Genomic DNA, 72,089 nt, shown 5'->3' with positions numbered 1-72,089 from the left:
CTCTTGTTTTGCACATCCTGGGTCTTTGTCCTTACAGTCTGAACAGGGCCCTACCTGTTTTCATATTCCACTTGCACCTGTCCGTGTTCCTGTCCTTCCTGAAATGACAAAAAAAGAATCGCACATCTAAACTAGTGTGAATAGGTGCATACCAGGAGCAGCTACCTCCATACATGAATATACAAAAAAGGTTGCACTCTATCGTGCAAAAGCATGTCTAATATGAAATATATGAAATATGAATAGCAAAATGGCTTTTGAACATTAGGAAAATATTTAAGAGACGCTTTGCACAGAATTTGATATAATCAAATAGTGTGAGCCCATCAACCAGTCGTCAAGGTGGTCTCATAACTGATGGGTCCCTGACCCCCCTGTCCAAATGTGAACACTTACCAAAGGCCAATGTCTGTATGCCTGGGTGAATGTGGATACCTCTGTTCAGCAAAGCCTACATATGAGTTGGCCAGGACCAAGTGTGATGAAATGCAATTAAAAACCACATGGTGATGGGAGGAGTGCGCAGTCAGTAAGCTAACATAGAAATGACAGAAATACGACTGGCACATCCAAACTAGTGTGAATAGGTGCATACCAGGAGCAGCGACCTCCATACATGAATATACAAGAAAGGTTGCACTCTATCGTGCAAAAGCATGTCTAATATGAAATATATGAAATATGAATAGCAAAATGGCTTTTGAACATTAGGAAAATATCAGTTATGAGACCACCTTGACGACTGGTTGATGGGCTCACACTATTTGATTATATCAAATTCTGTGCAAAGCGTCTCTTAAATATTTTCCTAATGTTCAAAAGCCATTTTGCTATTCATATTTCATATATTTCATATTAGACATGCTTTTGCACGATAGAGTGCAACCTTTTTTGTATATTCATGTATGGAGGTAGCTGCTCCTGGTATGCACCTATTCACACTAGTTTGGATGTGCGAGTCTTTTTTTGTCATTTCTATGTTAGCTTACTGACTGCTCACTCCTCCCATCACCATGTGGTTTTTAATTGCATCTCATCACACTTGGTCCCGGCCAACTCATATGTAGACTTTGCTGAACAGAGGTATCCACATTCACCCAGGCATACAGACATTGGCCTTCGGTAAGTGTTCACATTTGGACAGGGGGGTCAGGGACCCATCAGTTATGAGACCACCTTGACGACTGGTTGATGGGCTCACACTATTTGATTATATCAAATTCGGTGCAAAGCGTCTCTTAAATATTTTCCTAATGTTCAAAAGCCATTTTGCTATTCATATTTCATATATTTCATATTAGACATGCTTTTGCACGATAGAGTGCAACCTTTTTTGTATATTCCTGTCCTTCCTGAGTCAGTTCCTGCCTGCCACCATCTCAGCCGTGCCTGCCTGTCTGCCACCATGTCAGCCATGCCCGCCTGCCTGCTTGTGTCTCTGCTGTGCCCACCTGACTGTCAGTGTCTCAACTGTGTACACCTGCCTGTCAGTGTTCTGTACCCCAGTGGGATCAGCAGCCACAGCCAGACTCTACCCTGGAGTGGTACCTGGCAGCAGCCCTGGGCTCTTGGTCTGCTGCGGTGCCTCCGGGTGTTCGGTGTGGCCAGAGAGCTTTCAATCCTCTGCCCTCCAGATTTGGCTGTCGGGGCATACAGCACCCGCACAGCCAAGGACTCTGGTGTCCTTCTTTTCAGTGCTCCGCTCCAGGGTCAGCCCTGACACAGCTGCAATTTCCCAGAGCCCTTGTCTCCGCTCCTCTCTCTCTCCACTCCTCCAACTAACTTCCTAACAGCATAAAACTGACTCCTCCTGACAAGAGAGAGCAGCTCGCCTGAAGTCGGGTCTAGAGCTCACCCTTCTGGCTTGGAGCCGGAATAGTGATGCATGCTGTGTATTACCTGGCATGGGGACCTCTTCCTGCTTCCAAGCATGAAATCACCCTTCAGAGTGAGGCAATGTAACCATGGAAACCGGACTCTGGGGTGCCACACTTACCTCTGACCATAGAACCTTACACATACACTAACAAGAAAACTGACTTCTGACAGTAGGCCGTTCCAAGAGTTCTCCCCAGCAAAGTGTCTGAACTCAGAACAGTAATCATCAGTAGTAATGATTGAGCACTAAAATGCCTGCGTGCCCGGTATTCGAATAGAGCAGGTTGGACAATCGGACGGGCTTGACTCGAGTAATAAGTACAAGTCAATGGGAAACTAGAGCATTTTGTCCAAAACACCCTAATAGGAGAGTTGGGGAGGTAGGAAAATTGCTAAAATGGAAGGAAACAGTGCTCAAATGGAATGGGAACAGCAAGGTGAAGACGCCTGAACACATCTCTGAATCCCAGGTCGATGGAGGGAACAATCTTCTGAGAGTATTACTACACTTTTACTGACTGACAATAAAACATAAAAAACGAAGATAAAATGGATTTCACAGGAAAAAAATATTAGGAAACATTCTTTCCTGTATAAAGACATGTATGTAATGCAAAATTAATAAGAGAAATAAAAAAATGCCTCATCCACCCCTTAATAACTGGGCCACCTCTCACCGTATTTCCCCGTAGCCTATGACTAGTGTAGATGACTTAATAGAGGGGTAAATAAAACTACACCCATGGGTAGTCACCTGTAAATACAATATTAACATTTTGTCACCATATCTGGCCATGTGGTGTGTGTGACATGGTCATACACAAACTGTTTAATTTATGAAGGAGAGACTTTGAAACTCACAAAATCTGTGCTGACAACTCAAGAACTGCCAAAAATTAGAAGGAAAGAGGGACTCCTATATACCCTTTATTAGACAGAAAGGAGGGTCTCATACGTATTAAGTTAAAATTGTTAGGTACTGGGACTTCTAGATTCATAAGGCCTATGCACTGAATGTAAGGGCTGTGAAAATTTAGAAGGGACTGCAATACACTCTGGAAGACAATTTTCTTTTTCTTGTTGTGTGAAAAAACTTGTGTATAAAATTTATTTGGTATATTAATTTTGTTAGATTCCTCAGAGTGCAAAATCCTGAATATCTGAGTATCTGGGTGTGTCTGAAAAACAGATCTTTCAGCCCCCACCCAAAATGACATGCAGAGATATCTGCTATAAAATGTGTTCAGATAGATCTGTTCATATGCATGACATTATACTTGAGAAAGACTCCAAGAAGTCGAAACCGGCTGTATTTTAGTTTGAAATAAAAATCCTCCTTGAATCAGAATATCGAGTTCCATCATCATCCTTCAGGAGCGCATATTGCTGGGAAAAACATGTACAAATTGTTCAACTATGGCATTCTGGAATTTTACTAGCCCTCTCTGCCACAGAAAGGAGATATAGAAAGTTTTCCTTGTAGCGTGGGTCGAGAAAAGTGAACAACCAGTAATCAGTGTTGACCAAAATGTATATAATGCGAATGTCATGGGAAAGGCAGCAGGATATAAAGTCAGCTGCGTGTGCCATTGTTAGGGGGGTTACAGTAAATGTTGTGTCCTCTAATGCATCTCGTTCTAATGACTAGTACATCTAACTTATTGTTATGTTATTATGCTGCTACAGTATGTACATATGCATATACTGAGTGATAGGGAAAGTGCAGTGTAAAGGTAGCCCACTAGATAGGGAAATGGTAGTATTTAGGACTGTAAATAGTTTAACATAGGAGGAGCCAACCATGCATAGGATAGAGGGTTTTCCTGTTTTGTGGGAGAAGGGCCAGGGAGCCCGTACAGGACAGATGACTTCTTAACATTTGAAGTGAGAAGCCCAGCCATCAGGTGCCAGAGGGGCTAGAAGTGCAGCATTGCAGCAGGAAATAATTCTCACTGCAGCAGGTAAGAAATGTCGTGCAGAAGGAAAGGGAAGCAGGTCACTTCTTCATGTGGCAGCTTACTGCATGGGCTGATGCTCTCATATCCGGCGTGAAATGGATAGGGCAACTCCTGAGAGTAGAAAAGCAGAACAGGGAGAACACTTCAGTGCCAGTCGAAATGGCACAACCCGGGGACCTACTGAAGGATGTAGGGAGAAGCACAAGGAAAGACAAAGAAGTGAGCTGTGGTGATGCTGTTACTGACATGGATGTGCTGTGCATGTAAACAAGTAAAGTTCTTTGTCTAAAGTTGGAAACAGATTGTTGCATACTAAGTCAGAAGCAGTAGTACTCCTGTGCCCCAGGGAGCCCCCAGGAAACCAAGCAAGTAAGGCAGTGGGACTTTATCTATGTGATGCGGGTGGCCGGGGCATGCTAAAGCAGACACCTATGCAGGCAATGATTACGGCCCCAGCCGATGCTCAAGCCATACTCTCAACAGGGAAGACTTCCCTGTCCCCACCAGAAGGATGACTCTCCATCTCCTTCTCCTTCCTCTACCTCCTCCTCTTCAGCCCATCCATGTTGAACATATAGGATGAACTTGTGGGTAGTATGTTGTGGGTAGTATCCTCTTTAGCGCAGTCAACAATCTCCTAATCCTCCTCCTCTTTATTATCACACAATGAACACTGAGAAGATGAGATGAGGCTGGGTTAGGTAGTATCCCCCTGTGTACTTTCTTCCTTCATCTCTACCAGATCCACATGCAGAGATTCCTCTTCAAATGTGAGCAGCAAGAGTTTGAGTAGACACAGAAGTGGGATAGTTACATTAATTATGGTGTCATTGCCACTCACAATCTTGATTGATTCCTCAAAGATTTGTAGAACCTCACAGATGTCAGATATCAATGCCCTCTCATTGGTTGTTACGTGGGTAGGCTGACTGGAATACCGATGGGCATGTTGTAGCTGATATTCAACTACTGCTCTCTACTGCTTACAAAGCCTTGTCAACAATTATAATGTGGAGGTCCAGCACGTGGTTACATCACCCACCAGTCTGTGAGCTGGCACTTGCAAGCGCTGCTACTGCACTGCCCGTCTGGTGGCAGATGTAGCTGACTTGCAGAGATGGACACACACAGCGTACCTTCACAAGTAGCTCAGGTTAGGTTTTCAGAAAGCGCTGAAACACTAAGTTGAGCACGTGAACCATGAATGGTACGTGTGTGAACTCACCAAGCTTCAAAGCCGCCATCAGATGGCCTCCAACAGATTACAGCCATTATCACACAAGAAAGTGCCAGGTCGTAGGTTCTGTAGCGACAGCCACAGAGAGGGGCGGGCTGTACCGGGTGGCAGAGAGGCAAATGCCCTTCGGGCTGCTCCCCAAGCAGCAGTACAGGGTCTGCCGCCTGATGGAAATTGTGCGCCACCGTGTGCGTCGTACTGTTGTGCGGCCGGCAGCAGACACAGCCACATCACAGTCTATCAGCGCACATGTTTGCGCCAGGGTCAGGAGCTGTGCACTGCAGTCACCTTGATGGCTGCGCAGCTCCTGCTCCCTCCATGTTCTCTGTACTTCTGGGTCAGGTGTTGGGCTTGCGGGATGACCTCATCTCGCACGTACCGACCTGTCCTGAACACTTGAAGCAGAGAGACGCTGCAGGGGAATGAATGGTGAGGTAAGCATGAAAACCTTTTTTATTTTCTTTATGAAATGAATTCAATGGGTGAGAGTAACTGCAAGTGATGAAGTGAGGGGGTGTAAGGAGGACTGCACATGATGGAGTTTGGGGGTTAAAGGAGACTGCACATGATGGAGTGGGGGGGGGGGGGCAAGTGTGCCTGCATGTGATGAAGGGGGAGTGGGGCTGCACATGATGAAATTTGGGGGTTAAAGGAGACTGCACATGATGGAGTAGGGGGCTAAGTGGGGCAGCCAATGATGGAGTTTGAGGGTTAAAGGAGACTGCACATGATGGTGTGGAGGGTAAGTGGGGCTGCACATAATGAAGGGGGAGTGAGGCTGCACATTAATGAGTTTGGGCATTAAAGGAGACTGCACATGATGAAGTGGGGGGCTAAGTGGGACTGCACATGATGGAGTGGGACCACACATGATGACATGGGGGTAAGGGGGATTGCCATGATGAAGGGGGAGTGGGACTGCACATGAAGTGAGGGATAGGGGGACTGCACATGATGGAGGGGGAGTGAGGATGCACATGATGAAGTGGGGGAAGTGGGGATGCACATGATGAAGTGGATGGTAAGAGGGACTGCCCATGAAGTGGGGTGTAAGGGGGAGTGCACATGATGAATTGGGGGATAAGGGGGACTGCACATGATGAAGAGGGGGTTAGGTGGACTACACATGAAGTGGGGGGGTAAGGGGGACTGCACATGATAAAGTGGGGGAAGGGGACTACACATGATGAAGTGTGTCTGAGGGGGGACTGCACATGATTAAATTGAAGGTGGATACGAGGCTGCAAATGATGAAGGGGCACTGCAAATGAAGTGAGGGCGTGATAGAGGACTGCAATGGATGAAGTAAGGGGACTTCAAATTAAAGTGGTGAGACTGCAAATGATGAAGTGGGGAGAGGATAGGGGACTGCAAATGATGAAGTGGGGTGAGGATAGGGACTGCAAATGATTCACTGTCAGGGACGGGGGATTGCAACTTAATTGAAGGTGGAGGTGGGCAGAGCAAATGATGATCTAAGGGAGAACAAATAATAAATTTTGAGGGGAGTAAATGATTTATTGAATGTGGGGTAGAGCAGTTGATAATGCATAGAGGGGGGAAAGATATGACAATGAATTGGTGTGGGAGGGGCATGTACTGTAAATATAATGAATCGGGGTTAGGGTTAGAGTGGAAGGTGCATTGTGGGGGGATGAGGATGAAGTGACTGGCAATGAATTGGGGAAAAGAGTGCAGGTGCTAATTAATTTATATATTAAATGGGGAAAGTGGCTATTTATAGTTAGTGGGTGCACAGTGGTGGATTAAAATTTATATTTGGAATGGTGAGTTAATAATAATAATAATAATAATTTTATTTCTATAACGCCAACATATTCCGCAACACTTTACATTTTAGAGGGGACTTGTACAGACAATGGACATTAAGCATAACAATAAACACATAGAACAACATATACCAAAAGGAATGAGGGCCCTGCTAGCAAGCTTACAATCTATGAAGTTGAATAATAACCAATTATATATTGATTGTGGGTGCACCTCTGTATTCAGATGTGCAGTGTAGAAGAAAGGGAAAAAGTGGGGAATGTGCTCTGGAAGCAGTGCTCTACGTAACTGTAATTTTATGCTGAAACGAGTCCTGGCTAGAAGTGATGGCGGTCTGTGCTGGATGAAAAAGAAAAGCAAAGATGAAGGACTTCAGCTAGAGATGTCACTAGTGAGTCAGTGTGTTACCTGTACACTGACACTATACACTGTATACTGTATACAGAGCTTCTGTGTATAATGTCACTGGCAGTGGTGATCACTGTATTACCTGTACACTGACACTATATACAGAGCTCCTGTGTATAATGTCACTGGTGATGCCTGTATTACCTGTACACTGACACTATATACAGAGCTCCTGTGTATAATGCCACCATTGATCACTGTATTAGCTGTACACTGACAGTAAATACAGAGTTCCTGTATACAATGACACTTAGAATTGTGTTTTTTTTAAATTAATGATCAGTATTGTAGTATTCAGTCACTATGTGGTGGTAATATGTGGTCTGGCCATGGTGTGGCGGTATTTGTTCCTTGTATGTGGTATTATTCAGTCACTATGTGGTGGCAATATGTGGTCTGGTCATGTTGTGACGATATTTATCCCTTGCATGAGGTATTAATGGTTGTTTAAAAAAATGTAAATGCATGTCACTCATTCCCTTAAATAAAAATGCATAAAAATATATTTATTTTTAATAGTTTAGAGTAGAGTAGGGCAAGGCCAAGAGATTCTACCATTGTGATGGAAATATATATCATATAGATCTCACTTGCATATATACTCCTATATAATTATATATACTCATGTATACTCATATATCCACAGCTAATATATACACTATAATCAATTGCTTAAAATGGCTGACACAAACTGATATAAGCCAGACAGACTGTTCGGGGATTTCCAGGAAAAAGCGGAACAGCACCAGATGTATTAAGTGATGATCAGATGTCTCAACTTTGTCCTAGATGCAGACAGCTACGCTTTAGCTGCTTAATCAGCATTCATATATGCATATATCATAATATTCCATATATATTTAGATAACCAATAACAGAGGAGATTGACAATATGGTAATTAACTAACCACCCAGCTTAAAAATTATTTTGGCCAGAACAAAAGCTGCTGTTATGAATGTGATCTGGTGTTTGATAGGAACTGCTAATATCTGATCGGTGATGATGTGGTGGAGAAGTTGAGTTTTTCCAAGAGTGGGTGGTAGGACGTGGAGGCGCAGCTGGTATGGAGCCAGGGTGTAGTCTCAAGGGAACCCAAAAATGTTGCCAGTATGGGGCCTCGAAATTCCTAGTGGAAGCCCTGGTTTGTCTCATAAGCTGCAGACCGCAGCTTCCTGAGACTTCAGTATGATCATGCAGGTGGCACGATGACATTATTGCCTCATTCTGCTCTGTGGACCGGAAGAGAAAATGGAGGCTGCAGTGCCAGGAATCAGGATGAGGTGAGTGTAAACTTCATTATTTTTAATATGGAGAACTGGGGCCATCATACTATATATATGGAGATAACTTTGGCCATCATACTAGATATGTGGGGAGAACTGGGGCCATCATACTAGATATATGGGCAACTGGTGCCATACCATAATAAATACTATATTTATGGTGGGAACTGGGGCCATACCACTATATAAACTGTACTATATATGTGGGGCTGTGGGGACCATCATACTATATACTGTACTATTTGTGGGGAGCTATAGTATACGGTATATAGAAAAATGTAAAACCTCATACTATACATAGGGGGCAGTGGGGACATCATATTGTATATCCCATATCTATGTTCCATCCTGTTTTTAAAGACTGTTATCTCTGCTGCTTTAATGCAATGGCCAGCGATAAGCAGGAAAAAGGAGGGCCACTGCAACTCGAGGTCCACTGGCTTGTGATTGCCCCCCAGGCTGAAAAGTGCCAGCCAGCCCCTGGCCACAGGTCTGTCTTGTCTGCTATAGCTTTCAACAACTTTGCGTCGGTGTGCTGTTTGTTGACTCATGGTCTGACTCAGTCCCGCCCTCCACAATATTCGCCCATCAGGGAACTGGTGTAAGATGGGGGTGGCACACTGGGAAAAATAGTGGTGGCTAGGGACTGTGTACCGAGGAGTAGTCGAAACCATGAAGTTGCGGAAAGCCTCAGTGTCCACAAATCTAAACGGCAACATTTCCAGTGCAAGCAGTCTGGATATGTGCATGTTTAGTATTTGGGCCTGTGGGTGGGTGACTGGATATTTTCATTTGCGTTGCAAGGCTGGGGTAGGGACAACAAACTGCTGCTCTGGGTCAAAGAATTGGATGTGGTTGCTCATGGTGCTTGTAAAAATGCAATGACAAGTGCAAAACAGGAGGCATCCACGCCTGTGTCATGTACAAGGGATTGCAAGCACATAGCACTGGGAAAGAGTCCGTGGTGTCACCTGCAGACACTGATTGTAAATCAAAGTTTTCATCCCACCTAGTCGGGTACCTGATCATACTTGTGGTGGTCAGGCATGCAGTGGTCAGGCGCTGATGATCTTGGTATGGCATATGTTGCAAATGACCGTTCTTTTATTGTCTGCACTTTCTTTAAAAAAGCGACATACTGGGGAACACTTATCCCTTGGCCTGGGAAATTGCTGCATGTGGGTGCTCTGGGGAACAGTTACCAGCCTTCTCCCTCTGGCCACCCCCCTGCATCTTCCTGCCTGTTATGGTGGTATAGATCCCTCCCCCTATGCGCTTCTGTCACACCAACAGGGAAGCCAATTGATACCTGAACTAAAGTCCTGGCTGGTATGCGATTGACAGTGCAATTAAAGTGGTTAATAGTAATAGTTAACAGCATGCATATCAATCACTGCTGTTAGAGCCAGTTGTTAACTATAAAATATAGTCAGCAATTGCTGTGAGTGAAGCGAGCTCTGCTTCTGGGCCTCCTCCAATGTCCCTGACATTTAATCCCTTAAAGTCCCCTGTATCCATCATGGGGCTTTTAGGATTAAAACAGTTTGTTGGTTGCTACCGCTTACCATTACATGGCTATGTTTCAACAGTATTAAAGAACCATTACATGGCTATGTTTCTACAGTATTAAAGAACTTCAAAGGGGTTCAGTACAGTCCTCAATGTCTTCAGAGTGTATTGATATATATACATATACACTACAGACCAAAAGTTTGGACACACCTTCTCATTTAAAGATTTTTCTGTATTTTCATGACTATGAAAATTGTACATTCACACTGAAAGCATCAAAACTATGAATTAACACATGTGGAAACATATACTTAACAAAAAAGTGTAAAACAACTGAATTTATGTCTTATATTCTAGGTTCTTTAAAGTAGCCACCTTTTGCTTTGATGACTGCTTTGCACACTCTTGGCAATCTCTTGATGAGCTTCAAGAGGTAGTCACCGGAAATGGTTTTCACTTCACAGGTGTGCCATGTCAGGTTTAATAAGTAGAATTTCTTGCCTTATAAATGGGGCTGTGACCATCAGTTGTGTTGTGTAGAAGTCTGGTGGATACACAGCTGATAGTCCTACTGAATAGACTGTTATAATTTGTATTATGGAAAGAAAAAAGCAGCTAAGTAAAGAAAAATGAGTGGCCATCATTACTTTAAGAAATGAAGGTCAGTAAGTCAAAAAAATTGGGAAAACTTTGAAAGTGTCCCTAAGTGCAGTGGCAAAAACCATCAAGCGATACAAAGAAACTGGCTCACATGAGGACCGACCCGGGAAAGGAAGACCAAGAGTCACCTCTGCTTCTGAGGTCAAGTTTATCCGAGTCACCAGTCCCAGAAATCAAAGGTTAAAGGTACCATCACACATAACGATATCGTTAACGATATCGTTGCTTTTTGTGACGTAGCAACGATATCGTTAAGGAAATCGTTATGTGTGACAGCGACCAACGATCAGGCCCCTGCTGGGAGATCGTTGGTCGCTGAGGAAAGTCCAGAACTTTATTTCGTCGCTGGACTTCCCGCTGACAACGCTGGATCGGCATGTGTGACGCCGATCCAGCGATGTCTTCACTGGTAACCAGGGTAAACATCGGGTTACTAAGCGCAGGGCCGCGCTTAGTAACCCGATGTTTACCCTGGTTACCAGCGTAAACGTTAAAAAAACATACACTACATACTTACCTTCAGCTGACTGTCCCCGGCGCTGTGCTTCTCTGCACTCCTCCTGCATCCTGTGTCAGTGCCGGCCAGCTGGAAAGCAGAGCGGTGACGTCACCGCTGTGCTTTCCGGCTGACCGGCGCTGACAGTGCAGAGGAAAGCAGAGCGCTGAAGGACAGACAGCTGAAGGTAAGTATGTAGTGTTTGTTTTTTTAACGTTTACGCTGGTAACCAGGGTAAACATCGGGTTACTAAGCGCGGCCCTGCGCTTAGTAACCCGATGTTTACCCTGGTTACCGGGGACCTCGGGATCGTTGGTCGCTGGAGAGCTGTCTGTGTGACAGCTCTCCAGCGACCAAACAGCGACGCTGCAGCGATCGACATCGTTGTCGGTATCGCTGCAGCGTCGCTTAGTGTCATGGTACCCTAACAGCAGCTCAGATTAGATACCAGGTCAATGCCACACAGAGTTCTAGCAGAAGACCCATCTCTACAACAACTGTTAAAAGGAGACTTTGCCCAGCAGGACTTCATGGTAAAATAGCTGCTAGAAAACCACTGCTAAGGACAGGCAACAAGCAGAAGAGACTTGTTTGGGATAAAGAACACAAGGAATGGACATTAGACCAGTGGAAATCTGTGCTTTGGTCTGATGATGTTAGGGCTATCGGAATGACCCGGTATGAAGGAGGCGAACCCTGTTGTGTCACAGGGCCGTGGTAACGCACAAAGAGCGCAAGCAAAGAGTCACAGAACTCTGTCCCAAGACTAAGGGAAAGAGTTCCTCTAGACCTCTTGTGCTCGATACCACAATTGGGGTGTCAGAGAAAAACAGAAATAATAATTTAATGCACAAGAGTGCGTGCAGTGCCGCTCTGGCGGACGCTACTAACCACCCAGACTTGGGCCAGGAAAGTGCTCTATTAGCGCACGGTGCCGCACTGTCAGTCACTGCTATCATACACTGTATCTTGTGCTAGCTGTGCAGAAAAGCACTGTCAGGCGTTAGGTAGCTTCCACCATTCGCGAGCAGTCAACAACACTAGGGATGGGAATGATTTGAAGCTTTCATCCATCAACAGGCATACATCCACACACACACATTAAAAAGTTTATAATAGCGCATGGCCATGCAGCCATGCGAACCTTTTATAGCGGAAGCTCTCCAGGACCTTCCTAGTTGTCCAATAGGAGCTGCTAAAGGACCTGAGCGTGTTACCCCCATCCTCCAATGAGAGGTCGTCCCTTGGGCATGCTTAGAAGAAGAAAAGCAGGACTTAGTCCCAGGGACGCCTGCTCGCCACTGACAGCAGTAACCAGCTGCACAGTATCAACTTGAGCCAGACGCTGGGACCGACGTCTCTGCTGAGCAGGCTCCACTGCAGCTGGAGGAGAATGGAAGACTGCAGCGGAGATGGTTCAGTGGTGGGAACTCGATACCTAATAGATGAGTCAAAATTTGAGATCTTTGGTTCCAGCCATGGTGTCTTTGTTAGACACAGAAAAAGTGAATGGATGGACTCTACATGCCTGGTTCCCACCATGAAGCATGGAGGAGGCGGTGTGATGGTGTGGGGGTGCTTTGCTGGTGACACTGTTGGGGATTTATTCAAAATTAAAGGCATACTGAACCAGCATGGCTACCACAGCATCTTGCAGCGGAATGTTATTATTTTTCAGCAGGACAATGACCCCAAACACACCTCCAGGCTGTGTAAGGGCTATTTGACCAAGAGGGAGAGTGATGGGGTGCTACGCCAGATGACCTGACCTCCGCTGTCACCAGACCTGAACCCAATCGAGATGGTTTGGGGTGAGCTGGACCGCAGTGTGAAGGCAAAAGGGCCAACAAGTGCTCAGCATCTCTGGGAACTCCTTCAAGATTGTTGGAAGACCATTCCTGGTGACTACCTCTTGAAGCTCATCAAGAGAATGACAAGAGTGTGCAAAGCAGTCACCAAATCAAAAGGTGGCTACTTTGAAGAACCTAGAATATAAGACATAATTTCAGTTGTTTCACACTTTTTTGTTAAGTATATAATTCCACATGTGTTAGTTCATAGTATTGATGCCTTCAGTGTGAATGTACAATTTTCATAGTCATGAAAATACAGCAGAATCTTTAAATGAGAAGGTGACCAAACTTTTGGTCTGTACTATATATATATATATATATATATATATATATATAAGTAAGCAAGAGGAGGCAGCACGCCAAGTCCTTTTGAAGGTGAAAAAAATGTGACGTTTATTCAACCCACATCTCTGTGCAACGTTTCGGCTCAGACTGAGCCTTTTTCAAGCCGGCTTGAAAAAGGCTCAGTGTGAGCCGAAACGTTGCACAGAGATGTGGGTTGAATAAACGTCACATTTTTTTCACCTTCAAAAGGACTTGGAGTGCTGCCTCCTCTTGCTTACTTTTGTATACATATGGGCAGATGAGTGGACCATTCTACCCAGGAGGCTAGGCACCCACCGGTGAGACATTGCGCTGTTCCAATTTTTTCTATCTTATATATATATATATATATATATATATATACACATGTATTTTAGCATGTGCTTGAATGCAATTGTGTAATGTTTTAAAATAGAAATTCAGACCTAAAAAAATCATAAGTTCTTTTCTAATTACCGTATATACTCGAATATAAGCCGACCCGAGTATAAGCCGACCCCTCTAATTTTGCCACAAAAAACAGGGAAAACCTATTGACTCGAGTATAAACCTAGGGTGGAAATGCAGCAGCTACCGGTGAATTTCCAAAATAAAAATAGATCATTATTTCCCCATAGCTGTGCCATATAGTGCTCTGCGCCGTTCATATCTCCCCATAGCTGTGCCCCATATAGTGCTCTGCACTGTTCATATTCCCCCTTGGCTGTGCCATATAGTGCTCTGCAGCGTTCATATCTCCCCATAGCTGTGCCCCATACAGTGCTCTGCAGCGTTCATATCTCCCCATAGCTGTGCCCCATACAGTGCTCTGCAGCGTTCATATCTCCCCATAGCTGTGCCCTATATGCTCTGCAGCGTTCATATATCCCCATAGATGCTCCACATAAATCTGTGCCATGGCCGCTGCTGCTGCAATAAAAAAAAAAAAAAAAAGCCATACTCACCTCTCTTGCTTGCAGCTCCCAGCGTAAGGTCCCGGCGCCTCCATCTTCCCGGCGTCTCTGCACTGACTGATCAGGCAGAGGGCGCCGCGCACACTATATGCGTCATCGCGCCCTCTGACCTGCACAGTCAGAGCGGAGACGCTGGGAAGACAGAGCGACGTTGGGAAGATGGAGCGACGCCCGGCGGCTGGAACGCGGACAGGTGAATATGACATACTTACCTAGTCCCAGCGATCCTGGCGCTCCCCGCCTGTCACAGCTGTCTTCGGTGCCGCAGCTTCTTTCTCTATCAGCGGTCACCGTTACCGCTGATTAGAGAAATGAATAGGCGGCTCCACCCCTATGGGAGGTGGAGCCGCCTATTCATTTCTCTAATGAGCGGTCCCACGTGACCGCTGAAGAGGGGAAGAACTGCAGCACCGAAGACCGTGGGACGGCAGGGACAGCGCGAGGATCGCTGGGACTAGGTAAGTATACCTCAGCGCCCTCACCCCCTCACCCGCCGACCCCACCGCTACCGTGACTCGAGTATAAGCCGAGAGGGGCACTTTCAGCCCAAAAATTTGGGCTGAAAATCTCGGCTTATACTCGAGTATATACGGTATGCAAACCTTTTGAGGTTATACTGCTAGGGGACATAGAGAATAGATTTTTGAGATTACTGATATCAAATTTTAAATTGAGACGTCAGTTCTCTTGTGTGATACATCTGCGTTTGTATACAAACTTTCCTGCATATTTTCATGTTACCAAATGGCCAGAAAATATAATTTGAGAAGATTAGAAATTGTCTTAATTGTATTGATACCTTGGAATATTCATCATTCAGCGTAATTTGGAAGATAAGCATATTTGTATTACCATGCAGATGTCCTTGTTTCATTTTGCCAGCGGAATTACAGAGGGTGGGTTTTAAATGAGTTTTAATCTACATTTTAATGGACAAAATATACTTTGATAATTGTCTTGGAGCAAAAATTTTAAAACACGTCCCTGCTAAAAAAAAAAACTAGAACTATCCATAGCAACAATTAGTTATTGTTAGTGTCACAGTGCTATGTACTGTAGCATGTGAAAAAAGATTAGATAGAGCTTATTTTGGGGCCCGCAGCCTCATTTCCTGCAAAATCATAATAAGAAAGTTAATTACTTATCTATTAAACCACACCATTTGGTTAACATTGTCACAAGCATACACTATTTTAAAAACCGGGACATTGCAGAACTGATGCATTATAGGTATCAGCTAAATATTATGTCCCTTACAGGGAATATTATAGGAAACTATCAGCATAGGTAGCATCTGGTGTTTAATATTTTGACTGTCGTGTAATGTATTCTAAGAGCAGTATTCTAGGAGATCTCTGCCTAAAGGACATTAATAGTGGTTACATTATAGCCTATATAGTCCATATATAGCCATTCCTCAGCATCCCTTAAAAGTATACAAAACCCAATGGTGCTATCTTACAAAGACAATGATATTAGCTCTACGCAGGTAATATGCAGATTACACGGACAAGACTGATAAGACATAGTCTGTTGTGAATTCTGTTATCGAACTCCCTCCTGTGGTCATAAATGGTACTTCGGCGAGTTCTGTCCATGGACTCCCTCTGATGGCTGTTAGTGGAGCTGCTGCTTCTGAGGTTCCTTCCACAGGTGACTTAGTTTATTCTTTGGCTGGCTGCTCTATTTAACTCCACTCAGATCGTTACTCCATGCCAGCTGTCAATGTTCTTGTACTGGTTCAGTTCGCTCTTGGATCTTTCTGGTGACCTGTCTACTCCAGCAGAAGCTAAGTCCCTGCTAGTTAATTATTTGTTCATTGTTTTCTTGTCCAGCTTGCTATCATGATTTTGCCTTGCTAGCTGGAAGCTCTGGGATGCAGAGTGGCACCTCCGCACCGTGAGTCGGTGCGGAGGTCTTTTTGCACACTCTGCGTGGTCTTTTTGTAGTTTTTTGTGCTGACCGCAAAGATACCTTTCCTATCCTCTGTCTGTTTAGTTAGTCTGACCTCCCTTTGCTGAATCCTGTTTCATTTCTGTGTTTGTGACTTCCATCTTGACTTACAGTCAATATATGTGGGGGGCTGCCTTTTCCTTTGGGGAATTTCTCTGAGGCAAGGTAGGCTTTATTTTCTATCTCTAGGGCTAGTTAGCTCTTAGGCTGTGAAGAGGCGTCTAGGCAGAGTTAGGTACGCTCCACGGCTATTTCTAGTGTGTGTGATAGGATTAGGGGTTGCGGTCAGCAGAGCTCCCACTTCCCAGAGCTTGTTCTGTGTTAGTTTAACCATCAAGTCGTTCCGGTTGCTCCTAACCACCAGGTCCATAACAGTACAGCTGGCCCAAAGTGTTAATGCATCTCAATAGAGGGATAAGAGAAGTTCTGAGACCATTTTTTTTCTCTGCAGTGTGATTTGTCTTTCTATTCCCCTTAACCTCTGGGTGGTTCAGGACACAGGTGTAGATATGGACATTCAGGGTATGTCCTCTTGTGTGGATCATCTCACTGCAAGGGTACAAAACATTCAAGATTTTGTGGTTCAAAATCCGATGTTAGAGCCTAGAATTCCAATTCCTGATTTGTTTTCTGGGGATAGATCTAAGTTCCTGAATTTCAAAAATAATTGTAAACTGTTTCTTGCTTTGAAACTCCGCTCCTCTGGTGACCCCATTCAACAAGTAAAAATCATTATTTCTTTGTTGCGTGGTGACCCACAAGACTGGGCATTTTCCCTTGCGCCAGGAGATCCTGCATTGCGTGATGTAGATGCGTTTTTTCTGGCGCTTGGATTGCTTTATGATGAACCAAATTCAGTGGATCAGGCAGAGAAAATCTTGCTGGCTTTGTGTCAGGGTCAGGATGAAGCGGAGGTATATTGTCAGAAGTTTAGAAAGTGGTCTGTGCTTACTCAGTGGAATGAGTGTGCCCTGGCGGCAATTTTCAGAAAGGGTCTTTCTGAAGCCCTTAAGGATGTCATGGTGGGATTTTCCACGCCTGGTGGTCTGAATGAGTCTATGTCCTTGGCCAGTCAGATCGATCGGCGCTTGCATGAGCGCAAAGCTGTGCACCATTTGGCGGTATTCTCTGAGCATAGGCCTGAACCTATGCAATGTGATAGGACTTTGACCAGAGCTGAACGGCAAGAACACAGACGTCGGAATGGGCTGTGGTTTTACTGTGGTGATTCCACTCATACTATCTCCGATTGTCCTAAGCGCACTAAGCGGTTCGCTACTTCTGCCACCATTGGTACGGTACAGTCTAAATTTCTTTTGTCCGTTACTCTGATTTGCTCTTTGTCGTCCTATTCTGTTATGGCATTTGTGGATTCAGGCGCTGCCCTGAATTTGATGGACTTGGAGTTTGCCAGGCGCTGTGGTTTTTTTTTGGAGCCCTTGCAATATCCTATTCCATTGAGAGGAATTGATGCTACGCCTTTGGCCAAAAATAAGCCTCAGTACTGGACTCAATTGACCATGTGCATGGCTCCTGCACATCAGGAGGATATTCGCTTTTTGGTGTTGCATAATCTGCATGATGTGGTTTTGGGGTTGCCATGGCTACAGGTCTATAATCCAGTATTGGATTGGAAATCTACGTCTGTGTCCAGCTGGGGTTGTCAAGGGGTACATGGTGATGTTCCATTGCTGTCAATTTCGTCTTCCACTCCTTCTGAAGTCCCTGAGTTTTTGTCAGATTACCGGGATGTATTTGATGAACCCAAATCCAGTTTGCGATTGTGCTATTAATTTGATTCCTGGTAGTAAGTTTCCTAAGGGCCGACTGTTCAATTTATCTGTGCGAGAGCACGCCGCTATGCGGAGTTATATAAAGGAATCCTTGGAGAAAGGTCATATTCGCCCGTCGTCATCACCGTTGGGAGCAGGGTTCATTTTGGGGCCAAGAAGGATGGTTCTTTGAGACCTTGTATTGATTACCGCCTTCTTAATAAGATCACGGTCAAATTTCAGTACCCTCTGCCGCTGCTCTCTGATTTGTTTGCTCGGATTAAGGGGGCTAGTTGGTTCACCAAGATAGATCTTCGAGGGGCGTATAATCTTGTGCGTATTAAACAGGGCGATGAATGGAAAACAGCATTTAATATGCCCGAGGGCCATTTTGAGTACCTGGTGATGCCATTCGGGCTTTCTAATGCTCCATCTGTGTTTCAGTCCTTTATGCATGACATCTTCCGAGAGTACCTGGATAGATTCATGATTGTATTTTCGGATGATATTTTGGTCTTTTTGGATGATTGGGAGTCTCATGTAAAGCACGTCAGAATGGTGTTCCAGGTCCTTCGTGCAAATTCCTTGTTTGTGAAGGGGTCTAAATGTCTCTTTGGAGTTCAGAAGGTTTCATTTTTGGGTTTCATTTTTTCCCCTTCTACTATCGAGATGGACCCTGTTAAAGTTCAGGCCATTTATGATTGGACTCAGCCGACATCTGTGAAGAGCCTGCAGAAGTTCCTGGGCTTTGCTAATTTTTACCGTCGCTTCATCGCTAATTTTTCTAGTGTTGCTAAACCGTTGACTGATTTGACCAAGAAAGGTGCTGATGTGGTCAATTGGTCCTCTGCGGCTGTAGAGGCTTTTCAGGAGTTGAAGCGTCGTTTTTCTTCTGCCCATGTGTTGTGCCAGCCAGATGTTTCGCTCCCGTTTCAGGTCGAGGTTGATGCTTCTGAGATTGGAGCAGGGGCTGTTTTGTCGCAAAGAAGTTCTGATGGCTCAGTGATGAAACCATGTGCCTTCTTTTCTAGAAAGTTCTCGCCTGCTGAGCGCAATTATGATGTTGGCAATCGAGAGTTGTTGGCCATGAAGTGGGCATTCGAGGAGTGGCGACATTGACTTGAAGGAGCCAAGCATCGCGTGGTGGTCTTGACGGATCACAAGAATTTGACTTATCTCGAGTCTGCCAAACGGTTGAATCCTAGACAGGCTCAATGGTCGCTGTTTTTCTCCCGTTTTGATTTTGTGGTTTCGTACCTTCCAGGCTCTAAGAATGTGAAGGCTGATGCCCTGTCAAGTAGTTTTGTGCCTGACTCTCCGGGTGTTCCTGAGCCGGCGGGTATTCTAAATGAGGGGGTAATTTTGTCTGCCATCTCCCCTGATTTGCGGCGGGTGCTGCAGAAGTTTCAGGCTGATAGACCTGACCGTTGTCCAGCGGAGAAACTGTTTGTCCCTGATAGATGGACTAGTAGAGTTATCTCTGGGGTTCATTCTTCAGTGTTGGCTGGTCATCCTGGAATCTTTGGTACCAGAGATTTGGTGGCTAGATCCTTTTGGTGGCCTTCTTTGTCACGGGATGTGCGTTCTTTTGTGCAGTCCTGTGGGACTTGTGCTCGGGCTAAGCCCTGCTGTTCTCGTGCCAGTGGGTTGCTTTTGCCCTTGCCGGTCCCGAAGAGGCCCTGGATGCATATTTCCATGGATTTTATTTCAGATCTCCCTGTCTCTCAAAGGATGTCGGTCATTTGGGTGGTTTGTGATCGCTTCTCTAAGATGGTCCATTTGGTACCCTTGTCTAAATTGCCTTCCTCCTCTGATTTGGTGCCATTGTTTTTCCAGCATGTGGTTCGTTTGCATGGCATTCCGGAGAACATCGTCTCGTCCAGAGGTTCCCAGTTAGTTTCGAGGTTTTGGCGGTCCTTTTGTGCTAAGATGGGCATTGATTTGTCTTTTTCTTCGGCTTTCCATCCTCAGACAAATGGCCAAACAGAACGAACTAATCAGACTTTGGAAACATATCTGAGATGCTTTGTTTCTGCTGATCAGGATGATTGGGTGTCCTTCTTGCCTTTGGCTGAGTTCGCCCTTAATAATCGGGCCAGCTCGGCTACTTTGGTTTCGCCTTTTTTCTGTTATTCTGGTTTCCATCCACGTTTCTCTTCAGGGAAGGTTGAGCCTTCAGACTGTCCTGGTGTGGATACTGTGGTGAACAGGTTGCAGCAGATTTGGACTCATGTGGTGGACAAATTGACATTGTCCCAGGAGAAGGCTCAGCGTTTCGCTAACCGCCGGCGCTGTGTTGGTCCCCGACTTCGTGTTGGGGATTTGGTTTGGTTGTCGTCTCGTTATGTTCCTATGAAGGTTTCCTCTCCTAAGTTTAAGCCTCGTTTCATTGGTCCGTATAAGATTTCTGAAGTTCTCAATCCTGTGTCATTTCGTTTGGCCCTTCCAGCTTCTTTTGCCATCCATAATGTGTTCCATAAGTCGTTATTGCGGAGATACGTGGCGCCTATGGTTCCCTCCGTTGATCCTCCTGCCCCGGTCTTGGTCGAGGGGGAGTTGGAGTATGTTGTGGAGAAGATTTTGGATTCTCATATTTCGAGACGGAAACTCCAGTACCTGGTCAAGTGGAAGGGTTATGGTCAGGAAGATAATTCCTGGGTTTTTGCCTCTGATGTTCATGCTGCCGATCTAGTTCGTGCCTTTCATTTGGCTCGTCCTGATCGGCCTGGGGGCTCTGGTGAGGGTTCGGTGACCCCTCCTCAAGGGGGGGGTACTGTTGTGAATTCTGTTATCGAACTCCCTCCTGTGGTCATGAATGGTACTTCGGCGAGTTCTGCCCATGGACTCCCTCTGGTGGCTGTGAGTGGAGCTGCTGCTTCTGAGGTTCCTTCCACAGGTGACTTAGTTTATTCTTTGGCTGGCTGCTCTATTTAACTCCACTCAGATCGTTACTCCATGCCAGCTGTCAATGTTTTTGTACTGGTTCAGTTCGCTCCTGGATCTTTCTGGTGACCTGTCTACTCCAGCAGAAGCTAAGTCCCTGTTAGTTAATTATTTGTTTATTATTTTCTTGTCCAGCTTGCTATCATGATTTTGCCTTGCTAGCTGGAAGCTCTGGGATGCAAAGTGGCACCTCCGCACCGTGAGTCGGTGCGGAGGTCTTTTTGCACACTCTGCGTGGTCTTTTTGTAGTTTTTTGTGCTGACCGCAAAGATACCTTTCCTATCCTCTGTCTGTTTAGTTAGTCTGGCCTCCCTTTGCTGAATCCTGTTTCATTTCTGTGTTTGTAATTTCCATCTTTACTCACAGTCAATATATGTGGGGGGCTGCCTTTTCCTTTGGGGAATTTCTCTGAGGCAAGGTAGGCTTTATTTTCTATCTCTAGGGCTAGTTAGCTCTTAGGCTGTGAAGAGGCGTCTAGGCAGAGTTAGGTACGCTCCACGGCTATTTCTAGTGTGTGTGATAGGATTAGGGGTTGTGGTCAGCAGAGCTCCCACTTCCCAGAGCTTGTTCTGTTTAACCATCAGGTCGTTCCGGGTGCTCCTAACCACCAGGTCCATAACAATAGTCCCAGTAAGAATAAATTACAAGTAGATCCAGAGGCTTACAAATTACCAGCATGTCTTCCATGATTGCAGCCATTCTTTTTCCCCTTAATTCAGCCCATAACGCAGTGATGATTTCCGAGAGCTGCACTATTTGCTGATGAGATGACTTTGGCTATGGTTGTAGCTGTAGTGAGTGCTGAACTAGTAATCATATTTGACAAAAAATGTTTTCAATAAAATCGCACCCCCCCTCATCCATGGCAAGGTGGCATGTTAGCTGGGCACCTAGTCTAACAAAAGGAAGACATGTGTTTAGGCATTGGGTAGATGTTGTATGGGCAAAAACACCTCCTCTTTACTGGTGTGAAGTACCCTGAGCAGTTACCCAGATTGCACAACCCAAAGACTGGTCCTTGACACAAATAAGCTACCGTATATTCTCGAGTATAAGCCGACCCGAGTATAAGCCGACCCCCCTAATTTTGCCACAAAAAACTGGGAAAACTTAATGACTTGAGTATAAGCCTAGGGTGGAAAATGCAGCAGCTACCGGTGAATGTCAAAAATAAAAATAGATACCAATAAAAGTAAAATAAATTGAGACATCAGTAGGTTAAGTGTTTTTGACTATCCATATTGAATCTGGTGCCCCATATAATGCTCCATACAGTTCATGATGGGCCCCATAAGATGCTCCATACAAAATATGCCCCATATAATGCTGCACAAAGGTTAATAATGGCCCCATAAGATGCTCTATAGAAGCATTTGCCCCATATAATGCTGCATAAAGGTTCATGGTCCCATAAGATGCTCCACACATTATGGCCCCACAAGATGATCCACACATTATGCCCCATAAGATGATCCAAACATTATGCTCCATACATTGTGGCCCCATAGATGCTCCATACATTGTGGTCCCATAGATGCTCCATACATTGTGGCCCCATAGATGCTCCATACATTTTGGCCCCATCAATGCTCCAAACATTGTGGCCCCATAGATGCTCCATACATTGTGGCCCCATAGATGCTCCATACATTGTGGCCCCATAGATGCTCCATACATTGTGGCCCCATAAATGCTCCATACATTGTGGCCCCATAGATGCTCCATACATTGTGGCCCCATAGATGCTCCACACATTGTGGCCCCATAAATACTCCATACATTGTGGCCCCATAGATGCTCCACACATTATGCCCCATTTGCTGTTGCTGCAATTAAAATAAAAAAAATCACATACTCACCTCTCTTCGCTCCGGTCCGGGACTTGCGATAGTCACCTTCCTCGTTCCACCGTTGCGCGCTGCTCTGTCTTCTATCCTGTGGCTGTGACTGTTCAGGCAGAGGGCGCCGCGCACACTAATTGCGTCATCGCGCCCTCTGACCTGAACAGTCACAGCCAGAGGACGGAAGACAGAGCAGCGCGCAGCGGTGGAACGAGGAAGGTGACTATCGCGCAATGCTCCCCCGATATACTCACCCGCTCCCGGACGGTCCCTGGCAGCGTCTCACTGTCCGATGGTCTCCGGGAGCCGGCGGTATCTTCCTGTGTTCAGCGGTCACGTACTCCTGATTAAAGTACGGTACCACGTGACCGCTGAACACAGGTACTCTACCAGAGACTGTGGACACAGACGGTCATCTCCAGCGTGGGTTACCTAGCCACTGCAGGCCCCACAATTTAGACGGACTTACATCTCTGTGCCCGTTGGCACTTTTTTCCATATGACTCCCCTGATGATTCTCCATGACCGGAGTTGAAACGCGTAGGGAGGAAGATTCTACGTTTCAAGAGGTTTTGGGACTCTGCCTTTACACATATTGGGTGGGCTGGTCCCTTAGAGCAAGGTCCATTTGGGGCCTGTCCTTGTCAGGACAGGAGTTACAGAGGGGTTACAGGGTAGACATACTACTTCAGCCCTGCCCCTCCTCATCTAATTGGATCTCTACTGTGTCGTACGGAAGTATACAGTGTCCGGCAGCTTGGGTGAGATCCAACCATTCTTTTTTATTGAGCACTGGTTCACCTGAGCACTTTGTATGTTTTTTTCGTTTGTGTCCTGTTGGATGTGCAGTTTTTAGCATTTAATATTAAAAGTTATGTTTTATTAGTGGATATCCTCCACAGCTGATTCTGTCTTGAGCCAGGGGGTATATATATGGTGTGTTTTTTGCACACTATTGCTTTTTCTCCCTGTGTTATAACTAAATGCTAAACTACATTAAATCCTCCTCGATCTTGTTATCAATCATTGCTTCAGCACACTGGCATCATGCTCATAGCAGTGTGACTAGGAAAGAAATATATCTTGGTACCGTGTTAGCCAGTAGATAGACAAACATTTAGAATTGAGAGTCCTCAGTGGCTGATACCTTTTAATGGCTAACTGAAAAGATGGTAACAAATTGCAAGTTTTCGAGACGTGCATACGTCTCTTCATCAGGCAAAGACTAAAACAAATTCGGAAGAATCACATATTTATGCACAACATAGTTTAGAAAAAAAATAATAATAAATAAGCTAGGTGACATGAAGCAGAATTACCATGGGTGATAAACAGTTACGTCCATAAATATTGGGCCAATTCTTAGATAAGGATTGTTTTATCGTCCTGTGATTTGGGTATCTGTTGTGATGACCCTTTATGGTCTGAGGGGTAAGTTCCTTAGTTGATGTAAAAGACATAAATCCGTGTGACACATTCATTCCATCAGTGAGCGTGTCAAAGGTCGTCATCAGTTTATATTCCCAGACTCTTCTCTCTTTCTGCGATTTGAAGTTACCTTTTAATACAAGTCATTTCATGTCCATAATGTTATGATTTGGGAGACAGAAATGTATTGCCACAGGTAGATCCATTCTTTTTTCTCTTATTGTATGTCGGTGAGAGTTCATCCTTGTTCTCAGTTTCTGCCCTGTCTCCCCCACATACAGACCCCCAGTTGGACATTTAGTACAGTGTGACTGACATACCAGAAGTGCATTGAGAGGAAGGCAGTGTCATCCCACTTTTCCACCTCCCTGCACACACTGGGACTGCAAGATCTGCCACTGCAAGATCCCAGAGCACTGCATCAATGACTGACAGCAGTCCAGGACTAGTCCACTACTTGTAGGCAGAGAGAATTTAACATTGCTTTTGTAATGTTTAGTTATAATGCAGGGATCATTAAAAATGACATTAGAAGTCTAATAGTGCACTTAATTACTCCAAGGGTAAATCAAGCTGTCAGGTTCCCATGAGTAGCTGATCTGATTGTTAAGTTAATAAATATGGAACATGACCTAAAATAGATCAGTGTTCAATAAAACGTTCATATGGTCCTTTCTAAATTGGTATAAATATACACCTACTTTCTATAATTGTAAAAAAAAAGAATTTTTATTTATATTTCTATAGTGCAAGCATATTCCGCAGTACTTTACATTTTAGACTTGTAAAGACATTACAGAATAACACAACTCAAGAGAAACAAAAGGAGTGAAGTTCCTGCTCGGAAGCATACAATCAATGAGGAAATAGAATGGAAAAACCTTTTTGGTGTGAACGGTCCAGCCATCAATTTAATAAATAGGATATTAACATAATAGTGCATGAACCGGTTGCCATCCAGAATGTGTATGAGTACAGACACAGAGGTCTACTAAATTCATGGAGGGTATGTGAACGAATGCTACGAGGGTCCTTATTTTGAAGGAAATTTTGCATGAGCAAAAAGTTAAAAAAGTGAGGTGATAGGCCAGTCTATAGAAATGAGTTTTTAGGCCATGCTGAAAACTGTGAATATTGGGATTTAATCAAATTGTCCTGGGTAGGGCATTCCAAAGAATTGCCACAGCACATGAGAAGACTTGTAAACGAGAGTGGAGATTAAGATTATTGAGCATGTTAATCTTAGGTCATCCGTGGAACAGAGGGCATAGGTAGAGTTAGTGGTATACTTAGATGAGGGAAGAGACGTAGGGTGGTGGTGAACCATGGAGTGCTTTGTGAGTGAGAGTGATAAATTATATTGAACTCTGTAACAGATGGGCAACCAGTGCAACAACTGGCACAGGGAAGAGGCATCTGTTTATCAGTTGGAAAGGAATATGATTCTGGCTGCTGCATTCAGGATGAATTAGTAAGTGGGAGGCTAAATAGTAGAGAGTTGAAATAGTCCAGATGAGAATGGATAAGAACAACAGTAAGAGTTTTTGCCAAGTCAAAAGTAAGAAAAAGTGAAATTATATGGATGTGTGGCACCCCAGGAGTTCAGGTACCACAGTGGTATTGCCTTCCTCTCGGGGAGGGTGATGCCATGCTTGGAAATGAGGAGGATCCCTTTGACAGCTAATAATCTTACATGCAACACTTTCTGACTCCAGGCCATAAGGGGGAGCTCTGAACCCGGTTTTCAAGGGAGCTTCCCTAGATTATATACATTCTTGTCTGGGGGAGGAGTTAGTTAGTCTGGTGCAGACAAGGAACAGTGAAGGAGCATAGGAGAAGTCAGGAGCTAGAGGAGAGCTGCGAATGGGTTCCCACTTAGATGAAGTGCAGAAACCGGGCTCCAGGAGCCTGAGGCGGTGTGGAACTACAAGTCCCATGGCAGAGCCGGAGGGCAGGAAATTGGAAGTGACTTGTCCACATTACACCTGAGGTACAGCAACATCCAGAGCCCAGGGTCATCTTGGAAAGAGACCCCAAGGAAATGGCTTGAGTCGCCTACCGTGCAGGTACTGTCCCAGGACGGAGAGCAAGAGAGGACCTTGTCAGGAAGCCACAGGCAGCAAGGAACTAATCTTCAGCGCATAGTGGAAGGCTCCCAATCTCACCTGACAAAGGGGGTTCAATTCGTTTCCAGGCTGCCTGGACTCCACCATCACCTGTTGCCGGTACCCTGGACTGAGACTCTCTAACAACAGTAAACCAGGTAAAGAAACTGCAACCCTGTGTCCTCTGTTTATTTCTGGCACCACACCATCTTTGCCCAAACACACCCGGAGCACTGGAGACCCAGCTTCACCTGTGGGAAGCGATACCATCTTTGCTGCAGTACTATCACACACAGAAGATCCCTTTAAGCATCGTCGGTCGCTCCTGACCGAGTACCACAAGTGGCATCACGAACATTTCCTATTTCTGCAATCTTTATTCAAATCCCTTTAAAGACCATCCCTTTGACTTGGGCGCCCAGGGCCACGGACCAGGTCGATGCCACCGTGACCACCCCTTTAATAACAACTAGGCCCGGTACCAAAGACCCCATGGCCCTGGCGGGCGTTCCAGATGTTTTTGAGGTGTAGGAGACATAATCGAGCGAGTGATTGGATGTGGGGAGTGAAGGAAAGATCTGAATCAAATATGACCCCAAGACATCGGGAGGTTGCTGAGGAGTAATGGTAGAACCATACATGGAAATGGCAATATATGGCATAGGTAGGTTAGTGGAGGGAGGAAGCAAAAGGAGTTCAGTTTTTGACAGATTCAGTTTTAGATCGTGGACATAATGTTTGAGGCAGTGGAAAGACAATCACTTGTTTTTTGTATTAATGCAGGGGTGTTGTCAGAATGTGAGGTGTATAATTCGGTGTCAAACTATTTACTAAATAAACATAAAAAAAACTTTTATTTACCTTCGATGTTCCATCTCTTCCATCTTCCCCATGGTTCATCATTGCTGCGCTGCACCAGCCAGAATAAGCTTCCAAATGTTTATACATGAAGGAAAGATTAGAGATCAGTCTGTTGTTAGCAGAAAGGTTCTGGTCAAGAGATGTTTTTTTAAGTAATGGATTCGTGCTGGCGTGTTTAAATGAGGAGGGAAAGATACCAGATGAGAGAGATTAAATATTTTCATAAATTCAGTGGTGACAGTCGTTGAAAGGGACTGAAGGAGATGTGAGGGAATAGGGTCACTGGTGCAGGTAGAAGCGTGAGAAGATGCAAGGAGGCTAGTTACTTCTTCTGTGACTAATTTAAAGACAGGAAGTGAGCTAGATGCAGTGCGGAAGGGAAGAGCATGCATGATATTAGAGGATTTTGAAAAAATTTCCTGTCAAATATGATCAATTTTTTTCTTTGAAATAAGTTGCCAGCTTGGCAGGGCTGAGGTCGCTGGTGGGGGCATGCACTCTTGACTGAGGACAGAATGAAAAGTATCAAAGAGTCATTAGGATTGTGGAATAGTGCGGTGATAAGAGTGTTGAAGTAGGTTTGATTGGAGAGGTGAAGAGCAGAGTTGTATGTTTTAAGCATGAACTTAAAATGGATGAAATCTTCAGCCAGATTGTTTTTTCTCCACAGACGTTTGACGCACCTGGTGCACTGCTGGAGATAATGTATTTGCAATATGTGCTGTCTGTGCCGAGTTGTCCTAAATGTAGGAGTGCAGCTACATCCAGGGCACTTTGCAATATTTCATTATAATGTTTCAGTGCAGGGTCAGCACATGAAATGGAAGAGATTGGGGCCAATCATTACTGCAAATTCTTCATAAGTTTCTGACTATTAATGGCACGGAAATTTATATAAGCGTGGTAAGTGAGGATATCCTGAGTGAGGTGATGGTTCTTGACAGAGAATGAAAGAACGTTGTGGTCAGAGAGTGGGAGAGGTGAGCTAGTAAAATCATGCACTGAGCAGAGTTGGGAGAAGGTCAGGTCCAGCGTATTTCTGTCTTCATATGTAGGAGAGTTAGTAAGCTATGAAAGGCTGAAAGAGGAAGTTAGAGATAAAGGGTGAGTGGCAGATGGTGAAAGGGTATCGTAAAGTCCCCCATGATGAAAGTAGGGATGTCACAGGATAGAAAATGTGGAAGCCAGTTGTCAGTGATCCAGGAACTGATGGGAGGGGCCTGGAAGGCAATACTCAGCCTCCACTGGCAGGAAGACGGGCTAAAACAGTCTGACAGTATGGACCTCAAAAGAAGGGAAGATAAGTGAGGGTACTGGGGGGATAAACTGAAAAGTACATTTTGTTGAATGGAGCAATCCAACACCCCCACCTGATCTGTTGTCAGGTATGTGAAAAGTGTAGGCCACCAAATGAGAGAGCAGCAGCGACGGTGCTCTCTGGCTGCGGGATCCAGGTTTCAGTAAAAGCGAGAAGGTTAAGGGAATTTGAAAGGGAAAAAGTCATGGATGTAGGATAGTTTGTTACATGCTGACCATGAGTTCCAGAGGGCACAGTTAAAAGATGCAGAAGGCATGCAAGAAACAAAAATGAGATTCTCAGGGTTTTGAGTGTTACAGAGGAGAGGTTAAACTTACTATTACAAGAAGGGCCAGGGATAGGAGAGCTCCTTTGATTGGAAGAAGAATAGAGAAAGTGAGCAGATGATGGAATGATTTGTCAGTGTGTCGCTTGTGTTTATTATGGGAGTCAATGGATCTGTACAGTTTAAGATTGTGAAAAGAGTGTGACAGCTATACATTTGAGAAGAGAGGGGAGAGAGGCTGATAAGAATGGAGTGCACAGAGTGTATGAAGGGGTGGTAGATGTAAGTGATTGCACTAGCCAGAACATAGAGGATAATGAAAATGACCTGGAAACAGATACCTTGCCACTTTGAAAAATATAGCACTTCTATAAAATCTTCACAAATCCCCCCCCTGCATAAATGCTTCTTTTTAACTTTGTCTTAATATGTAGGAAGGATTGTTCTTAGATTTATCACTAATTTAACTCGTTAATAATTAATCAACTAACTTAAGACAGAAGGAGGCAATAAAATGCGGAGACAAACAAATACGCTTAGGCCGGGGTCACACTAGACCGTAATACGGCCGAGTGCAATGCGATAAAAATCGCATTGCACTCGGACCAATGTTAGCATATGGTGCCACTCCCAGCAGCCGACTTTTTGTCGGCCGTTTTCCTCGGTCCGAGACACTCGCAGCATGCTGCGATTGTCACAGACCGAGGAAAACTCTCGGCTCACTCGCACCCATATAAGCCTATGGGTGCGAGTGAGACAGCGCACACCACTCGGATATCATCCGAGTGAAGTGCGCTATAAGCGGACCCCAGCAATGGAGGAGATGGAGAAATTCATTTCTCCGCCTCCTCCGTAGCTGTGCTCCGATCCTCCCTGTGCGAGAGAGAGAATCGGAGCACAGACGCATGACACTTGGCTCCTGCTCTGCTGCGAGCAGGAGCCGAGTGTCATTAGCATATTGCATCTGATGCTCTCGCATCAGATGCAATACGCCAGTGTGACCCCGGCCTTATAACTGAACATGGATCAGAAACTGTAGAAACAAGTGAGTTGACCTTACAGCATCTGGGAACAAACTCAGGCGGATGAATTATATATTTACACCTGGGTGGGCCATGTATATGGATACAACTAAACAAAATGGGAATGGTTGGTGATATCAACTTCCTTTTTGTGGCACATTAGTATATGGGAGGGGGGGGAACTTTTCAAGCTGGGTAGTGACCATGGCGGCCATTTTGAAGTTGGCCATTTTGGATGCAACTTTATAAATGGTCCACCCAGGTGTATCCATATAAATGGCCCACTCTGTATATACAGTATATAATTGAATTAAAGAGCTTACATGATTCAGCAGGGTTAAACACAGCAGATGAATGAAATGTACAGTATATATTTTTGAATAAAAGAGCTTTAGAGAGTTACAGACATGGGATTCAGATGCAAGCTTCAGCAGCATTAAAAACAGCAGATAAAATGTACAATATGCATATAATAATTATGTATACAAGTTTTATTTCCATTCTAAAAGACTGGCAGGTTTTCTGCAAATTGATAGCATGCAGTAACAGATGAATGAATCAATTTGGTGCAAATAAAATCAAGTAGAATTTTATGAAATTCATAGGAACAATTTGCAATTTGATTTAGTGTCAATCACCGAAAAAAGCATGCTGACTTTTTACACAAATTGCAGAAGATTGCATCAGCCACAGAAGATTGACATGCCACAGATGATCTCAGGTGTGACCATGTAGCTTCCCCTTAATGCCCTGCAGATATTACTTCACATGACATAGTGCAAGCAAGCAGTAGGGACTATCATAGCCTGAATGTTGTCACTTTGAGGGCAGGGCTGGTCTCTGCTTGCCACGTTATCTCCTTATAATGTGTTCTGAAATTTTCCTCTCTTGCTGCTTCATCACCTCCCATGAGAGTCAGCGAGGGAGTGCACTGTCACTGTGCATTAAAAAGAATATTGCACAGTGACAAGATCCTACTCTGCATATGTTGGAACTGACAACTGGTGCATGCTCAGTAGATCGGGGACTAGCCCAGCCCTCAAACAGATGTCACTGATAACAGTGCGTTTCAGGGTGAGGTAGTGACCCCAGCCTCTTCCCCCTGATGATGTTTTGTTTGAGTATCCCAGCATGCACTGGGGTTCTCAAATGAAGCATCATCAAACAGAAATTAGTTTAACCCCTTTCTGCCATTGGACGTAATATTCCGTCCATGTGGGGTGGGCCTTAATTCCCAAGGACGGAATATTACGTCCAGCGCGATCGGCCGCGCTCACGGGGGGAGCGCGGCCGATCGCGGCTGGGTGTCAGCTGCTTATCGCAGTTGACATCCGGCACTATGTGCCAGGAGCGGTCACGGACCGCCCCCGACACATTAACCCCCGGCACACCGCGATCAAAGATGATCGCGATGTGCCGGCGGTGCAGGGAAGCATCGCGCAGGGAGGGGGCTCCCTGCGGGCTTCCCCGAGACCCCCGCAGCAACGCGATGTGATCGCGTTGCTGCGAGGGTCTCCTCACCTCCCTCCCTGCTCGAGCCCCAGATCCAAGATGGCCGCGGATCCGGGTCCTGCAGGGAGGGAGGTGGCTTACCAAGTGCCTGCTCAGAGCAGGCACTTGGTAACGCTGCAGCGCTCTTTGACAGATCGGTGATCTGCCAGAGTGCTGTGCAAACTGGCAGATCACCGATCTGTATTGTCCCCCCTGGGACAAAGTAAAAAAGTTAAAAAAAAATTTTTCAAAGTGTGTAAAAAAAATTTAAAAAAAAAACCTAAATAATGAAAAAAAAATATATATATTATTCCCATAAATACATTTCTTTATCTAAATAAAATAAAAAAAAACAATAAAAGTAAACATATTTAGTATCGACGCCTCCGTAACAACCCGACCTACAAAGCTGTCCCACTAGTTAACCCCTTCAGTAAACACCGTAAGAAAAAAAAAAAAAAACGAGGCAAAAAACAACGCTTTATTATCGTACCGCCGAACAAAAAGTGGAATAACACGCGATCAAAAATACGGATATAAATAACCATGGTACCGCTGAAAGCGTCAACTTGTCCAGCAAAAAACGAGCCGCCATACAGCAACATCAGCAAAAAAATAAAAAAGTTATATTCCTCAGAATAAAGCGATGCAAAAATAATTATTTTTTCTATAAAATAGTTTTTATCGTATAAAAGCGCCAAAACATAAAGAAATGATATAAATGAGGTGTCGCTGTAATCGTACTGACCCGAAGAATAAAACGGATTTGTCAATTTTACCAAACGCGGAACGGTATAAACGCCTCCCCCAAAAGAAATTCATGAATAGCTGGTTTTTAGTCATTCTGCCTCACAAAAATCGGAATAAAAAGCGATCAAAAAATGTCACGTGCCCGAAAATGTTACCAATAAAAACGTCAACTCGTCCCACAAAAACAAGACCTCACATGACTCTGTGGACTCAAATATGGAAAAATTATAGCTCTCAAAATGTGGTAACGCAAAAAATATTTTTTGCAATAAAAAGCGTCTTTCAGTGTGTGACGGCTGCCAATCATAAAAATCCGCTAAAAAACCCGCTATAAAAGTAAATCAAACCCCCCTTCATCACCCCCTTAGTTAGGGAAAAATAAAAAAAAATGTATTTATTTCCATTTTCCCATTAGGGTTAGGGCTAGGGTTAGGGCTAGGGTTAGGGCTAGGGTTAGGGCTAGGGTTAGGGTTAGGGTTAGGGCTAGGGTTAGGGTTAGGGCTAGGGTTAGGGTTAGGGCTAGGGTTAGGGCTTGGGTTAGGGCTAGGGTTAGGGCTAGGGTTAGGGTTGGGGCTAGGGTTGGGGCTAGGGCTAGGGTTAGGGCTAGGGTTGGGGCCAGGGTTAGGGTTAAGGCTACAGTTAGGGTTGGGGCTAAAGTTAGGGTTAGGGTTTGGATTACATTTGCGGTTGGGATTAGGATTAGGGGTGTGTCTGGGTTAGAGGTGTGGTTAGGGTTACCATTGGGATTAGGGTTAGGGGTGTGTTTGGATTAGGTTTTCAGTTATAATTGGGGGGTTTTCACTGTTTAGACACATCAGGGGCTCTCCAAACGCGACATGGCTTCCGATCTCAATTCCATCCAATTCTGCATTGAAAAAGTAAAACAGTACTCCTTCCCTTCCGAGCTCTCCCGTGTGCCCAAACAGGAGTTTACCCCAACATATGGGGTATCAGCGTACTCAGGACAAATTGGACAACAACTTTTGGGGTCCAATTTCTCCAGTTACCCTTGGGAAAATACAAAACTGGGGGCTAAAAAATAATTTTTGTGGGAAAAAAAGAGATTTTTTATTTTCACGGCTCTGCATTATAAACTGTAGTGAAACACTTGGGAGCTCAAAGTTCTCACAACACATCTAGATAAGTTCGTGGGGGGTCTAGTTTCCAATATGGTGTCACTTGTGGGGGATTTCCACTGTTTAGGTATATTAGGGGCTCTGCAAACGCAATGTGACGCCTGCAGACCATTCCATCTAAGTCTGCATTCCAAATAGCGCTCCTTCCCTTCCGAGCCCTCCCATGCGCCCAAACGCTGGTTCCCCCCCCCACATATGGGGTATCAACGCACTCAGAACAAATTGGACAACTTTTGGGGTCCACTTTCTCCTTTTACCCTCGAGAAAATACAAAACTGGGGGCTAAAAAATTAATTTTGAGGGGAAATTTTTTTTTTTATTTTCACAGATCTGCGTTATAAACTGTAGTGAAATACTTGGGGGCTCAAAGTTCTCACAACACATCTAGATAAGTTCCTTGGGGGGTCTAGTTTCCAATATGGGGTCACTTGTGGGGGGTTTCTACTGTTTAGGTACATTAGGGGCTTTGCAAACACAATGTGACGCCTGCAGACCATTCCATCTAAGTCTGTATTCCAAATGGCGCTCCTTCCCTTCCGAGCCCTCCCATGCGCCCAAACACTGGTTCTCCCCCACATATGGGGTATCAGCGGACTCAGGACAAATTGTACAACAAATTTTGGGGTTCAATTTCTCCTGTTACCCTCGGGAAAATAGAAAACTGGGGGCTAAAAAATTATTTTTGTGGGAAAAATTTTTTGTTTTATTTTTACGGCTCTGCATTATAAACTTCTGTGAAGCTCTTATTGGGTCAAAGTGCTCACCACACATCTAGATAAGTTCCTTAGGGGGTCTGCTTTTCAAAATGGTGTCACTTGTGGGGGGTTTCAATGTTTAGGCACATCAGTGGCTCTCCAAACGCAACATGGCGTCCCATCTCAATTCCTGTCAATTTTGTATTGAAAGGTCAAACGGCGCTCCTTCCCTTCCGAGCTCTCCCATGCGCCCAAACAGTGGTTTACCCCCACATATGTGGTATCAGAGTACTCAGGACAAATTGTGCAACAACTTTTGTGGTCCAATTTCTTCTCTTACCGTTGGGAAAATAAAAAATTGGGGGCGAAAAGGTAATTTTTGTGAAAAAAAAATATTTTTTTATTTTTACGGTTCTGCATTATAATCTTCTGTGAAGCACTTGGTTGGTCAAAGTGCTCACCACACCTCTAGATAAGTTCCTTAGGGGGTCTACTTTCCAAAATGGTGTCACTTGTGGGGGGTTTCAATGTTTAGGCACATCAGTGGCTCTCCAAACGCAACATGGCGTCCCATCTCAATTCCAGTCAATTTTGCATTGAAAAGTCAAATGGCACTCCTTCGCTTCCGAGCTCTGCCATGCGCCCAAACAGTGGTTTACCCCCACATATGGGGTATCGATGTACTCAGGACAAATTGTACAACATCTTTTGCGGTCCATTTTCTCCTGTAACCCTTGGTAAAATAAAACAAATTGGAGCTGAAGTAAATTTTTTGTGAAAAAAAGTTAAATGTTAATTTTTATTTAAACATTCCAAAAATTCCTGTGAAGCACCTGAAGGGTAAATGAACTTCTTGAATGTGGTTTTGAGAACCTTGAGGGGTGCAGTTTTTAGAATGGTGTCACACTTGGGTATTTTCTATCAAATAGACCCCTCAAAATTACTTCAAATGAGATGTGGTCCCTAAAATAAAATGGTGTTGTAAAAATGAGAAATTGCTGGTCAACTTTTAACCCTTATAACTCCCTAACAAAAAAAGTTTTGGTTCCAAAATTGTGCTGATGTAAAGTAGACATGTGGGAAATGTTACTTATTAAGTATTTTGTGTGACATATCTCTGTGATTTAATTGCATAAAAATTCAAAGTTGGAAAATTGCAAAATTTTCGAAATTTTCGCCAAATTTTAGTTTTTTTCACAAATAAACGCAGGTAATATCAAATAAATTTTACCACTATCATGAAGTACAATATGTCTCAAGAAAACATTGTCAGAATCATCGGGATCCATTGAAGCATTCCAGAGTTATAACCTCATAAAGGGACAGTGGTCAGAATTGTAAAAATTGGCCCGGTCCATAACGTGCAAACCACCCTTGGGGGTAAAGGGGTTAATAAAAGTAAAGCAGTTAGATAATGTAGTGGGGGTACAAACAACATTTTTAATTAAAGCATATTAGAAGAGAGATTACTGTAGATTGTAGCATTAAATAGACAGACTTTTGTTATTAAAATAAATGTTAGTTTTGGACTAACCCTTTAAATATTTTAGTAGGAAGGTATTGCCAGCTGGGGAGAGGGACTGAAGAACGGGAGAGGAAATAGGGTCACTGATGCAGGTAGTGCAGGTAGTGGAGCGAGAATAGCCTGGTAATCTTTTCTGTGACCAGTTCAAAAACATAACGTGAACATGAAGAAATGCAGGAGGGAAGATTATCCATGATATTAGGGGATTGGGAGACAATTTCCTCTTGGGTATGATCACATTTTTGAAAAAAATTCATCAGATTTCCAGAACTGAAGTTGGTGATAGGTTCCGGGACTTTAGGACTTAGAAAGGAGTGAAAAGTGTCAAATACTAATTTAGGGTTTTTGTTGATGCGTTGATAAGAGTGTTAAATTAGGCTTGTTTGGAGAACTGAAGAGCAGAGTTATATGTTTTAAGCATAAAATTATAATAGATAAAATCTTCGGCCAAAATAGATTTTCTCCATAGACGTTCGGCACACCTGGAGCACTGCTGGAGTAAACAAGTTCTCAGCATGTGCCAGATTTGCTGCTGTCTTGCCGAGTTGTTCTATATGTAAGGTAGAGCTTCATCAAGAGTATTTCCCAGTATCTTATTATAATGTGGCAATGCTTAGTCTGCACAGGAGAGGAAGGAGATTGGAACTAAGGATGACTGTAGATTGCTCATAAGTTGCAGAGTTTTGTTAGCATGTAGATTTCTGTAAGTGGATGTTTCCTGAGCAGGAGAACAGAAGGGAAAAAAATGGCTGTGGTCAGAAAACAGGAGAGAGGCATTAGTAAAGGTACCGTCACATTTAGCGACGCTGCAGCGATATAGACAACGATCCCGATCGCTGCAGCGTCGCTGTTTAGGTCGTTGTGTGGTCGCTGGAGAGCTGTCACACAGACAGCTCGCCAACGACCAACGATGCCGAAGTCCCCGGGTAACCAGGGTAAACATCAGGTTACTAAGCGCAGGGCTGCGCTTAGTAACCTGATGTTTACCCTGGTTACCATTGTAAAAGTAAAAAAAAACAAACAGTACATACTTACATTCCGGTGTCTGTCCCCCGGCGTCAGCTTCCCTGCACTGTGTCAGCGCCGGCCGGCCGTAAAGCAGAGCACAGCGGTGACATCACTGCGCTTAGTAACCCGATATTTACCCTGGTTACCAGTGAACACATCGCTGGATCGGCGTCACACACGCCGATTCAGCGATGACAGCGGATGATCAGCGACCAAAAAAAAGGTCCTGATCATTCCCAGCGACCAACGATCTCCCAGCAGGGGCCTGATCGTTGGTCGCTGTCACGCATAACGATTTAGTTAATGATATCGTTGCTATGTCACAAAAAGCAACGATATCATTAACAAAATCGTTATGTGTGAAGGTACCTTAAGAAAATGCACTAAACAGAGCTGGGAAAGGACCTGAACCAGTGTATTCCAGTCTTCATGTATAGGACAATTAGTAAGCTGTGAAAGGCTGAAAGAAGAGGTTAGAGCCAGAAAATGAGTGTCAGATGAGTAGAGGGAATCATCAATTGGGATGATAAAGTCTCCCAAGATGAGAGTGTGAATGCACAAGATAGAAAGTGAGGAAGCCAGGGTGCAAAGTGATCTGGGGCAGGTAAGCATCTCTGCCTGTGTACTGGTGTTTTTTTTTTAGCATCCTTTATATTGCAGTCACTACACATGCTAGTCCTCCTCTGACTAGTTCCATGGGTGTCCTTCACCGATGTATCACAGTCTCTACTCACAGCCATACACAGACCTTGACATCCTCCTGTCTGCAGCTGTGACAAGCGCTGGTCCTTCCTTCTTGCACAGGACAGTCTACATCCAGTTCACCTCCGGGCACATGACCTGTCCACATCCATGACCAGTCCTCATGGACAGCAGCATCACTGTGTAGCCTGTGGGTGGTCAGGCTTCACTCTGGCCCTGACTCACCTGAGACTCCTCAGAATCAAATCTAAAACCTCTCTATACTACAGGGCTTTTGACAATTGTAATCACAGTCACACCTGCACTGTAAAGCTCACTCATGGCCTCACTACGCCTCTGTGCGCAACCTGGGGAGAACAAACTGCACCTCCTCGCTGTAACAGGGGTCATTGTCTCACAACCATTAAATCGTTCACAGGCACCATTACATTGAGGATGGTACGGTGTGGTGCGGGACCTGTCAATCCGATACAGGCGATGCAATTCATCCATTATTTTTCCCAAGAAACAGGCTCCCTGGTCTGAGTGAATTCTCTTTGGACACCCATAAGGTTGGATGAAGTTTTTGCAGATTGTATACGCAGCAGACCCTGTGGTCTGGTCCCGAGTTGGAGTTACCACGGCAAATTTTTTGAAGTTATCCACCATCACCAGGCAATGCTCATAGACATGATGAGCTGGGCCAATGGTGAGATTATCTATTGTCAAGAGTTCCAGAGGAGCGGAGGTTACAATGGACTGGACAGGAGCTCTTTGCTCTGGCAGTTTAGTCAGTTCAGGCCTCTTCCACTTTTGTCTTCAGCTGTGGATGGTAAGTGACCATTGTAACCATTGGAAGGTATTTTCTGGACCAAAGTGGGCCCCTTGTTTGTGTGCAGTAATGGCAATCTTGGATAATAACGCTGTCAGGATTATGACTTGCCAGGTCGCACTCAGCTCAGTCATCAATTTTGCTTTCCGGTACAGTAGGCCGTTCTTCATCCGAAGTTGTTCCCAGTGACAAAGGATTCGTAACACTTCTGGAGGTCGAGTACTTATTTCTGCCGAGCTGGGGAGTCTTTGAGCAGTCACACACTGTCTCATCAATGCCAGTTCACTATCTTCCTGTTGAAGTTGAACCCATTCATCCCAGGATTGTCCCAGTACAGCCTCCTGGGCCAATGTGTGTATTTGCTCCAGCGTTGCCACCACCATCCTGGCGGATCTCAGAAATGTTGGGATTTCTTCATCTTCCATCTCCGCATCTCTGTCCCACTCTGGATTACTACCACTCCTTCTAGACAGGGCATCTGCGTGAGTGTTTTCTGCTCTCCTCTTATAGGTAATCTTATAGTGAAACTTCACCATTCTGGCCACCCATCGCTGCTCCAGAGCCCCGGTCTCACATTTTCCAGGTGCGCTAGTGGGTTGTGCGCACTAATACTTCAGAGCAAGATAGATATTCAGCAAATCTCTCTGTCTTAGTCCACACCAATGCCAGCAGCTCCAACTTAAAGGAGCTGTAGTTGTCCAGATTGTGTTTTGAATCATGAAGGGACCAGCTAGCATACGCAATCACCCTCTCTTTCCCATCCTGCATCTGCGACAACACAGCTGCATATCCCAGCAGACTCCCGTCAGTGTGGAGAATAAATGGTTGTGAGAAATCTGCATAAGCCAAGACAGGTGCTTCTGTGAGTGCTCTTTTTTGATCCTGAAAGGCCTCTTCTTGGGACTCCTTCCAGCAGACTTTCCAATTTTTTGTACCGGAAGGTACCTTTTCAACAGCTCCTGCAAAGGTTTTGCTTGTCGAGCGAAGTTCTTCACAAAACGCCTGTAATATCCGGTCAGATCCAGGAACACCCACACATCCTTCACGGTCTCTGGAGTAGGCCAGTCTTGAATCACGGGGATTTTCTCTCTGGAGGGTTCTACTCTTTCAGCAGATACAACATGGCCCAACTATTCAATTTGCGTGCAAAACAAATGGCACTTCTGGGACTTTGCTTTTAGTCCGTGTTTCTGAAGGTGGGCCAGCACTTGTTCTAGGCTCTGTAGATGTTCCTCAAATGTAGCTGCAAAGACTATAATGTCGTCCAGGTAGATGAGCATAGATTCAAAGTTCAAATCTCCTAAGAACCTTTCCATAAGATGTTGAAAAGTTCTGGGAGCGTTGGCTAAGCCAAGCAGCATATGATTGAACTCGTACGGGCCCTTGGGAAGAATAAAGGCAGTCTTTGCTCAATCTTGTTCAGACATGTGGACTTGCCAGTAGCTGCTGGAGAGGTCCAGTGTAGAGAAGAACCTGGCTTTCCCCAGAGCAGACAGGTTGTTAGGACTGGCGGAACGCACCAAGAAAGATGTTATAGATGCGTTCGCAGTCCGGGGTCCACCGTGCAGGAGAAACCCTGCTGCTAGTAAATAGCAGACTATATGGCGGTACACTAAAGTATATACACGTGGGTTCAACCTCACCCAGCGTGAAGGGAGCAATCCTGCTGCGTCACAGGATCGCGGCACCGCACCTAAAGCGCGAGCGAGCAGTCAGCGTACTTAACCCCAACTGGGATTGAAGTCCGATTAGACCCTCGCTGGCACTACACCACAACTGGGTGAGTAAGGAAACTAAGAATAAATATATAAAGGCACAGGAGTGCGAGCAATGCCGCACTGACGGACGCCACCAACCACACTGGCTTGGGTATGGAAAGCGCAAGGCAAGCGCACGGCGCCGTACAGGCGGACACAGCAAGAGGACGCTGCAATGTGTGTTTCGTGCTGTTGGACAAGTCGGGCGCTAGATAGCAAACATACACCTTCCGCGAACAGACATGCAATAGGGAGGGTTATTTAAAGAGCGACTTTCACTCACAACACACACACATATTTACAAGACAATACTAGCGCATGGCCGTGCGGTCATGCGCAGTTTATATAGTTGCAGCACAGGAAGTGGCCACAGGACTTTTGCCCTTCCAAGACCTGTCAAGAGGACCAATGGAATGTGCCGCAGAGCCTGAGCACATGACCCTCGATCTCCAACGGGAGATCTTACCCTGGGCATGCTCAGTATGCGCAGACAAGGACTTAGTCCCAGAGAAGTCCGCTCGCTGCTGACCAGTACTGGCTTTAATGGCAGAGACTGGAGAAACAGCAGTAACTCTCAGAACAGAGTGAGAATGAGCAAGACGCTGGGACCGACGTCTTTGCTGAGCAGACTCCACTGCGGCTGGATAAGAATGGGAGACCGCAGCGGAGGTGGCTCGAGATTCCCCCTGTGCAGAAGCGGGAACTTGACCCCTAACATTACCCCCCCTCCTTGGGCCTCGCTACGTTCGAAGGCAGCAATGAGCTGCGGAGCCCGGATGTGCTCAGCAGGCTCCCAGGATCTATCCTCAGGACCGTAACCCCTCCAGTCCACCAAATAAAATTTTTTGCCACGAACCACCTTGAACCCCAAGATAGCGTTCACCTCGTAATCGTCCGTAGACGAACCCGACGTCCCAGTAGAAGACTCAGAAAACCGGGACATGTAGACGGGCTTAAGGAGGGACACATGAAAGGTGTCGGTGATACCAAGGCGTGGAGGAAGGGCCAGACGGTAAACCACAGGATTAACCTGTTCGAGGACCTTAAAAGGACCTAAGTAGCGAGGTGCAAACTTGGTAGACTCAACTCGCAGCCTGATGTTACGGGCGGAGAGCCACACCAAATCGCCAGAAGCAAAGGTTGGAGCGGGGCGCCGATGTGCGTCGGCGGAGGACCTCATTCTCTCCTTCGAAGCCCGAATGGCATCCTGAGTGCGATCCCAAATGTCCCGTGCCTCCACAGCCCAGTCTGCCACCCTGGAATCGGCGGAAGACACTGGCATGGGCACAGGTACCCGCGGATGCTGACCATAGTTAAGGAGGAATGGGGTCTGTCCAGTGGAGTCAGCTACAGCATTGTTAAGAGCAAACTCCGCCCACGGTAGCAAAGATGCCCAGTCATCTTGCTTAGCAGAGACAAAATGTCGCAGATATGTGACCAAGGTCTGGTTGGCTCTCTCCACCAACCCATTCGTCTCGGGATGATATGCCGAAGAGAGATTTAACTCAATAGTGAGAAGATGACAAAGCTCTCTCCAGAACCGAGACGCAAACTGGGGACCCCGATCACTGACAATTTTGTCTGGCATACCGTGAAGACGGAAGATGTGTTTAATAAACAACGCTGCCAAGGCCCGTGCAGAAGGTAGCCGAGGAAGCGGCACCAAATGCACCATTTTAGAAAAATGGTCGGTGATTACCCAAATAATGGTACAGCCACGAGACTTGGGCAGACCCACCACAAAGTCCATCCCGACCATCTCCCAGGGCCTGTCTGCCACCGGCAGAGGGTATAACAACCCAGCTGGCCGTTGACGGAGAGACTTATTCTTGGCACAAGAGACACATGCCCGAACGTAGTCTCCGACGTCACGAACCATATGTGGCCACCAGTACATTCTCGCCAGCAACTCTGATGTCCTCTTTGCCCCAAAGTGTCCACCCACTCTGGACGAATGAGCCCAGGAGAGAACCTCCGGTCGCAAATTGATGGGAACAAAAGTCTTGCCCGGAGGCACAGACTCAAGCGAAACCGGAGCTACGGTTCTCAGACTCTCCGAAGGGACAATGAGCCGAAGCTCGTCCTCCTCCTCCTCAGTTGACACAAGGGAGCGAGAGAGAGCGTCAGCACGAATGTTCTTCTCCCCGGCGAGATAATGTAGAGTAAAGTGGAACGGGGAGAAAAACAAGGACCATCTGGCCTGACGAGAATTCAGCCGCTGGGCTGTCTGCAAATAGACCAAATTCTTGTGGTCCGTGAAGACTTGGAATGGGAACCGAGCACCCTCCAAGAGATGTCTCCACTCCGAAAAGGCCAACTTCATTGCCAGCAACTCCCTATCCCCGATGGAGTAATTTCTCTCTGCTGGTGTGATGGTCTTTGAGAAGAAGAAGCATGGGTGCTTCCGACCTTGAGCATCCTTTTGATAGAGGACTGCTCCAGCACCAACGGATGAGGCATCCACCTCCATAAGGAATGGCTTATCTACATCGGGACGATGTAAGATGGGAGCGCTAGCAAAATGGGACTTTATAGAAGCGAAGGCCTTGGAGACCCCTTCGGACCACAATTTGGGATTCGCTCCCTTCTTGGTGAGGGATACCAAGGGAGCTACCAAAGTTGAGAAGTGGGGGATGAACTGGCGATAGTAATTTATGAACCCCATAAAGCGCTGCACCGCTTTAAGAGAATGGGGTTCCTGCAAGTCCATCACTGCCTGTAGTTTGGCAGGATCCATAGCCAATCCCTGGGCCGAGATGATATAGCCCAGGAAAGGTAAGGACTCCTGCTCAAACACACACTTCTCCAACTTTGCATATAAGGAATTCGCCCGTAGGAGTTCGAAGACTCTGGCAACATCTCTCCGGTGGGAGTCAATATCTGGAGAGAAGATGAGAATATCATCCAGATAGACTACAACCGAGGTGGAAAGCATATCCCGGAAGATATCGTTGACAAAGTCCTGAAAAATGGCTGGGGCATTACAGAGCCCGAAGGGCATCACCAGGTACTCATAGTGCCCATCCCTTTTATTGAAAGCCGTTTTCCATTCGTCCCCCTCACGGATACGAATCAGATTATAGGCACCCCGCAGATCTAATTTGGTGAATATCTTAGCTCCCCTTAGCCTGTCAAAGAGCTCCGATATCAGGGGCAACGGGTATTTATTTTTAAAGGTGATAGCATTGAGACCCCTGTAATCGATGCAAGGACGTAACTCCCCGTTCTTCTTCTGTACGAAGAAGAATCCCCCCCTGCCGGAGACACCGACTTCCTTATAAACCCTCTTGCCAAATTCTCCTGAATGTATTGAGACATAGCCTCCGTCTCTGGGAGAGAGAGGGGATATACTCTTCCCCGATTAGGTTCAGCTCCAGGCAGGAGGTCTATAGGACAGTCGTAGGGGCGATGAGGCGGTAGGGTCTCAGCAGCCTTCTTAGAGAATACGTCTGCATAGCACCAATAGCACCTAGGAAGAGATGAAAGGTCTGCGGGTACCTCAGTAGTAGAAACCTGTAGACACTCACTCACACACCTGCCCATACAAGACTTACTCCAACCCAATATTCTCCCTGAGGACCACTCAATATGTGGAGAGTGGAAACGGAGCCAGGGTATTCCCAGCAAAATCTCATCCATTCCCTCGGGAAGAACAAGAAGGGAAATAATCTCCTGGTGGGAAGGGGACATGGACAGCGTGAACGGAACTGTCTGGTGTGTGATCTGCAGTGGAAGTGTCGCCCCATTCACAACTCTAACTGTAACTGGTTTGGCGAGCATGACTAGTGGTATAGCATGGCGTAGAGCAAAAGCAGAGGACATGAAGTTTCCCTCTGCTCCTGAATCCACACAAAGCTCGACTGTTAGAGTGGAGGAGCCTAACAGGATTGTCCCTTTAAAGGACAGTTTGGAGGAAAATGCTGCTGTGTCTAGTGAACCTCCCCCAATGGTTACTAGACGCGATCGTCTTCCCGACCGCCGCGGACATTTATTGGCGTAATGTCCAAGTTGATGACAGTTTTTACAAACCACGGGTACTCGAGCGGCCTGAGACTTAGGTCCCGCTCGAGAAACCTCCATGGCCTCATGGGAATCTGACGCCAAGACAGGAGATTCAAGAGGTCTGGCGAAGGTAGGAGCCAGCCGAAACCTCTGCCTACACTGGGTCCGCTCCAACCTCCGCTCGTGAAAACGGAGGTCGATGCGGGTAGATACTGAAATAAGTTCCTCCAGTGTGGCGGGTATCTCCCTGGTGGCCAAGGCGTCCTTCACATGGTCTGCCAGTCCCCTCCAGAACACCGGAATAAGAACTTTGTCTGGCCACTCTAACTCAGAAGCTAGAGTCCGGAACTGGATGGCAAACTGGCTGACCACGGACGTGCCCTGAATAATTTGTCAACAACTGGAGCGCGGTATCGTGGGTAACACGAGGTCCTAAAAAGACCTGCTTCAGAGTGTCCAAGAAGAGAGGAGCACTCTGTACCACACGATCATCTCGCTCCCAAAGTGGCGTTGCCCACTCCAACGCCCTGCCCGACAAGAGAGATAGAATAAATCCCACTCTCGCCCGTTCCGTAGGGAAACGTGACGCCAGGAGCTCAAGATGTATGGAGCACTGGCTCACGAATCCGCGACATTGTTTACTGTCGCCAGCAAACTTGTCAGGAAGCGGGAGACGGGATAAAGTCGGAGCAGGGGTGGCAGCGGACAAACTGGCTGCGGCTACACTAGCAGCCTGAACAGCTACTGCAGTGACATCCACAGCTGAGGTTGTACGCTCAAGAGCTGCCAACCTTCCCTCCAGCTGCTGGATGTACCTCTGTAAACGCTGGTCGTCCGCCATTTACTAGCCAGACCCTGGCGCTAGTATTCTGTTAGGACTGGCGGAACGCACCAAGAAAGATGTTATAGATGCGTTCGCAGTCCGGGGTCCACCGTGCAGGAGAAACCCTGCTGCTAGTAAATAGCAGACTATATGGCGGTACACTAAAGTATATACACGTGGGTTCAACCTCACCCAGCGTGAAGGGAGCAATCCTGCTGTGTCACAGGATCGCGGCACCGCACCTAAAGCGCGAGCGAGCAGTTAGTGTACTTAACCCCAACTGGGATTGAAGTCCGATTAGACCCTCGCTGGCACTACACCACAACTGGGTGTGTAAGGAAACTAAGAATAAATATATAAATGCACAGGAGTGCGAGCAATGCCGCACTGACGGACGCCACCAACCACACTGGCTTGGGTATGGAAAGCGCAAGGCAAGCGCACGGCGCCGTACAGGCGGACACAGCAAGAGGACGCTGCAATGTGTGTTTCGTGCTGTTGGACAAGTCGGGCGCTAGATAGCAAACATACACCTTCCGCGAACAGACATGCAATAGGGAGGGTTATTTAAAGAGCGACTTTCACTCACAACACACACACATATTTACAAGACAATACTAGCGCATGGCCGTGCGGTCATGCGCAGTTTATATAGTTGCAGCACAGGAAGTGGCCACAGGACTTTTGCCCTTCCAAGACCTGTCAAGAGGACCAATGGAATGTGCCGCAGAGCCTGAGCACATGACCCTCGATCTCCAACGGGAGATCTTACCCTGGGCATGCTCAGTATGCGCAGACAAGGACTTAGTCCCAGAGAAGTCCGCTCGCTGCTGACCAGTACTGGCTTTAATGGCAGAGACTGGAGAAACAGCAGTAACTCTCAGAACAGAGTGAGAATGAGCAAGACGCTGGGACCGACGTCTTTGCTGAGCAGACTCCACTGCGGCTGGATAAGAATGGGAGACCGCAGCGGAGGTGGCTCGAGATTACCCCTGTGCAGAAGCGGGAACTCGACCCCTAACACAGGGACCCTTCAATTCGGGGTAATAGGTATGAGTCTCTCACAGTACAGGCGTTGAGCTTTCGGTAGTCCACACAAAAACGTGAGGAGCCGTCTTTTTCCACACTAACACAATTGGAGCAGCCCACGGACTCTGGCTCTCCCTAATCATGCTGTCCTGCAACATCTGATTCAATATTCTCTTAACTTCCTGGTATAACTGTGGGGGAATCTGCCGGCAATGCTCTCTTATGGGCATGGTGCTTCCGGTTGGTATTTCGTGCCTCATAGCCGTGGTGCAGCCAAAATCATCTTTGTGAAGAGCAAAAACATCTTTATACCTCACCAGCAGAGTTTCTATCTGTTGCACCTGAGTGAGTGTGAGTTTGGCCAGCTCAGCCCGCATTTGTTCTAATATGGGTAGGCCCTCTTTGATGTAATGAGGTTCTGGCGCTGAATTGGAGTTTACTGACACAGTCTAGGGGTCTCCAGGTTGTATTTCCAGTTGTTATTCTTCAGGTTGGTTCATTACTCTGGCCACCACATTTCTGGTAGCAACAGTTATGTCGTGGTCTCATAAGTTAATGCACCGTATCAGAACAGTCCCCTCTTGTACAATGGCTAATGTATGCCCCACTAGGAGTCCTGTGGGTAACTGCTCTGAAGAAGATGGTTCAATTTGTACCTCAACCCCCTCCAAGGAGACACAGACATGAACAGGCAGGGACAGCACTGTTTGTCCTGGTGGAAGAACGATTTTGGTGGAGGTCGGGACGATTATCTTTCCTAACACTTCTCATTCACAATTAGACTCCTGTACTTGTGCCACTCGTGCCAGTTGCTGAAAAATTCTTCTCTGTCGTGTATGTGCACACACTGCTTTAAGGTCTTGTTAGAGGGCTCCCTGATGAGAATTATTCCAAACTCCTTCAGCACCTTCATCCCCAAGGTGACAGCTGGTCCATTACTCACTTCTCCCTGTGTCAGTGCTATGCCTCTTCATTGCAGGTCCTTCCCACAGAAGGACACTTGCATCCATACCATTCATGTGACCGGTATGGGCAGATGGATTGCCACCATTAACTTTATCACAGGGCCCCATTCAGGCCGCTTTGCTCCATGAAAATGTCGCCAGAAATAGGCTTTTGGCATCATTGTAACCTGCGAGCCCGTATCCACCAGGCATCGCACTGCACGTCCATTCATTTCTGCCCATACCAGGGGGCATGTTGACAGTAAACTTGCGGGACTTCCACTACTCTTCCTCACCTGTTCAGGATCCAGGCGGGTTCTTACAAATGATGAGCCTTGGCCGGCGAAACATTCGAGAGTCACGGCGGTAATCAGGACCTTCCCTGCTCTCTGAAGAATTGCTAATAGCCGTTGTCTTTTTTATGTCAGCCAGTTCCATTTTCACACTCACAAGTTCTCTCCTCATTTCTTCCACCCATTTGGGTTCAGCAATAGCATTTACAGACACCCCCACGCTCTGGACTTTCCCCACCGGGACTGTCACCCCCTGCTCCTGTTCACGCATACGTGCCTCATTCCCTACTTCTGGGAAAGTCATTTGGGGGTTTACCTGTACACGTTCTCGTAGGGCTTGCTTTGTCTGCACGTCTCACAAGCCAGTCACTACAAGGTCTCGTGACATTATGTCGGTGGGTCCTACTCCCATGCCGTCTTTTCTAATAATCGCATTGTGTAGCTCATGCAATGCATTCATATATTGGGTTACAGTCTCCCCCTCCCTCTCCATTCTACTAAAAAGATGTGTTCTCAGTTCCCCTACGTCTGTGGGTCTCTGTGAGTTTCCTCCAAGATTTGTAACGCCTTATTAAAAGTATGTCGGTCTCAAGGGTCTGTAACATCACTGAATCCCTGGGTTTCCCGTCCAGTAACATTATCGCCACCTCAGCCTCCAGTGCAGGGGCCATGGGATGCATTTGGAGCGCCCCCAGTAGGGCAGTGGGGTACTCGGTACCGGGTCCTTCGGTTCTCTGCGGGGATATCACGGTGGCTGACCCGGTCCGTGGCTCTAGGGAACATCCATTATTAAATGGGGGGAAAGGTCTTTAAAGGGATAGTGTTCGTGATGCCACCTGTGGTATTCGGTCAGGGTGACCGACGCTGCTTAGGGGTCCGCTGGGGTGATGTTATGGCAGCTAGATGGTATACCTTCCCACAGGGGAAGTGTGTCCCCAGGCTTCCCAGAGTGTAGATGATGGATTGTGTGAGGTGCAGTAAAGAACGAGGACACAAGATTGTAGTCTCTTTACCTTTACTGAAGGCTTCAGTGTCCACAGTCCAGAGCACCAGACCACAGGGCAGGCAGAGTCCAGCCAGCCTGAAGGCAAATCCAGGCAAATCCAGAGTCCCCCTTATCCAGGTGGAAATCAGTAGCCTTCCTCTAGCACCTGAGTGTTGTAGTTCCTCCCTGCTGAGCTTCTCGGTGAGGTCCTCACAACTATCGTAGATGTAATGTCTCTTTCTCTCTCTAGGACAAACCCTTTTGACTGATGGCCTGAGGCTTTTTACAGGGATTCTACGACGCCCCAGCCCCCACAAGTTTCCACCGTGCCTCCTGGGTATAAGGTCAGGCAGCCAACGTGGAATTAACTGTCCTGCCAGTCTCTGAAGTAAAGCATAGAGATCCTTACTCCCTCAGTGTTCTGGCTACTGGCTTCTGCGCTGCAGAGGGAGGCAGCCTATTTCAGGGCAGAACTCCCTCTGGATTCCTCCCCATGTGCTATGACTTCGTTTCTCACTCTCATCAACGCAATTCCCTTCGTGTCCTTTCTTAGGATGCTGCCGCACGTGGGGCAGGCGCAGCTCTGTGAACCCTCGTTCTCCACAGATCTCAGTCTGCATCTGGCTCCCTCTCACTCAAGCCAGCTTCTCTCTGACTTCCTATCCAGACTACCAGTTTTACCTAATTGTGAGGAGTGCCCTAATAGATAGAAGCATGGCTCCCCCTGGCGGCCTGGAGTGTGAAGTGTGTTGTGTGGTTTGTGATACCTGGTAAGGTGATCTCCTTTTTTGCCTTCAGACAAAACATCACTCCCCCTGGTGTAAGAATGACATTACTGCAACAAACAGGACCCTGGGGCACTGCACATTCTCATCATGCCTCTAAGGCATTCAGTCCAGCTCCACAGCATAGTGTTGCTCCGCGTAAATTTGGGCAAATTGCTCAGCATGGCCCCCAGGAAAAGACTGGTCCTGGGGCCACCCCCAACTGCTTGGTCTGCCGCCTGCATGCTATTAGACTGCATTCTGCCAACTACGCCAAGTGTAGAGTGCTGGCAGTTGTGTAGGATGCAGTGACACACAGGAGGCAGAGCAAGGGTTAACATGTTATTTATATCAAACAGTGATAGTACAAGCAGGTGGGTAAAAGATGTGAACTTGCGGATGGGGTAAGTTAAATGTAGGAAATAATAACAGGTTAACTTATCAGTCTCTGTGCAGTGGAGGAAGGTGGCTGGAAGGTCCCAGAAGTCTTTTCCCTCTGAAATAATAGTGACAACCCCGACAGTTCCAGCTCAGACACGCAAGAGGGACTGTTCGATTGGCTCTCCTCCCTACACCTGAGTGCTGGATCTAGGTTTCAGTGAGAGCCAGAAGGTTAAAGGGAACTTGTCCGCAGATTTTGCCACTTTAAGATGCGGCCACCGCCTTTCAGTCCGGTCTGACCTGCAAGTGAAGAAAAATAAGTTATATTATACTCACCTGCGGGGGCGGTCCAGTGTAGTCCGGTCTGATGGGTGTCACAGGTCCGGGTCCGGCGCCTCCTTTCTTCTTGCAATGCCACCCTCCTTCTTCTTCATCACTCCCTGGCATCCGCCCTCATGTGCAGGCGTACTTTTCTGTCCTGTTGCTGGCAGAGTGGCCCAGCGCCTGCACACTGCAGTACTTTACTCTGAGAAGTACGCCTGTGCAGGAGTACCGATGCTGGGGAGTGATGAAGAAGCAGGAGGGCAGAGTCACAAGAAGATAGGAGGCGCCAGACCAGGACCTGCGACACCCATCGGACCGGACCGCCCCTCCCGGGTGAGTATAGTACAACTTATTTTTCTTCACTTGCAGGTCAGACCGGTGGCTTATCTACAGCATTATAGAATGCTGTAGATAAGCCCTGTAAGGTGGTGGCCGCATCTTATATCGGCAAAATCTGCTGACAGGTTCCTTTTAAGCGAATTTGAAAAAAAGTTATGCATGAAGCAAGGGTTGAATAACTGCAGTTTAAAAGATTGTCAGAATTTAATTATTATGTTGAACAAATTGTTTGGTAAAAGAAAACGTGTCAAAGACAATAGACGAGGTAGTGTAAAAGGAAAAACATTGTTATACCACAGCTAAGAATTTGGGATCGGCTAGCAACAGAAGCACCACCATCAACACTGACACCAACCATCCGGGCAGTAGTGATGCCAAACACAGGTCACAATTGGCCTCAGTGTCTCTAGTAAGTATATTAGTGGGTAGAAAACAGAGCATTATGGACTATATGGCACCTCACGCATCTAGTCACAGCAGCACGATGTTACCTCTAACTGCAACACTGTCAGTTTGAGTCAATGTTCTGCACAGAATGATCCATCCGATCTCAAATGAGCAAGAGGGATAATTTTTAATTATAAAAACATGAACAGTTTCAGTGAGCTGTGTTATTAAGTGTACTGCTCGTTACAGAGGTGTAGCTAGGGTTTTGGCTCAGGGGGGGTGAAGCTTCTGACTGGGCCCATAAACAGGAAACCTTGATTACAACTCGGTGATGCGCCCTAAGGCCGGTTTCACACTTCAGTGGCTCCGGTACATGAGGTGACAGTTTCCTCACGTACTGGAGACACTGACTCACATAGACACATTAAAATCAATGTGTCTCTGCACATGTCAGCGTGTTTTCACGGACCGTGTGTCAGTTTGGAAAACACGGAGACATGTCAGTGTTTGTGGGAATGCACGGATCACACGGACCCATTAAAGTCAATGGGTCCATGTAAAACACGTACCGCACACGGATGCTGTCCGTGTGCAGTCCGTGTGCGGTGCAGGAGACAGTGCTACAGTAAGAGCTGTCCCCCCAGCTTGTGGTGCTGAAGCCCCATTCATTTCTTCTCTCCAGCAGTGTTCGCTGGAGAGAAGGAATGAAAAATAATTTAAAAAAAAAAAATTTTGTTGTAAAAATAAAGTTCCCGGTAATCAACCCCCTCCCACCCCCTGTGCGCCCACCCGCTGGCATTAAAATACTTACCCAGCTCCCCCGATGACTCCTCTCAGCGTCGCAGCTCTTCCTGTATGAGCGGTCACGTGGCGCCGCACATTACAGTTATGAATATGCGGCTCCACCTCCCATAGGGGTGGAGCCGCATATTCATCACTGTAATAAGCAGCACCACGTGACCGCTCATACAGGAAGAGCTGCGATGCTGAGAGGATGGAAGCATCGAGGGAGCTGGGTAAGTATTTTAATGCCGGCGGGCGGGCGCACAGGGGGTGGGAGGGGGTTGATCACCGGGAACTTTATTTTTACAACAAAAAAAATTTTAAAAAATGATTTTTCATTCCTTCTCTCCAGCGAACGCTGCTGGAGAGAAAAAATGAATTCTGGATTCAGCACCCAAAGCTGGGGACAGCGCTTAACTCTAGCGCTGTCTCCTGCACAGTGCGTGTGGTACCCAGTCGGCACACGGACGGCACACGGCTGCCACACGTGTGCCACACTGATGTACCACGTGAGCGCACGGACACACGGACACGGATAACTTCGGTACCGATTTTTCCAGAATTATCTGGACATGTGGGGCAGGCCTAATAGTGGAGGAGGATCTCAGCAGATGACTGCGATGTTACTGAAGATAATCTCTATATAACAACCAACATGGTTATTACCGCCATATGGTCAGTAGTAGATACCAGCCCTACAGAACATAGATCACAGCACAGTTACGGATAATGTCTTACCGCTGACGTTCTTTATGATGGAGTTGTCACTATTCCTGTCTTTTCCTTCTGGCCCAGACCGACATAACAACTTCTCCCAGCATTGACTCGGCTGCAGAGATTACAACAAAGACACATTTCACTTCTCGTATTTCAGCCCCATCTCCATCTATTCCCAACCTGCGCAAACTCCTCATCCTGCTGATACCCCAAATACTGAGCCGCTGCTGCCGTATGTGTCCCTATTACTGCCCCTGATACCTCAATACTGAGCCGCTGCTGCCGTATGTGTCCCTATTACTGCACCTGATACCCCAATACTGAGCCGCCGCTGCTGCCGTATGTGTCCCTATTACTGCCCCTGATACCCCAATACTGAGCTGATGCTGCCGTATGTGTCCCTATTACTGCCCCTGATACCCCAATACTGAGCCGCTGCAGCCGTATGTGTCCCTATTACTCCAACTGATACCCCAATACTGAGCCGCTGATGCCGTATATGTCCCTATTACTGCACCTGATACCCCATTACTGAGCCGCTGCTGCCGTATGTGTCCCTATTACTGCACCTCATACCCCAATACTGAGCCGCTGCCGTATGTGTCCCTATTACTGCACCTGATACCCCAATATTGAGCCACTGCTGCCGTATGTGTCCCTATTTCTGCACCTGATACCCCAATACTAAGCTGCTGCCATATGTGTCCCTATTACTACCCCTGCTGTGTGGTTCTGTGTGCCCTCTAAATTCTAAGGCACCCCTCTATTATATAGCAATGCCAGGTGCAAGTGCCCTAGAAAACAGTGCCCATATTTTGCCCTCTAGAAAGTAATATTGTCCTGTGTGCCCCTTTGATAGCCACAGTAACCTGAGTTCCCCTATAACAATAAATGCCCACTTTACATTTAATAATGTCCCGAGTCTCCCCCTGTACAGCTCCCCTATACACAGCATGATGCTCTCTTACACACAGTATACTGACCCCTTAGTAGCCTGCAAACTGATGGCTCCAACACTGTAATCCCCACACTGTATGATGCCCCTCTAGATAGCCTCCATATGGTATAATGCACCAGATCGTCCTCAATATAGTATAATGCACCAGATAGTCCTCAATATAGTATAATGCACTCACCATAGACCTACTCTATATTGTATAATGCACCCCCCATAGGCAGACTCTATAGCACAAGGCAGCACCCATAGGCAGACTTTGTAGTATAAGGCAGCACCCTGCAGGCAGACCCTGTAGTATAAAGCAGCACCACTATAGGCAGACCCTGTAGTATGAGGTAGCACCCAATAGGCAGACCCTGTAATATAAGGTAGCACCCGCAGACAGACCCTGTAGTTTAAAGCAGCATCCCTATAGGCAGACCCTGTAGTACAAGACAGCACCCCTATAGGCAGACCCTGTAGTATAAGGCAGCACCTCCATAGGCAGACCCTGTAGTATAAGACAGCACCCCCATAGGCAGACCCTGTACTATAAGGCAGCACCCCTATAGGCAGACCCTGTAGTATAAGGCAGCACCTCCATAGGCAGACCCTGTAGTATAAGGCAGCACCTCCATAGGCACACCCTGTAGTATAAGGCAGCACACCCATAGGCAGACCCTGTAGTATAATGCAGACCCCCAAAGGCAGACCCTGTAGTATTAGGCAGACCCCCGATAGGCAGACCCCCATAGTTAGACCCTGCAGTATTAGGCAGACCCTCCCACAGGCAGACCCTGTAGCATATAGCAGACCCCCCAGGCAGACCTTGCAGTATTAGGCAGACCCCCCCTGGGCAGACCCTGTAGTATTAGGCAGACCACCCATAGGCAGACACTGCAGCATTAGGCAGAACCCCCAAAGGCAGACCCTGTAGTATTAGACAGACCCCCATAGGCAAACCCTGTTGCATTAGGCAGACCCCCCACAGGCAGACACTGTAGTATAAGGCAGACCCCCCATAGGCAGACCCTGTAGCATTAGGCAGACCCCCCATAGGCAGACCCTGTAGTATTAGGCAGACCCCCCTAGACAGACCCTGTAGTATTAGGCAGACCCTCCCATAGGCAGACCCTGTAGCATTAGGCAGACCCCCATAGGCAGACACTGTAGTATTAGGCAGACCCCCCATAGGCAGACCCTGTAGTATTAGGCAGACCCCCCCTAGGCAGACCCTGCAGTATTAGGCAGGCCCCCCATAGGCAGACCCTGTAGTATAAGGCAGCACCTCCATAGGCAGACCCTGTAGTATAAGGCAGCACCTCCATAGACACACCCTGTAGTATAAGGCAGCACACCCATAGGCAGACCCTGTAGTATAAGGCAGACCCCCATAGGCAGACCCTGTAGTATAATGCAGACCCCCAAAGGCAGACCCTGTAGTATTAGGCAGACCCCCGATAGGCAGACCCCCATAGGAAGACCCTGCAGTATTAGGCAGACCCTCCCATAGGCAGACCCTGTAACATATAGCAGACCCCCCAGGCAGACCTTGCAGTATTAGGCAGACTCCCCATAGGCAGACCCTGTAGTATTAGGCAGACCCCCCATAGGCAGACCCTGCAGTATTAGGCAGGCCCCCCATAGGCAGACCCTGTAGCATTAGGCAGACCCCCCATAGGCAGACCCTGCAGTATTAGGCAGACCCACCATAGGCAGACCCTGTAGTATTAGGCAGACCCCCCATAGGCTGTCCCTGCAGCATTAGGCAGAACCCCCATAGGAAGACCCTGTAGTATTAGGCAGACCCCCATAGGCAGACCCTGTAGTTTTAGGCAGACCCCCCATTGGCAGACACTGTAGTATTAGGCAGACCCCCCCATAGGCAGATCCTGTAGTATTAGGCAGACCCCCCTATAGGCAGACCCTGTAGTATTAGGCAGACCCCCTATAGACAGATTCTATACTTTAAGGCAGCACCCCTTAAAAAAATAAATACTCACCTCTCTTCTTCCTGGTTCCTGCGCTGCTCTGAGCTCCCGCTCGTCTCTGCGCCGGGCAGTGACTTATCGCATCCACTGTCAGCATCGCCGACGTCAGACGCTGACAGGGGGATGATGGGGAAAGGAGCGCAGCGCAGCAACACTCCTTCCCTCATCATTGCCATCAGCTGTATTGGCTAAATGCTGGAACAGTTGACCCTGCGATGACAGGCGGGGCTCAGGGGCCCCATAGTGGCAGAGCAGGGAGATCGATTCTCCCTGCTCTGGCGCACAAGGTAACTGTATCGGCGCGCTGCGCACATTCATACAGTTAAGGCCCCTTCACATTAAGCGACGCTGCAGCGATACCGACAACGATCCGGATCGCTGCAGCGTCGCTGTTTGGTCGCTGGAGAGCTGTCACACAGACAGCTCTCCAGCGACCAACGATCCCGAAGTCCCCGGGTAACCAGGGTAAACATCGGGTTACTAAGCGCAGGGCCGCGCTTAGTAACCCGATGTTTACCCTGGTTACCAGCGTAAAAGTAAAAAAAACCAAACAGTACATACTTACCTACCGCTGTCTGTCCCCGGCGCTCAGCTTTTCTGCACTCCTCCTGTACTGGCTGTGAGCACAGCGGCCGGAAAGCAGAGCGGTGACGTCACCGCTCTGCTTTCCGGCTGACCGACGCTCACAGCCAGTACAGGAGGAGTGCAGAGCACAGCGCCGGGGACAGACAGCGGTAGGTAAGTATGTACTGTTTTTTTTTTTTACTTTTACGCTGGTAACCAGGGTAAACATCGGGTTACTAAGCGCGGCCCTGCGCTTAGTTACCCGATGTTTACCCTGGTTACCAGTGAAGACATCGCTGGATCGGTGTCACACACGCCAATCCAGCGATGTCCACGGGAGATCCAGCGACGAAATAAAGTTCTGGACTTTGTTCAGCGACCAACGATCTCCCAGCAGGGGCCTGATCGTTGGTCGCTGTCACACATAACGATTTCCTTAACGAAATCGTTGCTACGTCACAAAAAGCAACGATATCGTTAACGATATCGTTATGTGTGAAGGTACCTTTACAGTAGCGTTGCTCCAGATGGGCCCCCTCTGAGCACCCTCTGCCCCCTGGTAGCTACGCTACTGGCTGGTTACCTTTAGTATCTATGGTGAGTCACTTTGGCAATGCTAAGGCTGTGTTTGTGTTAAAAAGCTTGAAAGTGTTGCACATGTGATTAGTGACATTGTCTCTTCTACTAAATTTGATGTGTAATGTAAGTTAAATGTGAAATTAACAAAAATAGATCACAAACTATGAACAACTCAAAAGTCAAAACACTGCCGATGTTGTAAATTACTTCTTGAATATCTGTATGAAATGGTAGATGAAAAAGTCTGATGACACAACATGCATGCAACAGGTTTTAGGTTAAATGGCGACCAGTGCAGCATCTTCTAATGCTTCTCATCCTTACTGCAGGAACAGCCAAGCAAGGAATTATGGAACATGTAGTTTCCTTACTTTGATACTAGTGAATTGCATTGCCCAGTCTTAGTAACAGATTGAACAATGACACCATTAAAAAGTCAGAAACCATAGAAACCAAAAGAGAACAATTACAATAAAGGACACTAGGGGCATCTACTATATAATTGTGTAAGGGCAACTTCCGTCTGTCCTTCTGTCTTTCTGTCTGGCTCGGACATTCATTGGTTGCGGCATCTGTCTGTCATGGAAATGCAAGTCGCTGATTGGTCTCGCCAGCTGCCTGTCATGGCTGCCGCGACCAATCAGCAACTGGCACAGTCTGATTAGTCCCTCCCTACTCCCCTGCAGTCAGTGCCCGGCACCCGCTCCATACTTCCCGCAGTCAGCGCCCGCTCCATACTCCCCTCCAGTCACCGCTCACACAGGGTTAATGCCAGCGGTAACGGACCGCGTTATGCCGCGGGTAACTCACTCCGTTACCGCCGCTATTAAACCTGTGTGACCAAGTTTTTACCATTGATGCTGCCTATGCAGCATCAATAGTAAAAAGATCTAATGCTAAAAATAATAATAAAAAAAAAAACCTGCGATTCTCACCTTCCGTAGTCCGACGATGCACTCGAGACCGCTAAGTGATCTGGATAATTTCGCAATGCATCATGGGAACGCAAGATGGCGGCAGCCGCGCGCGCATCGCCAAAGGTTTGCTGGATCTACGCTGGATCCCGCTGGCGGGTGACTATATAACTATTTTTAATTTTAATTTTTTTTTAACAGGGATATGGTGCCCACACTGCTAAATACTATGAAGGGCTGTGTTAGATACCGCGTGGCTGCTATATACTACCTCGCCAGTGTTAGATACTATGCGGGCTGTGTTCTATACTGCATGGGCTGCGTCATTATATACTACATGGCTGCTATATACTACGTGAGCAGTGTTATATACTACGTGGCTGTGTTCTATACTGTGTGCTATATACTACGTGGCCACTGTTAGATACTATGTGGGCTGTGCTATATATTACGTGGCCAGTGTTACATACTACGTGGGCTGTGTTATATACTGCATGGCTGCTATATACTGCATGGCTGCTATATACTATGTGGGCTGTGTTATTTACTACGTGGGCTGTGTTATATATTACGTGGGCTGTGTTATTTACTGCGTGGCCTATATTAACGCATCGGGTATTCTAGAATATGCATGTATGCATATAGCAGCCACATGGTATATACCACAGGCCACATAGCACTCCTATATACTACGTGGCCTGTGATATATACTATGTGGCTGCTATATACATACATACATATTCTAGAATACCCGATGCGTTAGAATCGGGACACCATCTAGTATATGATATGTTCCTTTATTTTTGGGGAAGTCATGTAAACACTTTGACAAATACCATGTAAACTAATATGAAGCAGAATAATCAATGCTTAGGAGGACACAGAAAAGTTAACTATAAATATATATTTTCCTTTTCTATTCTTTATAAAAGGTATTTGATAAATAAAAGAGAAATAGGATAAGATAAATGGTTATGCGTGTCAATTTTGCACATCAGTACTCCACCTGATAAACAGCCTCTTTAAACTCTGCTCCTTCTGGCACATCCTTAGTTGATATATATAGCTGTCTCTTAACTGCAATAAAATCTTCTGGCATGTATAACAGGCCTGTCATCTCAAATGTATGAATCAATGGAGCAGGCTTGTTATTTAATCACTAACAACTATAAATCATTTTCTTGTTTGCTTCTTTAATTATCATCACAAGTAGCTGTTTTAGGATAAGAGAGTGCGGGGATAATAATTTTGATCTTCTTCATACAAGACAGAAAAAACTGATAAGCATCTCGTACAAAAATTAAGAGTGAGAAATTATGCTGTCCTTGTACAAACCCAGAAAATTGCATACATAGTAAATATTATTTTAAAGCAGACTTCCATGATTTTTTTAAAGGTTAGGCTCACTTTCGACATTTAAAAATATATTTACAGGTCACTTTTACTGAATTCCTTAGTTAAAAAGTCACAACAAGAGTCTGATTATAATCATCTTACTTTCAAACCTTATTGTATTTGGTTTGTAACAAGTTTCTAGTTTTCCCCAAAATACTGCTACCTCCACTAACTTGCATGCACCAACACAGCCTCTTTATCTTGGAGCTAGTGCATACAAGCGTATTTTCTGCCTGAATCCAATCCGACAAAACATCATATCGCACATGAATCAATGTTAGTCTACGGGGCACTGAACATGTCAGATTGGTTCCTCATACCGTGTCGGTCCGAGGAAGAAAATTGTTGCATGCCCAAGTTTCATCTGACATTCAGATCTCACTCAGCAATGCAAGCTAGTGAGTCCATGGAAACCATCGGACTGCATTTGGATGACATCTGAGTGTAGTTTGATTTCCACATATTGACAGAATGGAAAAGATGGAGACATTTTTTTCTCCGTCTCTTCAGACGAGAGAATCTGATCACACTATGATCACACGCTGATCAAAATCTGATCAGAGTGTGACAAAGTGTGGTTAGCATAATTTACCCTATTCTCCTAGATGAGAGAATCTACAGCTGTTTGCACTTGCCCTTGTACTGATTTCGCCTTCTACCGCCCATAAGTGATCTTCTTTGTTAGTAGCAAACACTAAGGCTGCCGTCACACTAGCAGTATTTGGTCAGTATTTTGCATCAGTATTTGTAAGCCAAAACCAGGAGTGGGTGATAAATGCAGAAGTGGTGCATATGTTTCTATTATACTTTTCCTCTATTTGTTCCACTCCTTGTTTTGGCTACAAATACTGATGTAAAATACTGACCAAATACTGCACGTGTGACGGCAGCCTAATACTAAGGAGTGCTGCCCTAGAAGGAAGAAAAAAACACAAGGGTAAACCGTGCCTAAAATGTCTAAAAGAGGGGTGTGTTCTTTGAATACTGTTTTCTGCCTCATTGTTGTGTAAGGTGCTGCTGCAAACTCCACTCAGCAGGCGATAGGTAACCAGGACCTCAAACATCTGATACACGCTGACACAAGAGAGCTCCACTCTCATCCGCTTGTCTCGAGAGAAACTCCATCATCAACAGTCAGCTGATGCATCAGGTGACTATTCAAAGGATGGTGGAAGTGGACACCACCCACATCAGCTAACCAGCAACACCACAGCTGCCAGCAAGAAAACTGACAATAACTTGCTGGCCTGAAAATAAAACAGCTACATTTAAATTATAGCAGAACCAGAGCTGCCACGAATCCAAAAATGAATCGTGACAACACTCCCCCTGCAATGAGGGGCCTCTGGACCCTTAATATCGGACTTCACCGGATATGACATTTCAACCCACTAGGATTCACCTCTGCAGTCACCTGATCCTCAAGATTATGGCAAATGCAGTGTGTCAGAGATGGCCATAACGTCGGCTCCGAAGGTGCAACAAATCGCCAGAGCGCCGACCTGTGAAATACGTTATGTACCTGCATTACTGGGTGTAACTCCAGCTGGAAAGTCATCAGGCTGAGAATGGCCGACACCCGATACGGCCCAATCACCCTAGAACTCCTGGTCCCAGATGCATACTTCCACTTGATGTTGCTGCCAGCAAGGAAAACTGACATAAACTCTTGCTGGCCTGAAAGTAAAAAAGCTACATTAAATTATAGCTGAACTAGAGCTGCCACAAATGCAAAAATAAATTGTAACAGGTGGAGTATTCGAAGAAGCGCAACATGTCACACACATCCTGCATGGAGGCCCATTCATTGGTGGTAAAGTGGTGTTGTTCCTGGAGCCAGTCACCCATGTGGGCTGCAGCTGAATCTCCACTATTGCCTGCTGCTGCTCACACAGTCTTTCCAGCACATGCAAGGTGCAGTTCGCCCTTGTTACACTGCAGATGAGGCGGTGAGCAGGAAGGCAGAAGTGATGCTGCAGCGTAGACAGATGAGCAGCAGCAGGGTGAGAATGCTGAAAGGGCACACACACTATTTTTACAACACTATACTTTGCAACACTAACTTCAGCACATGTGCCAGTCAAAGGTTGAGAATCGAACCAGCTGGGCTCAAAGCTGCTATGAGATTTCACCCATTTTCCCACACCACAAGGCCGAGCTTGAGGTTCACTGGTACCAACCACTCATCAAGCTAATGTTCAATCCTCATCCACAGCTCCTGCATGTTGTGAGATTTGTCCCCCAAAAAGATGAGTCTAAGAACAGCCTGTTGTCATTTCCCTCTGGCTGTGGTCAAGTTGGTGGTGCATGTGTTACTGTGACCAAATGAGGAGGTGGTGGAGGAAGCAGAGTAGGAGAAGAAGGCAACCTGTACAGAGAAATGTCCAGCAATCCTCGGTTTTGCTAGGACTTGCGTGAGAACGCCTTCTGCCTCTGGCCAAGCTGACACAACATTTACCCAATGGGTAGTTAGGGAGATGCAACATTCCTTGCCATGCTTACTGGTCCACATATCAGTGCTTATGTGGACCTTGCCACTGATGGCATTGTGCAGTGCCCACCTTATATGGTCTGCAACATGTGTGTCACGGTTTCTATATTGACTGTAGCCATGGAATGCTGTGTCAGCTCATCCGCCCTATGGGATCTGGAGTGTGCTTGACTGTGAGTTTTGTGAGTGACAGTCCAGTTATCCAATCTTATCCTGGGGCGTGCTGCGTGATCAACAGTTTGATTGATAGCCTTTCTGCTCAATCTAGTTTAGTCTGTGGGCATTTCCCCATGTGCCTCCCATCCCTAATCATTTGCAATATGAAAGATATATATCTTGGCACTGTGTTAGCAAGTGGATGGAAAAATATATAGAATTGAGAGTCCTCAGTGGTTGATACCTTTTAATGGCTAACTGAAAAGATGGTAACAAATTGCAAGCTTTTGAGACTACTCAGGTCTCTTCATCAGGCATACACTAATAGAAATTCTGAATAATCACATATTTATGCACAACATAGCACAGAAAAATGCCATATATAAGACAGGTGATGTGAAGCAGAATTACCATTATGTGAGTGATAAACAGTTATGTCCATAAATATTGGAACAGTTCATAGATAAGGAGTGTAACTGTTTTATTGTCCTCTGATTGAGGTTTGGTTCTATGTTATGATACCCTCACACGGTCTGAGGAGCAAATTCCTTAATTAATGTAAAAACACATAAATCCATGCGACACATTCATTCCTGCACTGAGAGTGTCAAAGGTCATCATCAGCTTATATTCCCAGACTCTTCTGTCTCTCTGAGATTTGAAGCTACATTTTAATACAAGTAATTTCATGCCCATAATGCTGTGATCGGGGAGACAAAAATGTATTGCCACAGGTAGAGCCATTCTTTTTTCTCTTATTATATGGCGATGAGAGTTCATCCTTGTTCTCAGTTTCTGCCCTGTCTCTCCTACATACAGACCCCCAGTTGGACATTTAGTACAAATAATTACCGTATATACTCGAGTATAAGCCGACCCGAGTATAAGCCGACCCCCCTAATTTTGCCACAAAAAACTGGGAAAACTTATTGACTCGAGTATAAGCCTAGGGTAGAAAATGCAGCATTTACCGGTGAATTTCAAAAATAAAAATAGATGCTCCATACCGTTCATTATTGCCCCATAGATGCTCCATATACAACTGTGCTATATAGAATGCTCTGCACCGTTGATTATGGCCCCATAGATGCTCCTTATAATGCTGTGCCATATATGCTCTGCATCTTTGATTATGGCCCCATAGATGCTCCTTATAATGCTGTGCCATATATGCTCTGCACCTTTGATTATGGCCACATAGATGCTCCTTATAATGCTGTGCCCCATTTATGCTCTGCACCTTTATGGCCCCATAGGTGCTCCTTATAATGCTGTGCCCCATATATGCTCTGCACCTTTATGGCCCCATAGGTGCTCCTTATAATGCTGTGCCCCTTATATGCTCTGCACCTTTATGGCCCCATAGGTGCTCCTTATAATGCTGTGCCCCATATATGCTCTGCACCTTTATGGCCCCATAGGTGCTCCTTATAATGCTGTGCCCCATATATGCTCTGCACCTTTATGGCCCCATAGGTGCTCCTTATAATGCTGTGCCCCATATATGCTCTGCACCTTTATGGCCCCATAGGTGCTCCTTATAATGCTGTGCCCCATATATGCTCTGCACCTTTATGGCCCCATAGGTGCTCCTTATAATGCTGTGCCCCTTATATGCTCTGCACCTTTATGGCCCCATAGGTGCTCCTTATAATGCTGTGCCCCATATATGCTCTGCACCTTTATGGCCCCATAGGTGCTCCTTATAATGCTGTGCCCCATATATGCTCTGCACCTTTATGGCCCCATAGGTGCTCCTTATAATGCTGTGCCCCTTATATGCTCTGCACCTTTATGGCCCCATAGGTGCTCCTTATAATGCTGTGCCCCATATATGCTCTGCACCTTTATGGCCCCATAGGTGCTCCTTATAATGCTGTGCCCCTTATATGCTCTGCACCTTTATGGCCCCATAGGTGCTCCTTAGAATGCTGCTGGTGCTGCCATAAAAAAAAAAAAAAATCACATACTCACCTCTCTTCTCAGGACGCCGGCGCTTTCAATAATTACCTGCTCCTCTGCGGCTCCGTCTCCAGCACTGACGCTCAGCAGAGGGCGCGCACTGACTACGTCACAGCGCCCTCTAACCTGAGCGTCACTGCTAGAGGACGCTGGAGATGGAGCCGCACCGGAGCGAGGAGCAGGTAATTATAGCGCTGCGCTCCCCTTACCTGCTGCGGCGCGGTCCCTGCAGTCCCTGGCTTCTCCGGCGCTGCAGCGTCTTCCTGTAATTGAGCGGTCACATGGCACCGATCATTTACAGCAATGAATATGCGGCTCCTCCCCTATGGGGGTGGAGCTGCCTATTCATTTCTGTAATGAGCGGTGCCATGTGACCGCTCAGTGCAGGAAGAATCTGCAGCGCCGGAGAAGCCAGGGACTGCAGGGACTGTGCTGGGAGCAGGTAAGTATGATTACACAGCCCCCGCTCCCCCTCCCCTGCTGACACCCGGGTATATGACTCGAGTATAAGCCGAGAGGGGGACTTTCAGCCCAAAAAAATGGGCTGAAAATCTCGGCTTATACTCGAGTATATACGGTAAGTACACCAACAATTAAGTACATTCGAAGTGATGCAGCTGAAAGTATCTGGTATCTTGTAGTCCTGATGTGAACTGGGGATGTTTATCTTGTCCGTGGTCATTATAAATGGACAGGTTTTACATTTTTTTCTGGTTGCAAGGAAAGGTTCCTGCAGCTGTTGGAGAGGATAGCGAGCTTTTGACAATGATACTACTTAGATTTGGGGGCTGTGTATCTGAGTGATGATATCTGAGTCTCATCAGGATCACCTCCCCCCAGGAGTCAATGTCTGATGACAAGTGTAAGAATGCTGTTCGGACCCTACTTCGTCCTGCCTAATAAAAATTTGGCATCGGTGCAGATTTCTTCCTCTTGACTCTGTGAAACTTTTGAGTACACTTCTGATGACCATGGCATAGAATGTGTGAACAGCTCTTCAGACACACCCATCTAGGGTTTCGTACACTCAGTTGCGTGGTTGGAGAGTTGGGATGCGGGGGGAAGCAAAGGGGAATTAGGCTGCCACCTATGTGGTCTGTACTGGGTGTGATGTTGAGATGGAGGAAGAGGAAGAGAGGCCACTTGAAGCTGTGCTTGCTATCCACTCGAGCACATGCTCTTTCTGAGCCTCATCAACAAGGCGTACCTCTGGGCGTCTGCCAAAGAAAGGTAGTTGAGTAGCCCGTCCAGTAACAGAAGTTGTCAGATGTCTTTGCGTAGGACGTGATGTTGTTGGTTCACTAGTACTTTCACTAAACTTACCACTTACCCCACCGTCTCTGTAACACACTATATGCTACAACTATTTTAAAGTTAGGTTATCTACTGTATGACACTAGGAACAGAAGATTTTTTTTGTGGCCTCCGGATAAGGCCACTATAACAAACTAGATGCTACAAACTATTTTAAAGTCATGTCCCCTAGTGTATCACACTAGAAACAGAAACTTTTTTTGTGGCCTGTGGATCAGGCCTATATAACACACTATATGCTACAAACTATTTTAAAGCCAGGTCAACTACTGTGTGATGTTAAGACACAATAATTTTTGGGTGGCCTCTGGATCAGCCCTCTACAGCTTAATTTCAACCCAACAAAATGACAAAGTGTGATACGACGGGCTGTCTAACTTTTTGCAACTAAAAAAAAATATATAATTTTTATGTGCCTTAGGTCTGCAGACAGTTTCATATCACCACAGCACTAAATGACAAGGTGGGATACAGCAGCCTGTTTCACATTTAGCTAGTGTAAAAATATTATTTAGAATGCTATAGAATGGAGCACAATAGAAGCAGTGCACAACACACTTGTAGGACATATGCCCTGCTGGCTTAGTCTGTAGACCTCAGTAATGACCAAAAAAAATGCTGGAAGGTAAATTTAACAGCCACACTGGACTCTATCTAGCTACACTACCTGACTGATACACAACCACTTAGTTAACTAGCTAAAATCTTGCTGCTAAAAGTGCCAGCGTCTGAAGCAGCCTCTCTGCTCTGTTACAGTGTCAAAATAGTGCTAAAACAAGATGTCTGCTCTTTATATGGAGAGGAACATTTGATTTCAGCAGCTAATGACACAGGACGTGGTGTCAGGACATTTTGGTGTTTCCTGCACCCTAATTCGCTAGCCACAATGTGCACATATAAAGTTAGGAAAGAAAATAACTGTTTACAAGAACTCCGCTCCTCTGAGGTCTGCAAACCCTCTCCCCTCATCAAACACGTGCCAAACATTCATGATACACCACTATTATCGTTGCTATAGTGCTGAAAATATTTTTGTGGCAACGCAAATATTTTCCCTCACTTTTTACTGAATGTTATCGATTTTTTCCGATTTTATAAAATTTTGCTCTTGTTTCCAATCACGAATCCGAATGTGCCATATTTGTGCCGAATTTATGTTTGGCAATTGTTCTCTGAACAAATTCACTCATCACTATTGTCCACACCTGTTACTTGCCACAGGAGAGTTTGAACAAGCAACACTTACTTGAAACAAAATTGTTTGCTCACAATTTTGGAAAGATGTCAACATCTTTGTCCTGCACATTGTGGGGTTTTGTGTAAAATCATTTTCAATTTGCCTATTTTCTCTTTTTTTGTGTTTGTTCCAATACACACAAAGGAAATAAACATGTATAACAAAACATTTGTAATTCCAATAATTTTCTAGGGGAAACACTTTAGTTTCAGGAACAATTTCAAGGGTGTCAACACTTTCGGCCATGACTGTATCTTTTTCTGAAATACCAACTGTCTCCCAGCTGCTCAGTTAACAGGTTCCCTGGCACACTATGTGGTTTACTCCACACACCGCCTATTCTCCTTTCCAGTAGTGTAGTATATAGTTTTGCTGCCGTAGAGATACAGAAAAATGGCAGCAGCAAAACATTCCCACTCAACAAAGTACAACATATATATTATTTTGACAAGACAGAATCAAAGCAGTACAGAAAAAAGGCGTTCATTAATTTTAAAGTACAATGTAAAATTAAGAGTTGGCACCAATAGCCTATTCCAATGCATAACTTAAATGACTTTTCCCTGGGGCACATCCTCAAGGCCAGTGTTTGGGGTAGGCAGACAAGGCAGCTGCCTGGGGCCTCCACCCACAAAGGGGGTCCGCCACATCTGCAGCCCCTTAATGAAGTGCACATACAATGTGCAGCATTCAAATAATGCTGTACCACCTCTGCAGTTCTTGATCATCTCTCCCAAACCCCCCTCTACCCCCCTCTCTCTCCCTCTGCAGTGTCAGGTTAAGTTGAAAGTGAGGGGGAGGGGCATCTTACAGCAGAGCGGAGGTCAGATGCTGGGGCAGGAAGATGTCTGCAGCCCTGTGTCGGTGTTGGCTCCTTCTCATCATGGCTGCTCCTAAACCTCTGTGCTGGGATCTGCACAAGTGAAGCCACAGAACCTGGTAAGTATACATATACATGTGTATCTGTGTGTCTATATTTTCAATATACAGTGTGTGTCTGTACATACAGTATATAGGATGTATGTCTGTACATTATATTTGTATATAGCATGTGTGCAGTATGCTGTGTAAATAAAATATAAATATAAATAATATATAATGTGCGTACATGTATAGTGTGTATCTGTGTATACGTGCTGCATATATAGTTCTGTAGCTCTAGTGTCGCCATAATAGGGATCAGCAGTTAATGTCTAATGCCTGTGTTTTACATTAGGGAATGTTCACACTGTCTTTACTGCGCCTGAATCCTTTATAAAACCATAGATTGCAATGAAGGAATGGAGTTCACATAAATTCCACATATTCCACATGATGGTTTTTTTTCTGAACGTGTCCGTCTGTTCCAACAGCCCCAGAAAAGTGGACACTTTTAGATGAAAAAACACAGACTCTGAGGGTAGGTCCACACGGTCAGCAATTGCTGCGGGTTGGACTTTATGCACTTGTGCTGAGTCGAGATGTTACAGCATAGTGGATGGAATTTCAGGAAATCCCATGTCCACTATGCGTCCACATATGCCAGCGGATCACCGGCGGAGACGGACATGCGGCGCATCTTTCCAGATCTCAACATGTCTATTTATCTTGCGGAGATGCGAGTCTCCACAAGGTAAATCTCACCCGTACAATGTACTGGATGCCGTGAATCTGCACAGTTCAGTAATCACAGAGGAGTCTCATGTGCAAATACCCCAGGAAAATAAATCAGATGTCAATTTCAGAAAAAAAAAACAAATTCATTTGAACTCTGCTTGTGTCAATGCAGTCTGTGACCCTGTCAGGGATTTATGTGAATCCTATTTTGGGGGGATTCAGGCAGAACCCCCGGACGTACTGAAGAAGCGCAGTGTGAACAGGACCTAATATACTATTTTGTGGAATGGTACAGTCTACTATGCTATTCCGCGCTGTCTCAGTACAGCAGCTAGACACGGACACTGGCCAGATATGGAAACCGGCCAGGAGACACATTTTTTACAAATCTGTTGCCGTCATTTTTCAGCATTTCTGCAGCGTTTTTTTCTCAATCAAATGAACGGGACACAAAAATGTAATTGCAAAGGCTGCAAAAATGCACAATATTTCCTGCCAACACTGTAGATCAATCCGCAGCAAAAATGGTGCCTGTGAACAGACACTACAGGGGTTTTCTGAGAATGTAAAAATAATTAGCAAGAAATGATAAATCTCCTGTGGCTCCAGCACTGATGTTCTGGGGGGCTCCGCCAGTATTAGCACTGGGCTGCAGTGGTCTTGTGGCTCTTGGGGTCTCTGCCAGCCTTAGCACTGGGCTGCAGTAGTCTTGTGGCTCTTGGGGCCTCTGCCAGTCTTAGCACTGGGCTGCAGGGGTCTTGTGGCTCCAGGGGTCTCTGCCAGTCTTAGCACTGGGCTGCAGTGGTCTTGTGGCTCTGGGGGTCTTTGCCAGTCTTAGCACTGGGCTGCAGGGGTCTTGTGGCTCCAGGGGTCTCTGCCAGTCTTAGCACTGGGCTGCAGTGGTCTTGTGGCTCCAGGGGTCTCTGCCAGTCTTAGCACTGGGCTGCAGGGGTCTTGTGGCTCTTGGGGTCTCTGCCAGCCTTAGCACTGGGCTGCAGTAGTCTTGTGGCTCTTGGGGCCTCTGCCAGTCTTAGCACTGGGCTGCAGTGGTCTTGTGGCTCCAGGGGTCTCTGCCAGTCTTAGCACTGGACTGCAGTGGTCTTGTGGCTCTGGGGGTCTCCGCCAATCTTAGCACTGGGCTGCAATAGTCTTGTGGCTCCGGGGGTCTCCACCATTCTTAGCACTGGGCTGCAGTGGTATTGTGGCTGCACATTATATAATAGCTGCAAAGTGAATCATAACCATCATTGACCCCCAACCATCGGCCACGGAGACAGCGGGGTTTTAGCAGAGTAGATTGGGGGACATGTAGGACTTTTTTTTAATCACTTTTTTTTCTGATGTTTATGAGGTTTGATGTAGAAAAAGATGGCAATTCTGCTAATGTTTTCTATCATGTCACTGTATGGCCCCCTGAACAAGGAGGAGAAAAAGACACTACCGTAAAGCCCGCACACTACACCAAATATTAATAATATATGAAATTTTTATTGGGTACACCAAAACAGCAAAAAACACATATAAAACATAAGTAAAAACAGAACAATAGCACCCCACTCATGGACCCCCTACAAGCATTACATCCATGTGCACACATGACTAGCGCCGTGTTTTACAGTTATTTACCTGTGCCGGCCTGATTACTTGTCTTCTATGGGCTATGGTGGCCTGCCTTTAGGATTATTCTAGATCATGGCCATTCTTCTGTTATGGGTCTATATTGATCCGAGCAGGATACATATTAGCCACTAAACTAGCCGTGGCTGAGTGTTTTGTATGTTACATGGTCACTATAGGAGGTCTTTTATATTTGCCATTCCAGATGCATTTGTATTAGCTTACATGCTTTTGATGACTATCATATATTTATATTTTTTTCTACTTTGTATTTATTGTCATCATGTCGTTTACCACGTATTACATGGATGTAATGCTTGTAGGGGGTCCATGAGTGGGGTGCTATTGTTCTGTTTTTACTTATGTTTTATATGTGTTTTTTCCTGTTATGGTGTACCCAATAAAAATGTCATATATTATTAATATTTGGTGTAGTGTGCGGGCTTTACGGTAGTGTCTTTTTCTCCTCCTTGTTCATGTGGCTCCTTACTACCGGCCTTTTTGGCACCTCCCTGTTATTTGAATTACAGTTGTGCGCCTTGTCTCTTTCTATTATACTGTATGGCCCCCTTCACACAACCGTGTATCATGTTTCCACGGATGCCACATGTACCCTATTTGACCTATGGTGCCACACTCATGTCCATGTTTTCCCAGCAGCACAAATGGCAAGGGCCAATACAAGTCATGTGCCGTCCATGTGCTGTACATGTATTATCCGTGTTTAACATGGAAAGTATGTGAGAAGCTTTATAATTTCATTTCCAGTATCCATACCGGAAAAACATGCATGGCACATGGACGACACACTGATTGAAAACACTGGTAACACCGATATCGATGTAACACGTACGTGTTTTATATGGATGCAGCGCCCCAGGGTCCTGGTCGTTGCAGTAATGTCATTCTCCTCTTGGGGGGGGAGTGATGTTACGTCTGAAGGCAATAAAGGAGATCACTTTACCAGGTATCACAAACCATTCAACACTCTTCACACTCCAGCCCACCAGGGGGAGCTATGCTCCTATTTATTAGGGAACTCTTCACAATTAGGTAAAACTGGTGGTCTGGATAGGAAGTTAGGCAGAAGCTGACTGGGCTTCACCCAGGCAGCACCTGTCAGGCAGACAGAGGAGAGGAGGAACATCTAGCAGTTGCCGACAGAGGGTCCTTGACAGGGGTGGGAGCCTGTCAGAGGCCTAGACAGAGGGCCATGGAGCTGCGTCGGCCCGGCTTGTGGCAGCATCTTAAGGAAGGACACGAAAGAGAATTGTATTGTAGAGGGTGAGAAACAAAGTCATAGCAAAAGGAGAGGAAAACCAGAAGGAGTTCTGCCCTGCAAAAGGCTGCCTCCTTTCTGAGGCGCAGAATTCGGTAGCCGGAACACCGAGAGAGTGATTGTCTCCATGCCTTGCTCCAAAGACCGGCAGGACAGTTAATTGCACATTGCTGATCCGCACCTACACCCAGGAGGCACGGTGGCAACTATGGGAGGCAGGGGCATGCTACAGTCCCTGTAAAAAGCCTCAAGCCACCAGTCATACGGGTTGTTCTTATCCATCTGGGGGACAGAGAGAAAGACATAACATCTAGAACACCAACAACAGTTGTGAGGACCTTATGAGAAGCTCAGCAGTAAGGTACTACAACATCCAGGCGCTAGAGGAAGGCTACTGATTTCCACCTGGATGAGGGGACTCTGGATTTGCCTTCGGACCGGCTGGACCCTGCCTGCCCTGTGATCTGGTGCTCTGGACTGTGGATGCTGAAGCCTTCAGTAAAAAGGTAAATAGACTGCACCCTTGTGTCCTCGTTCTTCACTGCGCCTCACACCATCCACCATCTACACTCTGGGAAGCCCTGGGGACATACTTCACCTGTGGGAAGGTATACCATCTAGCTGCCATCACATCACCCCAGTGGACCCCTAAGCAGCGTCGGTCACCCTGACCGAATACCACAGGTAGCGTCACAAACATTTCCCCTTTAAAGACCTTTCCCCCCCATTTACAATGGACATCCCGAGGGCCACGGACCAGGTCAGCCACCGTGACATCCCCCTTGAAGGGCCCGGTAGCGAGTACCCCACTGCCCTACGGGGGCGATCCATCGACATGTGAAGGGGGCCTAACAGTGTTGTTGGTGGAATATTTCAGGATTGGGGCTCCACTTTGAATTTTGCTCAGGGCCACATTTTGTCTAAAACCAGCCCTGCACATACTACACACATTTCTCACATTCTTCAGACATGTGTTTTCGAAATTCATGTGTATAACTCACATTACATATCACAGTAGCCCCGATACAGGTATTCTGTTGCATAAACCATTTTTTCGACCATCCTTAGAAATGAATTAATCAGCAAAAGATAACAACAAACAGAAGGTTAGCTTAGGATGACGAGTCTTCCTATGTAACGTGCATATGGTTTTGGTGCTAACTGAAATAACGAAATTGCACTTGGTTTTAACAATATTTGTTGCTAGGTAACTCTGTTCTGTGAGAGGAGGCCAATATGGGCAATATGTGATACAGGGAAAGTGGCCCCACTTACCTTAGCAGAGGTGAACCTCATCTTTATTCAGTGATTTTTCAGTTGGCCAAGCTGCCACTGTTAAAGCGGCATTATAACACTGAATTGCTTTATATTGCTTTTATCATCAGACACCAGAGCCTAAGCTTCAACTTTCATGACTATTTTCCTTCGATTTCACTCTTTAGCCTATGGTCTTATCTCTACTGAGAACTGTCCCTCCAGACAGCTTATTTTGGTTGAAAAAAAGAAATGATTGAAGCCAATTGAATTCTGTCTCAGTCTCATGATCTTATGAGCTAGGGACAGGAAGTCAGACAATAAGATATCTTCAATCTCCTAGAAAATAAGACTGACGGTTCCTGTTTCATTGTGATTCAGATTTAATGAACTGCACAAGAGAAGGGCATTGTAGTAAGTAACCCGAGGATCATGGACATGTGGCGTCCGTGATAAATTAATTCACATGCCGGTAACACATTGATTTGTAATGAGAAAGCTAATTACTGTGAATCCTCCTAAGAAAGTAGTCTGCAGGTAGTAAGTTATGTTACCGGATCCCTCTGCAACATTACTGGAGTAACTCAGTAGAAAGCTTTGTCTACCCCTACTTAGTAAAATCTTATTAGTGTTTATCAAAAGTCATTCATAGTGGCTAAATATATCACACATATTAAAATATGTTCAACTGAGTTACAAAATGACCTTCCTGCATGGGTGGGATTAATATTTTGAACAGGTTCTCTGCATGACAGAAACCACATTTCTTTTCAGACTATGCCCCTTTCTGCAGACCACACCCAATTACACATCATCCCTCACCCAATAAATAAATTAAAATGGAACCAAAACTAAAGGCACATTTTCGTGCTGTCCTATGTAACAGCACGAATGACACACAGTGTTACCGCTTTGAATATTCATAACAAAGTAGGTATTAGATAAGTATTTTATGATATGACAGAATTTACACAGATTACCCTGCGCACCAAGCAATCCTATCTTTTGGTCCACGACCTTTTTTTAAAAAAACTTGAAGTTCATTTTCTGGCGTTATATGAATAAACTTCATTACGTATATATAATTTTTGTGATCTCACTCGAACTTGCTTTTTTTGTTAGCAATATTTGTTCTTAGAGCTGAGAAATTTTATTCTTAATGTTCTCATATGGTAGTAATGAGGAAAATTTCTGTAAAAATAATTTCAGACTCGAGATGTCTGCTTTAATGGAAGCAAGAGACAGTTCTTCATACTTGATGATCAGTTTCATCAATTGAAAGAACACTGATCTAA

Source organism: Ranitomeya imitator, chromosome 7, assembly GCF_032444005.1.
Source record: "Ranitomeya imitator isolate aRanImi1 chromosome 7, aRanImi1.pri, whole genome shotgun sequence".
NCBI lineage: Eukaryota > Metazoa > Chordata > Amphibia > Anura > Dendrobatidae > Ranitomeya > Ranitomeya imitator.
This window is presented reverse-complemented; position numbering follows the sequence as displayed.